The sequence below is a fragment of the Blennius ocellaris genome, assembly GCF_963422515.1.
Source record: "Blennius ocellaris genome assembly, chromosome: 15".
NCBI classification, from domain to species: domain Eukaryota; kingdom Metazoa; phylum Chordata; class Actinopteri; order Blenniiformes; family Blenniidae; genus Blennius; species Blennius ocellaris.
The window spans coordinates 17,140,824-17,201,771 of NC_137664.1; the positions used below are offsets into that span (position 1 = coordinate 17,140,824).

The following is a 60,948-nucleotide window of genomic DNA, read 5'->3' on the forward strand; positions in this document are numbered from 1 at the left end:
ATATAGGAGCGTGTGAACGGCGGTGGCACAGGTGGTGGAGTGAATGGAGCTGTGGTGATGTTGGTGAGGGAGGTGGAAAAGGCAAATGCTGTAGTCTCGGCTGGTGTGATGATGAAGTACACACTGGTGGAGGTGATGAGGGACACACTGGTGGAGGTGATGAGGGACACACTGGTGGAGGTCATGCCTCTGAGCACACCAGCTATAAGCATTCTGGTGGGTAACGTTCTGCCATGAGTGGAGGATTGAACCCTGGTGGAGCTGCTCTCCAGTGTGTCGCAGTTAGTCCACTGCACCTGCAAGCAACTCAAATGTGACCCAGACAGATGTTCATGTATGTCAACAAGACTGATTTAAAGGGTGCCAGCACTGTGAATGTTCTGAAGGAAACAGACGATATACTGACATGAGATGATATTTCTGACAGTGATGGAGATGAACCATAAAACATCCTCTAACAACTAACTATTTTAACTATTGTTAAAAAAAGAAATGAAACTGCCCCTGTAAAAATGGTAAAATACAAGCAATGCCGTTATTATGATGTGTGCGTGTGTTTGTGTGGCAAAGTTCTCCATGGTTAACATATGGCATTAGTTGAAGACGCGTTCCACTAATTTGCAAGATTTCATCGTCTACGTTCACATTTCATGGTAATAATTCACCAAGACCTTTCTAAACTATTATCAGAAATATATAACTGTTAATTTGTGAGAGGATTTGTGTTGCAAAGTCGAATTTTAATTTTTTAAATATGTATATACTTAAAGAATTTTGTGACTTGTCACAAACAAAACTGCAGGATGTATTAACCAAAGGTCTATAAGGGTATCGTCTACACAAAAATGCATTTAAAAAGTAGTGCCCAGACATGAGAAAGAAAATCATTTTCTAGCCACTTTTTCATGGGTCACCTTATGGCCTAATCATCATAGTTTGGCCTTTTGAAGGCCTGTTAAAAATCTGTACACTTCCTGTTCCTACCACATAATGTTGAGTTGCTGCCTAACATACCCCACCCACTGATGTGGGCATGAGGTGCCAAAATAAAGAGGAAATGAGTGTTTAATGTATCTGTCAGTGGTCAAAAGGTTATCGCTCATCAATGTATTGATTTTCAGACGTAACGACGTTGCATTGCACTTGGCTATTTACCTAGAAAAGAAACGGGTGACTAATGAGAGGAAGATAGAGCCGAGAGAGGGAGGGAGAGAGAGAGAGAGACAGAGCGACAGAGAGAGAGAGAGAAGGTCAGTCCTCAGCTTGTTTCTCACCTCTGCAGGGCGACAGGGTGGGTGTGAATGTCAGTTACCAAAATGGTCGAACTTAGATGCTCCTATTTTAAACGGTTATGTGGGAAGTTTTTACTGTAAGGTGGTTTCACTGATTACAAAAGCACATTGGAAGAACTTAAACATTTCTTTTTTGACACATGGAATCATTTATAAACAAAAATTAAATCAGAAGGAACTTGGTCTGGATATGGAGCAGAGCACACATGCACACACACACACACACACACACACACACACACACACACACACACACACACACACACACACACACACACACACACACACACACACACACACACACACACACCCTCTCAATCCAGTGCCACATCTGCAGACGGTGTAGGAGTGGTTTACAGTAAAACCACTCGGGCTACAGTGAAATTACAGAAGTAAATCAAAACACGCGCAGACTGCGCTCAATCCCAGATGTATCCTTACTTTTGTTTTTAGTAAGAGCGTGGGCAGTGCACATCCCACCTCAGACCTCTGTTGGGTTAACTCTTCATTGGGAGGATTCAGGAGGCAGTAGAGTGGGCATTTCATACAAATATAGAGCTAAAAAACAAAAGCAAAACGAACCTACACCATGCCTTTACAAAAACAGCACATGTTTGGCTGACTTCTTCCAAATATTTACTCTTCATAGGCCATCAGCTTTAATTAGACAGTACTGGGACATGAGAGGAGGGATCATTTAGGTAAAGTGAGGAGAATCAGACAAGTGATGTGAGTAACTAACAGACCTTTAGAGTTCCATACAGTCACATGTACGTGGATATAAATATCCTCAAAAACAAAATCATCCACTATAAAAAGAAAAAATGTGCTCATATAGGCACTTTTGTCATGGAAAGTGACGTAAAATGGTGTAAAAAAAAAAAAAAAGGGAAGTCAAGGTTGTGACATGAAAATGTCCACCCCTATAAAACAAGGACTTTCCAGTTTCAACCCTGTGAATGGAGAGAAATCGACGTCACAGTCATGACTTTCACTTCTCTGAGGACTTTTATTGTGTGGGTGAGATCTTCGGAAAAAAAAAAAAAAAGAGAGACACTGTGTGAAGACTTTCAGCAAAGTAACAAAACGTGTGGTGACAAAACACACTGTGGGAGCACACTTCTGTAGTTGGTCTCTGATGCAGCACAACAAGCTGGGCTTCTTTTGAAACCCTTCAGTGCAGGGTTTCACATGTTTTTCATTTGCTGGAAGCTGGTTTGTAGTTTTTGGCAGAACCTTTAGCCTGAGTTGAGTTATATAAATGTTCTATTTTTGTGTCACTCCAGAGATAGTTATCACATGTTATGTCCTCACTGAGTGATATGGTCTCATACATTTTAAGCATTATAAACAATCAGAAATATATATATATTTTTTAATCAAACAAATTAAGTCAACACATTGACATTCTAACTTCAGAGACTTAAACAAGGCGGCTGTGGAAAACAATAATGTAAAGCAGATGTAGGTCAGTCTGAGGAATGTGTATGCTTTTTTTTTTCATGAAAGAGGATGTAAGGTGTATATGTGGGTCATTTATGCTGTGTGTTTTTATGTGTGTAACTCCCTTCCTCAGAGGATATCTGTGTGTGTGTGTGTGTGTGTGTGTGTGTGTGTGTGTGTGTGTGTGTGTGTGTGTGTGTGTGTGTGTGTGTGTGTGTGTGTGTGTGTGTGTGTGTGTGTGTGTGTGTGTGTGTGTGTGTGTGTGTGTGTGTGTGTGTGTGTGTGTATGTGTGTTGTGTGTGTGTTCACATCCAGGAAACAGGTCCTCTGTCTTCCTCCCATCCATCACCAGCAGCAACCATCACAATAGCCCCACACACAGAGCTGGACTCGTCTGAACAGAAAATCAATCTGTTCATCCAATCAGCTGCAATTCTGAACAGTTATTTTAAGTTTGAGTAACTTGAAGAGTTGACCGCTGGTTTCCCCTGTCGGTCTGGGGTTATATAACCTGTTTGTAACAGCGGTCCTCTTTCCTGGTGAGATCTCGGCCCAGTTCTCATGGAATAGAACCACAACCCATAGCATGAAGAAAATACTCAAGGACTTGTTTGAATGTCCTAAAGTAAACAGGCTGATGTAAGTGCCATTATGTATCATCACTTTACATAACTCAATGTCAAAAGTTAAAAAGCAGAGTAACATAGTAAGTAGAATAGAGTAAGATAGAAAAAAAAAAACATTTAAAAGTTTGCAATTACATTTATTAAATGTATGCTTGTTTAGAATAAAAGGTGTTGAGGTGGTATTTATAAGTGTCCAAGGATTTAATGTGTCAGATGGCTCTCGACTCTGGACCCCTATTCACAACAGATAATCTGAACGCTGCGGGCAGCAGGTGGTTTAAAGCGGGTGTCTCTAAATTTCTGGATCAAATGAACTCAAAGGCTGCACAGTCAAGTACTCATCAAGCACGATCACAGTAATCCCCACATCTGTGAAGTTTGCATGTTCTCCAATGCGTCCGGGTGGGTTTTTATCCAGGTCCATTATACAAAGAAATGCACGTTAGAATTGACGGATCCTACAGATGGACAGGCAAAAGTCGAAGCAGCCTTGGGTTTGGACGATGTCCTGTTTTACCACCACACAGCTACATTGTACCTGTAAGGTACACAAGAGACTGTCAGGAAGACAGAGGAGATATGAAAGGTATTGACCCAGCGCAGTTTCAAATCTTACCAGAGAAAATGTTGATGCCTGTTGCCTGATGCCACACATAAACCATCCAGATAAATAGAGAGATCGATAGAAACTATCCACAGCAAAGTGCTGAAACATAGGTCTGATGCACTGAACCTTTGCAGCAAGAATAAAACATGGTACCACTCAACTGAGACCTGGCTGTGCTCGGCTAATTACATAATCTGCTGCCTCAAGATAGCAGCGCACCTGACCACACACTATGTTAAAACCAACAGATGGTGCAATATATTTGCAATTCAGACAGCATGGCCACTTGACAGGCAAAATGCAACAGCAAGAGTGTTTCCCAGCAAAGACATTTGCACTGTGCTTGCCACCAGGTGGAAGAGAAATCATTAAAACAAAACAAACAAAAAAAGAAATGATCATGGCCATTGGGCAAATGGTTGTTTCCATCTGATATACAGCAGTCCCTCAATCTTGGTTGGGTGGCTCTTCACGTGTTTGTAGCCACACTTGACAGCAGGACAAAGCACACGCAGATGACAGCTGACGTTTGAGCCTTCGTCATCCATTGCGTAACAAAACACCTGCATTTCTTTCCTGTTGTTCTACTAATTAAAGGCTGTGGCAAAAAGAGAAAAAAAATAATGATGTAAAAAAAAAATGGAACATTTTAGTAAAAGTTGGCATGTGCCTGCAGATCTGCTGTCTGCCAATCTGGCTGGTAATGGAGCCTCTGATCAGCGCTTCCTGTCATCACATGGCTGCTGCTGTTGCCGTGGGTGAAAATCATCCCCTTTCTCTCATCTCGTTTCTGAGAAATGCTATGGGAACACAGTTCAGATGTCATGAGGCTTAAAGGAACTGTAAAGTACAAAAAAGTGGACAGAACAAAGAATCCACTTTTGAATGAATGGAAGATACTGTTTGTGCACTTTTGGTTGGTTCCTTCACATATACGTATAGTGTGACTCATACTTGTGTTGGGAGACGTTAAAACCTGGTTTTATGTGATCGAAGGTCTTTTCACTTTAGGATGTTTATTTCCTGCCTTTCAAACTAAATCATTAAATCACATATTTTACACCAAAACACTGTTCCTTGCTTGCAATCTCCATCAATTCTACTGATCAGAACAAAATATTAAAAGCACTGAGAGTTGTTGGCTTGGTTTCATTTTCCTGCAGCTTTTTTGTTTACATCTGTTCACATTGTGAAAGAACAGTGAGTGTTTTATTTTTCTCCAGAAAAGTGAGAAACAGACGGTTGGCCTTGCATTCTTCAGACAGGGTCAGGGGGCTTCCAGTAGCTGAGTCAGGCCTCTTACTGGAAGCCAGTGAGTCACCCGTCTCCCTTCCTCCACCCCTGAGCCCACCGCTGTCTCCCCTCAATCCCACGTATCAATCGGTCTTTTCAACGTGCATTGTCTTCACGCTCGTCTCTCACTTCGGGCCCTCCGTGCATTCAAGCGCAGAACGAGAAACACGGGCAGTGCATGCCGGGATTACTTCTTTCATCAGCCGACTCCCAAATGTGACATTTTTCCAAAGTACTACAACCCGCATTCCTCGGATGAAAGAATGTCACTACAAAAGCCTCCCACACCCCATTGCCCCCAAGAGCCATTATACTCCGCCACCCCCTCCCCTGGTTCTGGGGGCTATCCACCCCCTTCTTCCACCCCCTCCCTCACTCTTCCCGAACAGTAATGATCTCACCCAGCTGTCACTGTGTAATCCCACCCACACTCTCAGCGGCACACAGGTCGTCTGCTGCTGGTGGTGGTGGCAGCTGACATCACTCTCTTTGTCTGTCACCGTTTCCCTGAACACCAAAACACACTGCCCGTCAGAGTTTCATTAAAAAAAAAAAAATGCGTACATTTTTACTAAGTGGTTTCAAAAGCCAAAGAAACGAGCTTGGTGAGAGTTTTCATGTAGACAGTCGAGTTTGAAACAAACATGACTAGATTGTGTTACAAAAACACAAAAAGTCGAAATCCTGATTTTTAAATTTATTTTCCCCCCCCACTAAATGGCATCGATGAAGCAGCTGCAATAGTATGTTTTCAGTGACTACCACCTTGTATTTACCGTCAGGTCCCACTGAGACGTATGAATGATGTGTTCCACCTGTTTCCCAGACCACTCAACAGTTTAGTACCTGCATATAAAATGAAGGGCCAGCTTGTAAAGTGCATGAATCAAATAACAAAACCCTTGTGGTGATTCACCGAATAACATTCATAATCTAATTTTAGTGCATATAGATACAGTTTGTTTCACATCAAAAAAATAAATAAATCAGCTAAATTAAAAAAAATCAACACCGATACTCCAACTGTTTTTTCCTGTTTAATATTTCCAACGTCTGCATGAGGAGCCGAGATGAATAATGTGAAAATGAGGAACATCTGTTGCGTTATCTGTCCGACTGTGTGCGAGACCTGTCGGCAAGACAACGTTTGTTTATTTTGAGTGTTTTCCGTTGAAACCAATATCTGAAAGTGAGCTTAACCTGAGCTTAATTTACACACGTACAGTATGTGCTCAACTCTTTATTAAGCATTTAGAAATCCCGAGGCTGGGCAATGTATTCAGAGTGCTAAACCTTGATCCTCTGCAGGCTCAAGGTTGAGCATCAGTTATGCTTGTAGTTTCTGTTATTTTGAGCCAATTCATGAATGAAAATCAGTTACTATTAAACACAGGCAAATGATTTATAATCATTAACACATGGCGTTACATGGCTGCCAACTTTACTGAAGGATGAAAACGTGTAGATCTACTACTTGAGGCTAATCTCATATACAATGACTTCCTTGGTTCCCTATACCACATTTACAACAGTGCTGTAGCAGCTGTCGAGCAGGCGATCGAACAACCAAATCCCACAAGGGCCCTCACCGATAGTGGCAGAGGTCAAACACCACCGGAAGAACGCACGCACACATGCACACATGCACACATGAGCATGGGCGTACTTCTGTCCCAGTGTGTTTGCTATCCACGCACAGACGAGTGCAGCCGGAAGCAGGTTGCGCTTTGGGTGCCTGGTGTGGGAGTTGGGTTGATGATATGAGTGGACCCCGCAGCCTTCAAATACTCAGAAATCATCTATTCTTGCCTGAATGGTGATGTGTCAGAATGTAAGAGGCGTCGGCGATCAAAAATTGAGCGCCGCCCACAACTTGAGGGCCTGGCTGTACTGCGAGGCTAAAGCTGTGTTTATGTAATCTGACGTTTACGCAATGAAATGGGTCAGACTGGGCTTAGGTGGATTGCAGCAGTGTCATGGCAGCTGAGGGGGTTGGTATAGTTTGTGCCCACCTTGCTGTAATTATCGTTTTTCTGAGGAAATTAGACCGTTGCAGTGAGTATAGTTTACATATTTAGAGCCGAGTCTAAATATTTAGAAAAGGAGATATGGCCTGTTGTTATAGTCTGGTGATGCATTTAAAAAAGTGCCTACTAAGCTTGTTTTTAACCCTGCTGGTGCCTAAATACTGTAAGTGCTAGGACAAGAAAACACTGCATGCATTTGGGGAACAATTGACAGTATTCCCGTTGTTACATGAAAACATAATTATAACGACCTTGTTTTTACTTCAATTTCAGGATAACTTTGTGTTATGGGAAAGTGAAATCCTGTCAGGACCGACTTGTATCATATCGAGTAAATAAATGAAAGTCAACATCTGTGTTTACAGATTTAGCAAAACCCAGTACAATTTAATGGCTTAGCAGAGCTGCAAATTCTTTTGTGAATGCTCATGAGCAAATACTTTAGTCAAATATTTTTGACGAAGGCCGGCGCCAAGAGCTACAGTGAGATTACATTGTAACTGATTTTTGTTTGTTGAGGCTAATCACCAAAACACAACCTCCAACAGAGACAATTACTAACCACACAGACTTACTGTTTGGACGGCTTGCAAATTCTCAACGTGTCTTGTTGACAGTGTCTTGCTGCAAAATAGGTATTTCTTATTAGGAATCAGTGAAGTTTTGTTTGAAGACAGCTTACGGAGTTAAGTAATAGTAAAGACAAGTTGGTGGTATAAGATTTGTAATTGAAAACCTGTTTGCTAATCTTTTAATTAATTACTTTATGACAAGATGTCCATTTTGTTTTGAGCGCTTGATTTATCCATCCATCCATCCATCCATCCATCTATCCATCCATCCATCCATCCATCCAGCACACTGTTTTATCCAGTTCAGAGACGCAGGGCACCAATCCCAGCTAACTACGTCCATGCAGCATTTTTGAAACAGTTACTGGATATTTTCAAACTTGAAAATGGAGCAGTGATTAAGATATATACAGATTGCAAATCAAGGAACGCCACTTAAATCACAGTTTCCTTATTATCGTTAAAAAGCCCCAACGTTGAAAACAAAAAAAAACAAAAACAAAACTGCTCTGTTAGCCTGCTTGGCTCACAGAAGGGTCATGGGTTCAAATGCCACCTTTCTTTGTGGAATTTGCATGTTCTCAACTGTGTTTCCTTCCACAGTCCAAAAACATGCATGCGAGATTAATAGCGGACCCCAAATTGCCCCTGGGTTTGAGTATGTGTGGTTGTCTGTCTTTGTGTGTTGGCCCTGTGGTGAACAGGCGACCTATCCAGGGTGTAACTTGCTCTAGTCCATAACTAGTAACTAGTCCTGCATAGGATTAAGGGGTGTAGAAGATGGATGGATGCTTCAAGATGGGTGGACCACTGATGCCCGGACAATGCTGAATTGAATGGCAACCTGCAGGCAAATGCAGTTTTGGAATAAATGCAAAATAATTTGTTCCACACCATAAATCACTGTTCTTTGTCATGGTCACAACTTTTTGATAGATGATGTCTGAACTCACACTTTCAGACTTGCACGTGCTGACGCTGCTCAATGAATGACATAACTTTTCAAATGGTATAATCAGTGAATTAAAATAGGTCAGAAGCAGTTCTTAAAAGACTTTAAAGTCACTCCCGGAGTACCACACACGCACACAGACGCATTCCTGGAGGAAACCTTACACCTTGTACTCCGGCTCGCCAAAAAAAAAAAAAAAAACGCTCGCAAAGAAAGGAGTCGACGGGAGGGCGAGCCAGCCAATGAGAACCTCCGTAGAATTCGATTTTTTTCACGTCCTCCTCTGTGATTGGTCCGCCTTTCCCCTGGAGGCCCCCGCCTCCGCGCGCTGATTGGCGGGTTTTCCCGGCTCTCCGGAGGTCATTTGAATACGCCTCGCTTTGTGGCTCATTACGGCTCCGCCGGTTCAAATAATTGAGAGAAGCACGAAGAGCCGAGCAGACAATGGAGAAGGGCACGACACGGAGCCTCCGCTGAAGGACCTCTCTGCGTGTTTACTCACCGCACACCTCCTCCCCGACCACTACCGCACTTCCAACTACCCTGGATAGTCGCCTTTCTCTCTTTCTCGCTCTCTCTCTTCTATTTTTTTTACATTTTAATTTGCCTGTGAAACGGACGTAGAGCTGCACCACCTCAGAGGTAAGTCCCACAATGAAGTTAACCATAAAAAAAATAATCTGCTCTGTTTGTGTTCAGCTAAACTTTTATGCTCCTTAAATATATATTCTGCACGGTGGAGTTTTGTTATGTAACTCCTGGACATGGTAAACGGGGTCACGAGGCTACATTTTCTTGCAGTAAATCCGGGATTAAGCTCATAAAAATCGGCTTTCAAATTGGTTTGATTTTGATATTTCGCACATTTATGTGCCATGGTCTGAAAACTGTGTCAACTGCAAAGCGATTTGTGCTTTATGGAGGAAACAAGTGCAAACATCGACCCACCTCCAGTGTCTTATTTTACTTTTCTGTTGTTACATTTGTTGTTGTTGTTATTTACCAGCCATGTGAGGTTATAATTAGAATCTCTGTCGGACGCAAACACACATGACTCACCGGCACCTGCGATGGGACTGTGGTTTAGCACAGCATGACTTTTATTCACAGGCTGCTTCTTACTTTTTACTGTGTTATGACTCAGTCAGAAGCCCGTAATGTGGACCAGTCTGTGTGTGTGTGCGTGTGTGTGTGTGTGTGTGTGTGTGTGTGTGTGTGTGTGTGTGTGTGTGTGTGTGTGTGTGTGTGTGTGTGTGTGTGTGTGTGTGTGTGTGTGTGTGTGTGTGTGTTTGAAAGAGAGGGAATAACAGATTGTGTTTGTCTGTAGGGAAAAGAGAGAAAAAAACCAGGCAGAATGAGAGAAAGCGTGTGTACTTCTGGCCAAACAGGCTCTAAAAAGCTCCATTCCCGCCACACAAAACCCGCAGTCCTTTTTAACTTAAACTGAATGAGAGTTTTAACTATTTCTAACAGGTTTTTTTTTCACATACCAGCTAAAAAAAACACACGCACACAAAAATACAAATAAAAACACACACACACACCAAAATAAAGTGTTGAACTGCATTATTGAATAACATAGGAGTTAAGTAGAGTTGAGATTCAGGACTTTGCCTCCATCTAAACTCGTATTGTGCTGAGAGGCAGACTCGTGTGAGATCAGTAGGTTTACAGAGAATAGAAAATGTGTGTGTGAGAAAGACGACAACCCCCCCCCCCCCCCCAATACAAGCTTAGGTTCATTACATCCGAGCAGCAGAGGAGATAATGTGCCTTTATCCTTTCTGGCTCTGGGTTAATACTGTACTAGCCTGCCAGATCATACAGAAGGCAGGTGTGTCCCTTTAAGTGTGTGTTTGTGTGTGCTTGTGTGTGTGTGTGTGTGTGGAGGTTACGTACATACAAGGAAGTGCATGCTTGAATAGCAGTGTGTGCTGGAGTAAAAGATAAATCAGTCTCATCACCAGGCGCACAGTCCTCCGTGTATCTCTGTGCTCAATCTGAGCCTGGTGTCTGTGTTTGCTCTGCTTTGCCTGCCTATCAGATCTGCGTCCAGCTTCTCAAACTGGCCACTGGTGTTTTGAAAGCGGCTGCAGGCCTCGTCTGACCCGCACGCTTCCCCCCACGGAGTCATCAGAGCTCGTTTGTTGTTTGGTCCCGGCTCTGTTTCCTCATACTTTTTTTTTTTTTTTATTACTTTTGATGCTTTGCTCAGTCCGCTGATGACGTCTGGATTGCGTTGCTAATGAATAGAACAGTGATGCAGCCAGTACGTGAGAGGAAGGCGGGTTAAAAAAACAGTTCAGAAAAACAAAACCGGATGAGTACAAACTGTTTTTAATGTTTGGGACAGACAATATAAACAACATTTATTTTTAGCAACATAAGACACATTCCAGTTGGGTAACATTCTGCTTCTGTGACACAATGAGCAAAGCAAGTTACTTCACATGTGAGACTGTTTGTCTGCTCTGCTTTTTTGTATCTTTCGGGAATGTACACAGCATCCCAGAAATGTTTGTTCAGTGGATTGTTGCTTCTGTATTACACCCCAAGTGGGCAGGGAAGACAGGTATTGACTTATTTCATTGAAATCCATCCAAAAGGAAGCGGAACACAAAGCCAAAAACAGCAGGAAGCAATAAAACACCAAGCACCCCCCCCCCCCCCCCCCCCCCCCCCCCCATGGTGCATGAAAAAAACCCAACCCCTTAAAACAAAAAAAGAGAAACGGTGTATCTGTGCATACATCAATTTGCTTTGTGTTGAGTTGGCACATTCCAAATATCGCCCTTAAAAATCCCCTCTGCTGCCCAAGTGAATGGACAGAAACCAGTACGACCGGTCTGTTGGTGCCAGCTTTCACGTTCTTTGTCCCTACGGAGGCTCTCACTTGTCCTCCGACCTGTTTCACACCTTTCGGACGCTTCCTCCCGCTGAGTGAAGTCAAGGTCTTTACAGGTCAGCTCGGTGCTGTGACCTTGACTGGGACGCTTATGTTGAGGTGGACGGTGCCAACAGGCACTGAAAGATTGCTCGACAAACAAACAAACAAACGACAGGTTCAGACTAACTGCGACATTCTCGGCGTGCAGAGTCTGCTGCAACTTATTGCACCACCAGGTTCTTTCCAAATAGAGAAACCAACATAGGACTGTCTACCCACAGTGACTGTCAATTTTAACCTCAGTAAGTCAGGTCATTGTTCTGCCTCCGATTAGCTCGAAAAACACATTCGTGTGGCGATGGTGGGGGGGGGTTTCCTGCTCAGAACAATCGCAGGCCTTTCGCTCCAGTGGTGTGCAACATCGAAGGATGGAGGGGAGGGAATCAGGAGTAATCTTCTGATGTGGGGTGTCGGCATTGATCCTCCCACACAATGTGGGCAAATCAAAGTTTCAATGAAATCCATTCTAAGCACTGAGTAAGTGTGCGAGTCTCGTCAGAGATGATTCCACCCTCGAATGTTGTATTCTTCTGCCAAGAAGGGCGAGCGATCCCGAGCACACGCCGAACTTGTGCCTCGTTTATCACCGAGGGACCGACTCGCAACCCCCTTTTACCCGACGGAGTTCATTAAGTGTCAAAGTACATCAGGTGCAAAGTGGAGCAAAGATAGCGTTGCGTTATAGGTTTTACCACTTTGGGAAATTGTGTCACATGCGCTCTTATCAGGCACAGGCCGTTCCTTCAGCCCGTCGCACTCCCAAAAATGTCCGAAGGAGCTTGACGTCCCCGGTGGAGCTGATTAAATCGCCCTCTGCTTTCAGATGAACTAAGGTAATAATGACAGAATGTCCCGGTCGTGAGGAGGCAGCTTGTAATTTAGCGATCTTTTTGCGACGGCACGGTGCTTATTTTCGAGCCAGTGACCATGTTTAGAGGCCTTAAATTTGATTACACGTCTCGAAAAGCGGGACTCAAACAAACCTTTTGTGGTTCTTACTGTAGCGAGCCGTCGGGGGGGATTTCTGACCGTTATTTGGGTCGGGGACGGCGCAGATAGCTGAATATGTACATGTCTGCTGAGCTCAACTGGTTTTTAAAAAACAAACAAACAAACAAAAAATCAAAAAAAAAACAACACAGTTTAGAGTGACTAAGTTAACCATAGACTGTTTGCACACCGTTTTGCCTGAGAGCTGTTTTGTCCTTGACCATTGTGTGCTTTGTTTATTCAAATCCAATGCCTTTAAGTCAATTTTCTTCTAAATCTGAGCTGCTTCTTTCTCCTAGGACCTTTTTTTTTTTTCTGCTTCTTCTTCTTCTTCTTCTTCTCCTCCTGGCTCCTTATCTCCCTTTATGACGCGATGAACTCCATCCCACAGGTCACAAACACAAATTCGTGCGCAGCTGAACATAAAAGTCGAGATTATGGCATATGGCCACTCAATGTGTGTCGCTGTAATAAGAGTCTAAAGTCTGCTTTGCTTTGGTTTGACTGACGTGAAAAGGGGAAAAAAAAGTGATCCCAGCCTCGCCTCACGCAGAGGTGGGGCGTCACACTGCCCGGCAGCAGCGTGTGTGAAAGCTGCTGTGTGTGCGTGTGCGTGTCTGTGTGTGTGTGTGTGTGTGTGTGCGTGTCTGATGATCTGCTGTGATCTCTTCCTGGGGGTCTTTGTGTGGCTGTTAATGCCATGACAGGATAGATAATACCTCTATTGTTGAAGACCTCCCTCCTGCCTCCCCCTCCTCCCCCTGTGAGCCTGTTGAGCTCAGCAAAGCGAGGTGTATCTTTTTGAAGCCGCATTAAATGATTTTGAAAAAAAAAGAAGAAGAAGAAGAAGAAGAAGAAGAAAACAGCCTTCCTTCAAAGAGCCGTGTCAGAATCAGAGGCAATCTCTAAAGACGCTCGCATTGGGAAAGTTTTCATTAAAAAGCCAGACAAAGGTGTCTTTCACACGCCACGAGACATTTAAAACCACTAAATTGTGGCTTCTTCTTCATCTTCCTTTTTTTTTTTTTTAAAGCTGTTTGGGACACATTTCACTGGTTTGAAGTAGATAATTTTTTTGCCTAAAGCACTGTTCAAAGTTCAGCTTACTTTCACCCTTCAATGAACTTATTTATATCCCTTAACATGCCGCAGCCACCTGCTAACGTAGGAGACTGACTCTGTTATGTCACATCTCGCATTGCTTGAGGGAGAGATTTGTTTTAATGGTTTTCTGTGACGATAATGAGTCACGCTGTGGCTGAGCACGATTCATATGGAAATCAAACATGGAAACATGCAATGGGCATTTAGGCCCTGTTTGAACTTTATACCACAACCTTTTCAAGTGAAGATTCTTTTGAGCTCCTGAAAAGTTTGGCATTGAAAACAGCAATGCTTTGAAAGTGATGTCCAGTGAGGTGACAAACTTGTTGTTGTTGTTTTTTTTTACTCAAATACATCATGTAAACAGAGCCTTAGACTTTCAAAAGTTTAACACAAGAGCAAGTAGTGGTTGTGTCAGCGCGGGTTTCTTGCACAGCTACGCATCTTTGCCTTTTTCTTTTTTTTGCGTGCTTTCGTTCGCCACATCAGTCGGCTTCCCCAGTCTGCAATCTTCGACGTTTACAAACAAGAGAATATAGACAATGCTTTCAATATGAAACTATGCTTTTCCCAATGCCATCATTAAGTCGTTCACGGGCGAGCGCAGCCTATGATTTAGCCAGAGTGCATTCTGGGAGCCGCAGCCTTCGAGAAGCCCCAACTATCCAAACGGGTCGACCTTTTTTCAGGAAGCTGGTCTGGAAGGAAAACACCAAATTGGTTTTTGGTTTTGTTTTCGGATCAGGTCATCTTCAAGTTGCAAAACACAACACCAGCGAGGAAGAAAAAGGGGGGGGGGAGAAAGAAAGAAAAAAAAATGGGTAGCAAATATTTCCCAGTGGATTCCAGTCGTCCCAGCTTCACCGCACACTTCCAGACTTGTGTTTCGTAACTTATTGAAGGTTGAAGAGACTGTAATCTTTTAAGTGAGTTAGAAGGAGTGCAGCAGGCCGGAGAGCACAGGGTTCAGAGGAGGGGCTGGCACTGGACTGCCTTACTCTGGCAACATGCCAGGCGCTACGGTGGACAAAAGTGTGTGTGTGAGTGTGTGTGTGTGTGTGTGTGTGTGTGTGTGTGTGTGTCTGTCTGTGTTGCTCAAGCTATCATATGTTTATGTGTAACTTGTGTGTGTGTTTGGATTACTCTGGTGTGGGGCTTGGCGCCATGGTGGACGAGGGTGTGTGTGTGTGTGTGTGTGTGTGTGTGTGTGTAAGATGTTGGCTGAGGCAGACACTCCTCTGTTGGCGCTGGGATGGACAAACAAAAAGTCTGCTGGATTCCTGCAGGGTTTTTTGTTTTCTGGCAGAGTGTATTCGCATGCGTACATGCTACCGTGTGAGGTGTGTGTGCGTGCGTGTGCACACGTGTGTGTGTGTGTGTGTGTGGCTCATTTATCGCTGGCATGTGTTGCCTAGACAGACAAACAGTAGCGGGATAAAACAGGCTCCGGAGTTAAAGCACGCCTCGGTGGTGATCTGGGATCAGCTTACCAACCTCAGATCCAATTATCTGAACCATTAAGACCAGGAAAAAAAAAAAAAAAAAAAAAAAAAATACTGCGGTTCTGAGATCATCCATCTGTCACGCTGTTTTGCTTTCCATATGTCACGCTGCCGCCAGTGAGTGAGCTTCAAGGACGTGACTGAACATACAGCAAAGCGCAGGGCGACTCAAGCGTCTGTGCTGATTTGTAGAGAATTTTACTGGCAAATCACTTTTTCAATAAAGGCGTTATCTCTGGAGCGCTCAAAGTCAGAAAGAACAAACACGAGAGAGGGGTAAAATTATGCGATCAAGTGTTATTTTCTCCACAGACAGCTTCTCAAACACATATTTTCACAATATTTGATTGCCGCTTAAACGCCAGTCGCCCAGCCGTGGAGTTGGGCTGACGAAGCGAAACGAGCAGCAGAAAGTGCAACGCTGGAGACGTTGCTGTCATTGTTTAGTGATTTCATAATGAGCGGGAGCAATTTTCCCCACTTGGCATTTTGATGTGGTCTCCTCCCATTACTTGTGTGGATTTCTTGCTCATTAATCAATCTAACAAAAAAAGAATTTGATCCTCTCTTTTTAGTTGACAACTTAATACTACCTTGGTGATTCTTTTAACTTCAGTTAAGGTTTACAACCCCAATAATGGCTCCAAGGTAAATATAACATTTTAATTTGATTAATTGAGACACGTTTGGATACACAAATGTAAGAAGTCTGTGCTATTAGCGATTGTATTTTCATGCAGCGCAGCTCTACTCATCGAGATATTCAGGTTTAAACACTGGAGGCTTCTTTTTTTAAGTTTGTTCAACATTTCACATCGTGATGAAATGAAGAATATGAAATGAAATGAACCACGCCAAACGCTTCATACTTTCAGACAGAGGTCTTCATCATTTACAGCTTTAAAATGTCCTTATTCATCATGTGACTACTTTTTTTTTTTGTAAGCAGAGCTAAATCTATAAACAGCAGCATGATCTCTTTGTAGTTTGACAGCAGCCTCACTCACGAGTTGTGTCCGAATTGAATGAAACTAAAGACAAAGTTCCAAGAAAAGCAGATTTCAGCTTATGGAAGTGTGACTCAAACCGAGCTTTAGCGTTACGGTAAAACCTGAAACTTTGCCCTGAAAAAGAACTTCCTTAAAACTCGGGGTTAAATTCTGAATCATGACTGGATCATGAATTTCTGTCGCAGCTTCCCAAAATAGTTTACTGGGGATGTTTACACACATTCAGCCTTGGTAACCAGTCGTTTGTGTGGTTTTGTCCAGGTCACCATGCCTCCCACGACGCCGTACGCCGGAAAGTTCAGCTCCTGCGCTCCTTACGGCAACAACAACAACAACCATCCGCAACCTCAGAGCCCGTACCGCGGCGGCACCGGCCCCAAAGCCGCCAGGGACAACGTCTACAACGGCAACTACTCCTCGGCGGAGAACCCTTACGACATCCCGCAACCGCACAGCGCGTACCGCAGCGCCTCCGTCTCCTCCGTCAACGCCAAGGAGCATCACTACAACAGCAGCTACGCCGTCTCGGAAAACCCGTACTCCCCGCCGCCGCCGCCTCACAGCCCCCGCCAGCACAGCACTTCCTGTCCGGGCCGCGCCTACCGCCACACCAGCGGCAGCAGCAGCAACGGCGGCGGGAGCAGCGGCAGCGAGCAGTCCTGCCGCAACAACTCGGCCGCGACGAAGGCCAGACTGTACGGACACGGCATCACCGCCAGCTACGGCGAGATGTGTTACCACGACAACAGCCTGGTGTCCGCGTCCCTGGAGGCCCTGATCCAGCACCTGGTGCCCACGGTGGACTACTACCCCGACGTAAGCGTCAGCGCTCACAGATTTTGTCACGCCGCAGACTTCCTTGTAGGCGTCGACCTACTTTTTTTGCGAAACAAAAGTTTGCCTCTGATTGTCTCTGATTCAGATTTGTCTGAAAAGCCCGTTTTTTTTGTTTCACCGTCATCAGAGATCGTACGTGTTCACTTTCCTGCTGAGTTCACGCCTCTTCCTGCACCCGTACGAGCTCATGACGAGGGTCTGTCATCTGTGCGTGGAGCAGCAGCGGTCCGGAGATGCCCTGCTGGATAAGGTGGGCGGATTACAAACACCCACACACACACACACATACACACACACACACGCTCTCTCTTCCTCTCACTCACGCACACACATGCTGTGTTTAAATGTCTTCTCTGGACTTTTACTCAAAAACTCTGTCGGAAATTCTAACCGTTAAAACATTTAAAGGAAATAATTCTCCTTTTGGGGATTTTTTTTTTTTTTCCCCTTCTGATTTCAATGTAAGTTCCCAGAGATTGTTGCACAATCACTGTTTGAAATCCCCACCAGTGCAGGGAAAACAAGGACACGCACACACACAGATGCAGCTCAAAGTATTTTCTTTCTCTTTCTATTTCTTCTTCCCACACAAACTCACACCTTCCAGAAACTCCACAAACTGTTCACACTTTTGTTTTGATTCAGGTGTTTGTCAGTATTTTTCTTGCTGTTGAAACCCCCCCCCCCCCTCCCCCCCTATTCAGACGGATTCAAACTTGTTTTTTTTAATCAAGTGTTCTTTTTGAGTGAAGGATAGCCAGATTCCATCAGGCCCCCGCCCACCGCCGTGTCTTTATGTCACATAAATAAAGATCAGATTAAGGTCACCATGTTTTTTTTGGTCCCAAGACAAAATGACATGAGATTTCAAATGTAATCACGCCTGTCGCCGCCGCATTACCTAACGTGCCGCGCGACTGTTTCGCAGATCCGTTTCCGCGAAGTGGCGCCCAAGCTGGTGCAGCTGCTGACGGAGTGGACGGAGACCTTCCCGTACGACTTCAGGGACGAGAGGATGATGCGCTGCCTCAAGGACATGACGCACCACGTGGCCCGCGGCGACGAGGTTAGCAAGCGTCGGCTCCCGTCGCTACAACGTTTGCGAGCTTAAAAGATGAAGTGACCCACCGCTCTCTCACACTTGGCGTCTTTTTCTCTCAGTACTCCTGGCGAGCCATGCAGCAGATGACCCAGCGCCTCATCAAGCGCCTGTCCGCCCTCGGCCAGTACGAGGAGGCCGTGGCGGCGCTCAACGCCGTGGCCACGGAGCGCCCCGCCTCCCTGAAGAGCAAGCAGGCCTCGGCCCAACGGAGCGACGTGCTGAGCGTGTGCGACGACCCCTTCGTCCTCGCCCAGCAGCTTACGCACATCGAGCTGGTGAGCGTTCAGATTTGTGGATTTTTCCGGGCTGATCCGCAGATTTGTGTCCGATGGAGGGTTACACCGAGGCAGATTTTACGACTTTTGAGTGCGGTTTCTGCTTCATAGGGCCTCTTTTTTTTTTCTCTCTCTCTCTCTCTTTCTAAATTCGGTCTTTTTTAGTGTGTGTGTAGGGAGGGGGGGATATTTCTTTTACTTTTCTGTTCGGCTTTTAGTTGTACAATAATTACTTGGTTTCATAGTTTTACCCAGTGATAAACACATCAAGCATTCAGTGAAATAAAACTGGATTATAAATGCTTTTTAGAAAAGTAAAACAATAATCGTAATTGATTTATGTAAAACAATAAAATATGGCCATCAAGAAGAATTACGTAATGAAATAAATGTATGAAAAATTCGGATGAATATAATAATAAAACACATTTCTAAAATAATTTCCCATGCAGCAAGGTCATTCTTATTTTTAATAAATCTGCGGGTTTCATTTTCATTTTGAGATCTGGAGCACACCAGCAGGGGAAATATCCACGTTAGGCTGTCGACTAAAAATGAAAACCTACCAGCTATTTTAATTACAAGCATCGAAGTGGAATGAGAAGACGTTTTGACACTCATGTTCAAGATGTACTTTTTTTTAAAACTTCTTGTCTTTCTTCATTTTCCACCTCCAGGACAGACTGAGTTTTATCGGCCCAGAGGAATTCATCCAGACGTTTGCCATGAAGGATCCTCTGGAGAACCATAAGGTACGAGTGATTCGGAAGGAAACCGACACCACACCTGAGCGCTGGGAAACAAAAACCTGCTTGTGAACGCAAGAAATGCAAAATGCATCTTTCAAGAAAAACAGGAGGTTCTCCAATGGCGGACTGCGGCCACAGCGGAATATATTGACATGATCTTTTTGACATTCACATGGCTCTAAATTAGGGGATTGTAGAACATAACCAGCCCACAAGGCGCCCCACACCAAGCAAATTGTAAAAATGTCAATGAGGCTCTGTCATACAAGAAATAACGATGAAATCGATTTTTTTTTTTTTATCCCAGCCCTACCAGAAGGTTTCATTAAAATTGGCTATTATGTTGAGATTAGACACATTTTCTCTCTCGTAATTGTTTGGTTTTGTGAAAATACAGAGATGTCCATTACCTATACTCTCCACCACAACAAAGAGAAACTTTAAAATTCCAGCTTGTTTTGACACAATCTTACGGCCCGATCCTGTCGAGATGAAACTGAACTGCATGTGGCCCCTGAATTGAAACGCGTTTGACATCTCTGCTGTAAAACATTTCAAATATTTACGTCTCAATATCAAAGCAACGTACTTGCATGCAAGTATACATGAACTATTAAAGCAAGCGATACCCATTGACCTCCGCGTGACCCTTTAACCATCAAAAGTTGACTCTTGATCACATCCTCCCAAGCAGAAACCTGTAACTCGCATCTGATATCCTCATCTGTCTGTTTCCCTCCGTGGTATATTCTCCATATTTATAAAATGAGGAGAGCTATCTTTAGGCTTCATCTGAATAGATCTCACATCCGTCAGGATGACAGCATATGGCCCTCCGAGGTAATGACAGCTTTGGGATGGAGCGGCACGACCTGTTTATAATTATCAGCATCAAAGAGCTGAACCACAGATTGTAGTTATTTTTAAGTCATTCTTTATTATCGAGATTGTGAAGTGTCTCGCCGCTCCGCTGCGTGGTGTAATTTGCGGTCTGCTTCGGTTGGAGTTGATTTGCTTTAAGAGACCACATGAATTGGATCTCGCCGGCAGATAGACGGGGAATCCGTTTGGCTGTATTTTCACGGCGGCCTTTGAAGAAACGCTGGCGGCCCGCCATGAATGCACCTTTCTTTTCTCCAGTCTGAGTGCCGTCCGAGGCGCTCTTTCCGCCCTAAGTGGTCCATGCGAGTCGGCTGAAGGGTCGCCTTCAATCAACGCCGCCGCAAACGCGCTTTCAACCCGCTGCGTGTGAGCCGCGCTCTTTCTCTCCGCTCGCCACAGCTCCCTGCGGTTATATAAGACACCACTTTGGTATAATAGGGCAGTTGAGTCAGCGAACGGGGTCCTGAAGTGAAAAAAAGGGGGAAGTTTGTGCAGCGGAGTGGGCTGCCGCTGTTGTGTAAGCATTTTAATAGAGCCGCGAATCTCGGGGATTACATCATCACTCGCCCGGTCTCGTTTGTTTTACGCCCGGCTTTTTTTGTAATGTTCATTTATGCAAGAGGATCCCCCCCCCCCCCCCCCCCTACTCCCCAGGCGAATAGGTCCACAGCCGTTTCTCACGGAGGAAACCTAAAAGCAGATGCAGAGGAGGAGAAAATGACAACAGACACGTCACGGGCTCCGCTGAGCGGGGCCAGAGGTGACGTGGGTGTGAAAGCTGTCAAGACCCATTAGTGAGGAAAATGACACAGTAGCAGCTGTCTGTTACCTTGTTTCCCTTTTCTAACAACACATAGAAGGAGTTTATTGAATCACCGTGAGGGGAATATGACAGAAAATGATGCACTCCAGAGCGCTCATCAGAAAGAGTCGGAGCGTCGAAAGAACAAAGCGAGAAAAGAAATCTGTAATCCCAAAACAATCTGTGTGGCCATGAAGACGTCAGGGAGCTTCCGGGAAAAGCCTCATAAATCCGGGATCAAATGAGACAAACGAAACGTCGTCTGGAGCCGCCAAACCTATTCCACTGGTTTTGACCGTCTTTGTTTTTGTGCTTCTTCTGCCTGTCAGGGTTTCTTCCGGAAGCGTAAAACCAGCAACCTGGAGGCCTACGTCAACTGGTTCAACAGGCTGAGCTTCCTGGTGGCCACCGAGATCTGCATGGTACGTCGTTCACACGTTGCGTTGACGTCTCGGTTTGTGTTCCGCCTCGGAAGCGGCAGTTCTACCAAAGTTAAAGACACAATTTGATTTGATCAACACATACATGAAAGCTTCTCGAATCCAATAGAAACTCCTTCTCTGTCGTCGTTATGTGATACATCTCACCTGATCCACATCACCTTCCATTCTCTTTTTTTTTTCCAGCCAGTGAAGAAGAAACACCGAGCGCGGATCATCGAGTTCTTCATCGACGTGGCTCAGGAGTGCTTCAACATCGGCAACTTCAACTCCCTCATGGCCATCATCAGTGAGTATTGCACGCACATGTAGTGTAGAGACAACGCGGCCACTAAATGAATCAGCAGAAACCAGACATGAACGTTTTGAATTCAGTTTCATTCCCATAAACCCCCCCCCCCCCCGCTGGCTGTGAAAGCAGGGTTTTCTGAAGCTGAGTAGTAGTTCCCACCGATTCTCTGTCGAAAAAAGCCTGTAAATGGAATGAAATTGAAAGAGGAACACACAGTGCCAGCTGGACCCGAAGGCTAAATCTAATCAGTTTAAGGAAGCACAGAGTGAGTTAGTGGAGGGCCTGTGGTGGTCCGGCCGCGGCTCACTGTCCCGAGTCTCTCTCTCTCTCTCTCTCTGCTCTGTGTACTCATAATACTTCCTCCGCTTTTCAGCCGGGATGAACATGAGTCCTGTGGCCCGACTGAAGAAAACCTGGAACAAAGTAAACACGGACAAGTTTGAGATCCTGGAGGTAAGGCTCGCTGTGCAATTATGTAACCAGGCCTGAGCGCATTCTCACATGGCTCCGTTGTTTGATGACCGTCTCCTTTGTGTCTCGCTCGCAGCACCAGATGGACCCCTCCAGCAACTTCAGTAACTACCGCACGGCGCTCCGCGGCGCCACCCAGAGGTCGGAGACGGCACACAGCAGCCAAGAGAAGGTGAATTATCACACCGGAGTTTCCAATCGAAAAACAACTTCTGCTGAGTTGTGAGTTTCCAATCATCAGTGTTTCCCACCCTCCTCCCCCCCCCCCCCCCCCCCCCCCACAGATCGTGATTCCGTTCTTCAGCCTGCTGATCAAAGACATCTACTTCCTGAACGAAGGCTGCGCCAACCGGTTGACCAACGGACACATCAACTTTGAGGTCAGATGATGGGTTTTTTTTTTCCCCCTCAGTATTTGAATGACTTGAGCTGAACCCTGAGTAATTCAGGCAGTGAGAGGAAACTGTCATACGTGATGTAATAGCTCACCCTTGTGGCTCAAAGGAGCGTTACACTTTCCCCCTGACTTACCTTTGATGTGACAACAACTCCAGAGACACCTATTATTTCTTTGTGGTGGTGCAGAGTATACATGATGAAAATGTCTATATTTTCACAAAGATTAAACAATTATGAGCTAAAATGACAACAATCTCAACATGAAGTCAATTTCAGTGACACTTTCTGGTGCAAAATACAGTGAAGTATCCAGAAAACTGATCCTATTACTGTCGCGTTGTACATGTTCTTACAGGCTCACCTTGACAGCCTGACTTTGAGGTTAATGCTAGTTCAATGTCGTTGATGGCAGCATCACCGATCTCTCAGCTCAGGCCTCATTTTTGTTCAAAAACGAAAAGTTTTCTTTAAAATGTTTACACTTCGCATAGCGGATTGGCCGGTTTTGGCCCACGGGTCACGAACATGTGCAAAGACATGAAATTTAAATAAAATCATGGCTTCATCGTTACTACATGTTTACAGACCAAATACGAGTACTTGTATTCAGTTACAGCACCAATATTATTGCCTCTAGTGCATTTTAATATGATCTTATTTGTCTTTAGACCCAGCTTATGTGCCACGTTCAATCCAACTGCATACTTAAAGGACCTGCTTTCTTTGTGTGTGTTTCAACAGAAACTGTGGGAACTCGCGAAGCAAGTGAGTGAATTCCTGGTGTGGCGTCAGGTCGTCTGTCCGTTCGACAGAGACCGCCGGATTCTTCAGTATCTTGTCACCACGCCAGTTTTCAGTGAAGACGGTGAGTATCCGGTCCTCATTCAACGGCGGAATGGTTGGCTGTCGTCTGGCAGTAGAGAAAGGAGAGTGAAATTGATTTGTGGTTGCAGAGCTGCACTTGGCCTCGTACGAGAGCGAGGGACCGGAGAACAACATGGAGAAAGACAGTCGCAGGTCTCTGAGGTGAGCGTTGACACACTGAACGGGAAAATCAAGTGAGCGCGTCAATCAAATGCGTCGGCATGATGGTAATTTTTATATGTCGTTTCTCTTTCCAGATCGTCCCTCCTCCATCGAGAGAATCGCTCGTAAGAGATCAAGACAACCTCCTGCGCTTCACAGACTGTAAATGTATCAAGTGTTAAAAAGCTACGGACTCGTCTTTATTGACTTTGCGGGTGCATTTTCATGAGGCCAACGTTGTGGTCTTGGATTTAAATGCAGTTTTACACGCCAAGAAATACATCTGGGATCGCGTCCTCTTGGAGGAATACCACGAGGAGCATTAATGATTTATGAATCAGACACGGGAAAAGTCCCTGATGAAGTTCTCCCAGTGCCAAAACAACAAACACAAAAAAAAAAACCTCAGTGCTGCTGCTTCTATCACCCTCTGTCCTGAGGAGTCTTCACCAACTCAAATCAATTGTGAGCATCTTGACTCTACTCAACCTGGATCCCTTAACACAAAAATTGTGCATTTTCGTCAACATCAGCTCTGTCCAAGGCACTTACAGGGGTCCGACCCGGCTCCCCGTGGGCGCCCTTCACCGGCCACGCCCACCCCTTTGTGCGGAAGGACCTTGTGAAACACGAAGGGAGAGATGGGTCACCTCTCATGTCTTGTTTGTTTGCCACCTCCAAAGCACTGCAGAGAAGCCCAGAGCTCGCAAAAGCTCCCGACATCTGTGCGCCAGAGCAGAGATCGCATCCATCTGTATCATAAATCACAGGCCGCTTTCAGAAGCGGCGCCGACGCCAACACGTGCTCTCTACGCTTGCTCCCGCTTCGCACAGTCGCTCAAGAGACACTACGGTCGCTATCGATGGGGTTCTGAACATATTGTGACGTGTGCACTCGTGACTCTGTTGGTGACGCGAAGCCGTGTGCGTGACTGCAACTTCGTGCTAATCATGCAAAGCGTAATGAAAAATGCACTTCAGCGTGTACTGGTATCATAGGACTCAGTGACTCCCGATTCGCAGGCGTCTTTCTATACCATAGTATTAACTTGTATTTTGTATCAGAAAGCTTGTTTGTTTTTGTAATGTACTTTTTTCTGAAGTTCTGCCATGAGCTTGTTGCTGGTTGGCTGGCTCTGTGTTGCTAAGCTATAGAACACCAGTTCATGTATGACGTATGAGATTTTATTTTTTATTTTTGTCTGATTGAAACACAATTTGTTGTGTGAACTCGTGCAGCTTAACCCTCGTCTTCCCTCTTTCAGCCGCTGGTGACGTGAGCGTGACGTGATCCTTTCAAAATCTAGTTAGGAGTGAATGTGATGCCACTTTTTTTTTTCTTTTTTTATATTTCATTCTTTTTATTTGTTGTCATATATGCTTTTAAATATTTTTGGGATGTCAGTATCATTGTGTCACCAGTCAGGGTACTTGTACTGAAAGTCTTTGTGAAAAGAGAAATATATATATATTTTTTTCCTTTCAAAATAAATAGAACAACTGAGTGACGTGTGCACTGGTTTTGCTTCCCCCCCCCCAAGTGATCCACACAGTTTGTTTTAAAATTATTTATTTACAATAAAATAATAGTGGTCTTTTGGGGAAAAACTGGAATAAAGTGGGAAAAAAGTTGATCTTCGTACTTGCAAATCAGCGACTCTGGACCCTGGTGAAGTTAATGCAGCGACCCTGGAGTCAAGAAGGAGACGATCTGGTTAGAGTTGCAACATTGAAAGGCTTTCAACAAGAAAACGTGTTTCTATTCATCTCAAAAACAAGTATTCAAGAGAAGAAACCCCTTAAGCCCGTCATTTTGCTTATTCTAACCTTTACATCTCAACAATAACTCAAAGGAAGGATGAGGACCCCCTTTAACAATATTACGATAAAACCAAATGCAGGTGGGCATACAAGCATATCAAAAAGTATCATTTGAACTTCAAGTCTAGTGTCTAGATCTGCCTAAATTGTAGAAAGAGTCATATCATAGTTTTTCTTTGACCTGTGCGGAAACTAATTTACATCCTTAAAGCTCCAGCTGACACTGGATGAGATATTGTTTTGCAGGGATTTACAGTTGCCAGGCAACCTAATGTCCTGGGACTTTTGGAGAAAACCCAATCACATATAGAAAAAGTCACTTGTGCATTGGTCCGAGAAGGGACTGACATAGAAAACTGCAAACATGATTTGTTCCTAACTCAGGCTTCAAGCTCTCAATTGCACTGTGAAACTGTAACGTTCACACAAAAGCAACAGCAGTTTTTCAGTTGTGGAGCATTTTGCAAAAACGACACACCCTCACACCCTGTTGTGTGTGAAAGCCTTTCTCGCTCCAGGACTGTTGGTTAAACCAACTATTTATCAGTCAGAGAGCTAATATGACGTCTGCTCCACTAATTAAATCACAGGAGACTTGAGAGGGCGGACCACGGGTTGTAATCAAATGATGTCATGACATATTACAGCAGAAAAGTCACTCTTTGGTAGCAGTCCAGCTGAATGCAATGCACAAGGGGATGGCTGCAAGCGTCTTGCCTTGTCCTGAGCTGTGGGTCTCATGATGGCCACCCGGTCGTACTGTCTTCTGAGTAATGCCAGCAGCGCGTCGAGGCGCCCCTGCAGAGAGAGGCAGTGAGGGTGAAACCAATCCAACAGACCAAAACACCAACAGGCACCGATCACCCGGCACAAAACACAGTGTTTCTGTTAGTTCCACACTGGTGCTTGTCATTTTGCGGCCAATTGTAGGTGTGCACACGTCTCCGTGGGCGTGCAATTTTTTTTTCATGCGTTTCGTTCCTTCCTTCGAAAATATCTGACTTGTCTCGTCTCCATCTCAGTGCACTTGTCTTCCTGTCCGTGTTCCCAGACGGACGTTTGCCAGATCATCGTCGTACCGTTGTGTCTGTATGGACTGACCTTTTGGATTACTCTCATGTGTTCGCCTGCCTCTTTGTAAATCAAACTATTTCAACTGTGTCCATTCTGGACTGGGGTTTCTGCCGGTGGTTCGTGACAAGAAGGAAGGTCTCAGACCAGCCATAGTTCATCTTGAGCGGGCCGGAGCGGCAAAATAGAGCCATAATAGCCTTTAAATTTAACACAACGTGTTTCAACATAAAGCCACTTTTATTGATGCCTTCTAGTCATTAACTCATTGCCTCACCTTGATGGGTGCGTACCACTTGGACTGTGCTGGCGCGTTGTAGACCGGGGGCGGTCTGGGTGGGGGTCGGGGAATCATCGGCTCATCCACGTCCTCTGGAATGGTGACCACGGCGTTTTTGGCTTTCTCTAGCCGTGACCCCTCCTCTGTCGATCCCTTCTGTCCCCAGCGCACCTACACAGTTGTACACAGAATTGCCTTATTGTAATACGCACTCAGAAGTATTAATCAGCTCGATAATGCAACGTTAAAAATGGCCTCTTTTGAAACCATCTCTTCAGTTTACCTCCATGCGTTTGATTCCTCCCGGTCCCCTACCCCCATAGTAAGAAGCGTCCACTGTCGGCCATCTGTGCTTGGGTGAAAGATCATCTTCCGGTTCCTTGAACAAAGGCATTAAACCATCTTAAAGTTCTCGTCTGCTCATATCATTTTGTTTGTTAATTATTTAGCTCTGATTGAGTGCCACTTAATACATATTCAACATAACTTTGTGTGGATTTATATTCACAAATACATGAATTCCTAACATCTTGGCCAAAAGTGCAAATAAAATGCACAAATAAATGTTAACATTAATGCACATCTCTGCACATATTGCAAAGTTGTTTTTTTGTTGTTTTTTTTAAAAATTAGGTCTCTTATCAAGCATAGAGAGTAAAGCCTCGAGAGCGTGACAGAAAAGAGTGTTCTGATTCAAGCTCAACATACAAAATGTGCCAGTGACTTCTCTCCCTCCCCACTTCCACCCACAATCCCTCTGTGTCCGCCCAAAGTTAAACGTTCTCGCCTCGACTGCTGCCAGGAAGGCAGCGTGAGGCGATGTCCAAACATTGTTTCAAGGACGTAAAGACAATATGCTTGTTCCTAACAGCCTGAGCTTTACTCACAATGGCAGGAGGTGGTGGTGGAGGTGGGCGAGAGGGGGGCGGGTCTCTGATGACCTGGTAGAAACAAGTCCTATAAATTATATAACGTACAGCACAATGGCAAGATCATCACATATTGGGTTGAAGAATCAGAGCACCTTATTTATGAAGAATAGAAGCACTGATACGGCATTCAAAATGTGAAAACGGCTACGGATGGAGCACCACTGCGACCCAGTATACACAAATAAGTAATGGAGAGGCTGTAAACTCACCACTGTGCAGCAGAGAGGCCAGAACCACCAGAGCAAAGCCAGGGCCAACAACAGCAACAGAGCCAAGAGCAACCAGAGCACCCAGGTCCCATCTGACTGCAGGCGGCACACACAAATCACACTTTTATCAAACACTGAAGTTCCCAATCTAAGCTCTGGGACCACTTTACAGGAGGGTGGTGGACACCAGAGATCAGAGACGGAGCCCCCTGCTTTTTCTACCGGATGTGTCTTCCAGCGTTTGGCTTCACTGCCATGCTTTCTTTGTTTATGTGATCTGAGTGAGCTATAGAGGAAAACCATTTGAACCACCAATTCAACGGCTCTGCTCAAGCTCTCCTCTTGAGTTACACCATAAGGATTGTGCGTCGGGGGCCTAATCCAATTTTAAAGGACAAACAGCAGATACGCCTGTCGAGAGACGCTGTTGTAAATATATATCCAAGAAGGGGAAAACACCGCAAGTCACTTTTAATCCCACAAATGACATATTCTGTGCTGCGTAGATACTCACACATGTTGTGGCGTGTATCGACACGGGAGCAGAGATGTAGGATTTTCCATTGTTCAGGCTAACCAGCACTTCAATTGATCTGCGATGGGGGTCACAGAAGACGACATGAAAGAAAGACAAAGCCCATGAACGGTCTGCAACATGTCAAGTAGACCAGACATGTCATGTTCATCAGGCCTTTGGAGAACAAAGAGACATTAAAGCTGCGTTGACTGGGGTCCTCGCATACCCGCATACGTTGGAACGTGGTGCATGTCGAGGTTTTGTGCACGTCAGAGTGCGACGGAAATGTAGGCCAACAAAATGACATCAAAGTGTCAAATATGTCACATTTCGGACACGCTGTCGATTCCCCGCTCCCTCTCTTCTCAGCAAAACCCCAAGTCACGGTTGCAATGTAAATGAGTCTATGTCAGATTTCAGGGGGAATTCTGGTAGGAGTGAACACACAGCGAGAACACGTTTTCCTCCTTCACATCCATCAGGATGTTGCCCTTCTTGTCCTTCTCTTGTTTAGGCATGTCTGAAGCGTGGCGTTGTAGCAGGCTGGGTGGCGTTAGCTGAAGTTAGCTGCAGTCACAACTGTATTTCTTCCGCGATAACAGTTTTCTTTTTGACTAAATCATTGCTACAAATGCATTTGTTTCAAACTAATTAATAATCTGCACAATGACAGACTGCCTGACATATCATGGTAAGTTTTAAAAGACATTTGTGTCCACAGAGAAGTCAAGGTCTTTTCACATTTGGTATGTGGATGTTTTTTTTATAACATGAAGGTATAATATGGAATATTGAGTCATTATGGCTTATCATCATAGCTTATTTTAAAGTCTTCTTTAATATTTCCTCTCAAAAGTGGAACAAGTCTGCCCTCCTGTTGACCTGAAGTTGGTGCCAGTGAACATAAGCTCCTACTTTGGAAGTTAAACCAGTATTTATGGGTAATTAAATACTTTCACCAAGTCTTTGAGCATCTCATTGCATTGTGGGAGGCAAAACATAAAAAGTACCTGGAGTAAATTTACAGGAAACGCATGCAGAAAGGCCCTGGCATGGAATTGAATAGGAGTGTCCTGCTGTGAGCCAGAAGTGTAAACCCCTGCAGCACTGGAATAACTTCAGATCAACATATTAAACCCATGTATACCTCATTACATAAAACCAAGTGGGTTCGCTTGGCCAGGTGGTTTGTAGGAGGTCTTTTGAATAGAGTGATAGATTGACCTATGAAGGAGAAAACTGTTCGAGTCCACTTCTGGGTTTAACACTTCTAAAAGAAGAATGTAGGTAAGCTACTTGATTGATCAAATTTGACTCTTTTATGAAAGACATACTCAAGTAATTCAGCAATCGTGTTGATCTTCGATCACATTTATCGAGCTTGACTTCAGACTTGATGGTGTTTTCAATGTTTTGCAAGTAATAAGAGGCACGCCCAAAGGTCAGTTTACAATATGGCTGCCTGCAGTGTGACATGTCAGCATAAACATTGTTTTAATTTGGTTTTGACAGCACATTGACGATTTTCGAGTTACAGGCTTGTACAAATAGCTCTGCTCTAATCCAATCCTGTTAGTTTCAAATATGGCGTGATATTTTTATTTATACTCAGAAAAGGGTCGCGTGAGAGCAGGGTTACTGGAAGCATCCAAGAGAGAGAGAGAGAGAGAGAAAGAAAGAGAGAGAGAGAGAGAGGGAGAGAGAGAGGCCTGGTGACAGCTTTTGGCTCAATTATTAAATGCCAGAGTTATTTTGGTCTGACAGTTTATCTGTAAACTTTGCACTGTGTGACGCACGCACACACACACACACACACACACGATGGTTTGTAATAGTTGTATGTCTCACGCTTGGTAGACAGTTTGGAATACGATGAACATTAATTAATAACATTAATTGAAATTCATTGGAGTATGAAGAGACAGCATTCAACAGTTATTTCAAGGCTCGGTTTGGTTTTAAAAACTGTCAGGAACAGCCAGGAGAGATGAAACTTTCCCATGCTGGCCTTTAATATTTTTTAGCTTCCTGTAACATGTACATTACAGCAGAAAAGGCTCCTGTTAAAGACAAAGCTCCATCATATCTCCCAGAGCCGATAGTAACTCATCATCCCAGCAGACAGCTTTGAGTGCCGCCTTCCTCGAGAGTTGCTAAAAGTAGAATGAGAGCTATCACACTGCTATGTTTGCTTTGAAGTCCACTCAGCTCCCAGTTTGTTAACATGCTTCTATTTTTAAAGGTCAGATTCAAAGCTTTCCTATTCATCTAAGTGGAGCAGGCGCAAGCCGATGTGGATTTCCCAGGCTGAGTTGCTGTAGATTGTTTCTATTGCACTCCTCTCCTCACTCTTCATGCATATGTTCATATTTTTAACCATTTGGTTATCCAGCATTTTCTGTGGGTATCACTGAAAAAAAGAGACAACCACTTGTTAAAAGCATCTGGTGAGAAGAATTAACTCAGAGTTCAACTTCAACTTGAAAGTGTTTGGTTCCAGTTTTAAGAGTCCTGCTGTAGTTTGAAGAGCAAAACACCATAAATCCCAGTCGAGGTTGTGTGTGGACTAGTGGGGCCTGGTGGGGACTGGTGATTATGACCATCCAATGTCTAGTTTTACATTTGCTTGAAAATATCTTTACTTTCTGCCCCACACAGTCTTAAAACTGCTTCAATTCTGGTTTAGTCTTTACAGAAGACAAAATGATGTAACATTCTGCTGCTGTCACCAGCTCACAGTTTAAGTGCATCTTTATTTTCAAGATTAAGTTCAGGTTAGTTCAGGCGGCACTTAAACATTTTTCTGCTGTAGGTTTAGATTGCTGTGCGATATTGTCTATCGCACCTCTCTTCACACATTTATAATCCATGACAGTAACATCACTTTTCCCCCTCCACATGGTCCATATTAGTATAGAATAACTTTTTTGTTTAGTGAGTGACTATATCACAAACAACAGTTTTTAATTTACTCATCTAACTACTTTCTATGAGCACCCAAAGAAATGTTCCCAAAAAGCACCATTACTCCATAATACATCTATTCAATCATAACTCAGCTGTTATTGGAGAAAACTGGATATAAATGGATATGAAATGAGTGACGCTGCTCATCTAAAAGCATTTTCATGAGATTCACACAATGCTCTGTGCAATATATTTTAATTGCATGTGATTGTCTGTGCCACGGAGAAAGAAAAGAACCATAAATGAAAAAACAGACCATGTGATTATGCATGGCGACGGTCGCTTTCACTATTTTTGGTGTTTCAAACCCACGTGTGGTTTCTCAGCTGTAGATGAACGAACTCTTGTGGCCGCTGTAACTTTTTGTGGGAAACTAAATTTACGTAGGAATTGGAAGAAAGGTCCAGGAAATAATGTACATATTGTATTGCAATATAGGTCATTATAATATTTCATAATGAATTGTAATTGCACCATTGTTGACTTACTGTCCGACTTGTTGCAGGACAGGAGCTGGACACAGCAGGTAGCCATCTCTCACCACTGTTGGCTTCTCATCTGTGACGAGAAAGAGGAAAAAGACCAATCATGGGAATCGTAAATCCTAAAATGACATTTTTTAACAAACCCGATGACAAAAAAATGCTAAAAAAGCCTAACATCTGATCCACTTTTTATATTCTTCCAGTGTGAATGACTGTGGCATTGGTGTTGTCTATACAGCCGACCATGAAGCAGGAAAGTAACACACAATATGTAAACAGCAGAACAGATAACAACAACTAAGTAAAAGGATGCCGTCACGTGTTATCTCCTCTTGTCCTCTCGCTGACTCGGACTCCGCCCCTGCCATTGATCTGTTAATAGACTGATGAGATGGGAGCTTGGTTTCCCTCCGTCTCTCTGCCTGCTCTCACAATATCTCCTCTGTTCTCTGGCTGGAGTCAACAAAAAGCAACCACTGTTTGACTTCCTGACTGTTGCTTTCCACCACAGTACCGAGGTCTGCACTCTGTATCATGATCGGCTACACAGATAATTTCATTAGAGTGCATTGCAGCGTCATTAGGATAATGTGCTTTATGGGTCGGGCCTGTTATGCTGCTTCAGATGGTCTCCAAGCAATAACATCTATAAACAAAAGTTACGTGGACAAACATTCAAAGCACTTGTGTGCCGGCTGATCGCTTTTGTGTACTGACTGATGGTCACTTCATCGACAGTGAGCGAGCACAGGACGTTTTCTATCCTCTTGGATCCACTGAAGCCGCCGCCCTTCAGCACCACGTTGAATGACTCTGGAAAACAAATGTTTTGTTATTAATATGATCCACTTCGTTCAGTTGATAAAAAGACTAAATTTGACAAAATAATTGCTCATGCGTTACAATAATAAACAAGTCACATATGGTTATCTTTAAGCACAAGCATGACTGATGAGCTCCACGTGAAACATGTGTTTGGAGAGGGTTAATCATAATTGTTTATGTAAAATATATCACATTTTAATCACATAAAGGGAAGAAAACTATAATTTAAGACATGAAATGAAAAAAAATGCTTCAGTTTTAGAGTAAAACTCTGCAAAATGTATTGATGATGAGCTGAAAATATGTAGTTGTTTGTGGAGCTTCAAAACAGCCTTCAAATGTAATATATACAAACAATTTGTGATTATTATATCATATTTTGCCTGATATTGTGTTTTTTTTTCCATCTGGATGGGTTTTACAAGAAAGTGAGATTAAGCCTCGGACTTCAGCCTCTTTAGTTGATGTTTGTTCCTTTTAATGTAAGTTTATTGTCTGTCTTTCTTAAACCAAAATATATTACAAATGTATTTCTTCAGAAAAGCTCTGCAGTTATTTTTGAATCCACAACACGATCTTGACTGTCATCCCATCCTCCACCACAACATGACCTCAGAAATCATCTTCCTCCAGTAAATATTGCATAAATCCGAACTTCTAAATTTATGGAGATGGATTGAGTTCCCCCATGTCTCTGGTAGTGATCCACCTGAACAACGGCTAGTTCACCCTCTTTACATCTACAGTTATGACGCAACTGAAGAAGCTATAAAGGCTATATAAATATGAAACTGTCACATAAAATCAATATCAACAACATTCATTTGTATGTTCAAACTCACCATTCACACAAACACTAGACGGCTCGATGGTGAAAACTTCAGCACACGTTTGCTTTAGGATCTGTGACACAGAGATGAAACAAAGAGTTGGTTTCAGTTGGTTAGTTTTCGTACCCAACGAGCGAACACGGTGCGTATGTTTCCTGTATGGATCTCCAGATCTCACCTTGTTGACGATGTCTTTGAGCGCGTGAAACCCGGACAGGACCGGGAAGACCTGCTCCGTACCGTCTGCTATATCTGCCAGCTGCAAGTCGAATGGAAACATTCACACGTTCGCTCTTTGTGGTTTTGAGAATGGAACAAGGCTCTTTGCCGTGTGTAGATGTTGAGTGCTTTGCTGACGTTTAGAGAGGAAAGTGCTGTTTTCTGAGTGAAAGCTTTCATCTCCTGCTTTAATGATCGCAGGGCAGGAGGTTTGTCTGACAATATTTAATTAGACCGTGATGTAATTACTTCCTGGGCCGAGCCCAGAGCTCTGCAGGTCAGCGAGACTGCCTGCATGAAGCCATCCAGGGCTCAACGCTTTGGAAACAGTTCAGATGTGCTCAGTAAAACTTATTACACCAATTAGTTATGCAACCGCACATTAGGAGAGGCGTTGTATAATAATTGCTGCTGTTCAATAATTCATGTTCAAGTACGATCAGAGCATTTTGAGTGTTTTCAACCCGGCCAGCAGAAGATGTTTGGGTTAAGACACGTTTGTTTTCCTCTGAGGTTCATCCACACACACAACGCTCTCTGTCAGCAACCTGATATTTGCACAAAATGAAATCAGCTGCCTCACAACATGTTTTCAGTCTTTTTTTTATACAAACCAAATGCATCACAAATCAGAGGAAGTACAAATCCCCTGCCAGCTGCTATCGGATCCAAAGCCTCCCGGGAGGTTTTGGCCGAGTTCGAACAAACACAGCGACGGGGTCAAGGTGTGGCGATGCTGTACATGCAGGCCAGGAGCAACTTCCTATTGAAGTTTCGAACCGATCCAAACACACGCTGACACATGCACTCACAGAAAGACAAATACAAGGTCAGGGTTTAAACAAGCAGCGAGATCAGAAACAGATTGATGCTTGACTCTCTCTCTCGCTCTCTCTCTCTCTCTCTCTCTCTCTCTCTCGCTCTCTCTCTCACACACAAAAAGACGACAACAGATGAAGCCCTCCTACCTGATGGTGGTCAAAGTCCTTGATCCCGACACAGTACACTCTGGCTCCGAACCCCCTGGCTTTGTTGGCCTGGGCACAATAACGAATAGTGAAGATAAAGTGTGGTTTCTTTGATTGCTACAGTCCATTCCCGTCAATACAGTGTGTTCTTTAGCAAAGCCAACTCTCTCCTTGTTTTGCTTCCTTCCCAGGAAGTAACTGGTGCAGTTCATGCAATTTGATACAAAAATCAACACGCTGAGGCTGCAAACTGTTTATATTGAGCGTTGTAATGTAGTAAAACAAAAACAGAGGACGATTTTAAAACGTGGAGATTTATGTGCATACACTGGCACGTCGTCAAGATTACGAAATACAAAGGCGTGGTTTATATTCTCTGATTCATTTTCAAACAAAATGTCAGAAAGTAATAGAACTTTATGTCATTTAGAAAAAGAAAAAGAAAAGAAAAGATGCTCTTTTGGATCAGCGCTGTGCAACTTACAAAAAAAAAAGTGAATACTGGTTACTGTTGCAAAGAATGTGCTTATTATTTTAACATTTACTATTCCTGCGCAGTATAATGACACTCAGTAAGTTCACTCAATCTTGTAGTGAGCGATACTTGATAGAAAACCCACTGATAAACCCACTGATAAACTGATAAAAATAAGAAGAAGCTGCAAACCTGAGATAAGCGTACACACCTGCGGAGAGCTGCCGGCATGATATGGAGGTGAACTGACGTCTTTTAAAGCTGATAATCAGCCGCAGTTTGTGCATTTTCTCACCTCTTTCACACTCAGTTCAAAGGGGTAGATATCCAACTTGCCGTCGGTTAGAACGATAATGAGGCTGGATGACGGCGAAGTCTGCCGCTTCATTTGCTCGTACACCTGATTGTGTAAAAATGGAGGAAACATTCGGACAAAGTGGACAAAAATGGGGTGAAAGTGAAATCAATTTTGACGAGCACACCTACCGCTATCAAGCCTTCATGCATGTACGTTTCACCAGCGGGTTTGATTTGGCTCAGCTTGTTCAAACCGTCGTCGATCTGCGACCTGTGAAGCCCAAATAAGCGACGTGTCTTGAAAAGAAAAGCAACGCGCGCCAAGACCGTATGTGAAGGGGAGGTTTTCAGAGGAGAGGAGGAAGATGGGTGATGAAAGAGGGAAGGGGAGACAGAAAGAGGAGGAGGAGGAGGATGTACCTGTCTCCTGTTAGTGGCAGTATGACTTCGGCTTGGGCCGAAAAGACGATGTAGGAGACCCTCATCCTGGGACTGAAAACACACAAACACACGCACAACAAACATGATGACGAATGAGCTTTGTGTGTTTCAGGGTTGAAACTCACCCCGATAAAAAAAATCACTGTATTACACAAATCCTTTCTGTCGATCGCACCACATCTACATTGCATGAGGTTTGACGTTCAACCAATCATTACAATTTGGCGTGAGCGTGGGCTGCGCGATTATGAGTCAAACATATCAACGTTATTAACAGATGGCAGTTGGCAGCCATATTTTCCCTTGAAATACAATCGTCGAAAGTGGTCTTCTTACGACGACTTGCTATGAAGGTAGATTACATCATACAACATAACTTCAGGTTACAAAACTTAAGCCTCTGATACTTTAAGTGACCTACGTTATCAAAACTCCAATATTTGTCAGACAGTACAAATTAAAGCTGCATTTCGTGGCATCATTTGGCCAAACAAATCTCAGCAAAGCGGAATAATCAAGGGGTGACTCAACACCACTATAAACACCCATAAAATACAATAGAATTGGAGAATGACGTGACTCCTTGAGTGGAACACACAGGCAGAATAATCCAAACAGTGGAATTAAAATGACAGCATATCAAGCAGAGTTTTATGTTGTAAAGTGTCTCCAAGTGAAGAAGTTGGCGTTGCTGCCTGGGTAAATATGAGGCATGACCATGCATTGTGGTCAGCGCCACCATTAACATCTGGCTGTGCCATTTGGCTGTCATATTTAGCAGCCTGCTATTAAACCTAAAGATATCACGAGCCCTCCACACCAGCACTCAGAGGGGTTTCGGTGCAGTTGGTGGCCTTGTATGATATCAGCTGCCCGAAATAACCGTGCCCTACTTTCTACTCTGCCACTACTGTTTGTTCCTGGAGTTGAAAGACCTCCACAAGACTGTGCAATCCTTTTTTGCACGCTGGTCAGGAAAGACAACTGTCATTAAAGTGTCTGCTACCATGTGCAGATTAAATCTGATTTTCTGTGTAAGATTTGAATGGGGGTGAATGACATGTGGGAGTGAATGTGGGCCGGAAAGGGTGGAGAAGAGGGGAAATGAAGGGTAGTTGGGTTGGGGGGGGGGGGGTTACTCTACCATTAACACAGGAAAAAAGTGCATGAAACTGCTTCTTAATTGACCTGATAAACCTGCTGGTGAGCTGCTCCACAAACCCATAGATCTCATTCCAGTGTCCCCACACGCTGCCTGACCTGCAAAAAGAGTGAACGTCGTCAGATACATCCAAACACTGAAGCACCAATAAACACAGTCATTTTAAATCTAAAGTGTAGGAAGACGGAGACTCTGGAGAGTCAATGCAACTGCATGTACTCTGGTTTTTATATGCTTTACCTACAAAAAACAACATTTTAGGCAGGATTATTTCATGTTTGTCTCATTTGACTTATGTTAAAACACAATATTGCAAATACATGTGCGATTAAGAACTGCAGCCTTTAAGACTCTGAGGTAAATATGTATATATATATACAGTGGTGGATGAAACACTGAAGAACTGTTGTCATGCACAACTTCAATTGTTCTCAATCAACCAGTAAAAGTACCTTTGTTAAAATGTTGAAAGTAACCAATTGGAGTAAAACTTGTTTTGCTGGTTCGACAGCACCAAGGTTTGGATATTAATATACATTTTGTATTTATGGGTCTTTCTGTCTACAGTCTGCATGCTCTGGGTGTGTGGTTTGTTTGTTTTTTTTCACTCACCATGCATTTATATGCCGTTGTATGTAACGTTACATGTCAGTAGCATTACATCTCTCTCTCCTCTGTACCTTCCTACATGATCTCTTTTAAATACCTCCACCTCTCAGTCTGGATATCCTGGAGGGTTTTCTTCTGAGGGTGTCATGAGCTACGTTGTAATCAAGTACTGCATAAATATAACTAAACTCGCTTGAATTGGTGACTCTACATTGAGTGTAGGTGTGTGTTTTGTCTGGTCAGCTCAGTGATTGGAGGTGTGAGGACTCAACTACAATCATTGTTAGCCTGCATAAATTCAAGTAAAACACCGAAGTAAAGTTACTTGATACCAGAGAAACCTTTCAAAAAAAAAGTTCACATTCAACTGCAGTGTCGGCAGCTGGACTTTAATTCAATCGACCTGTTGAAAATGTTTACATTGAAGCACATTTCTCAGATGAACAATGTATTGTAAAAGCATTGTAATGTGGTACTTTGTCTTCCCAAATATAGATACAAAGCAAGAATTTTCTTGGAAGAAGAATCAACATGTTGATGAAAAAGTGGGTATAGTGTATCATGTCTGTATCCAGTATAAATACATAATTAAAGATTTGCCTATATCGAGCCCCAAGACCAGGGATGTCTTTCATATTGCATAACCTATGTTGTTATCGTGCCATAATAATCTTTAAAATTGAACTTTAGAGTTTTCTTTGTTGTGATGGAAAGTATGTGATAAAAATGTCTTTATTTTCACAAAAGCCCAAGAATTACTACCAGATATGACTACAATCTCAATATAAAAGGCTATTTTAATGGAATTTTCTGGTGCAAAATACATTGAAATGTAAAATAAATACAATTATGCATTACGTATGTTTGAACAAACTCTGATAGCATGACTTTAAGCAACAAGGAAATTACATTGCATGACGATATCTCAGTATTGTGTAGTGTCTACTCAATAAAAAAATAAATCAATGTTTTCTTTACAATTTCTTTTGCAGTTTTCTTTGAATTAGAACCTCTTTTGGACCAGTTATATTTGTCACCTTTGCCTTTGTTAGAGATGGATGGATAGCGATGGAACAACACTGTGTGATGACAGTTACAGTAAAATGACAACTTAATTATAATTATGCATTTGTAATGCATTACTTCCACACCTACAAGGACAATCCCCAAGGAATGCAAATTTAATTCAACAGTTTACATTTTGACAATGTCTTGCCCAAAAAAGAGAAAGTGGTCCATGTGTGGATGTATACTAGAGGAAACACACTTTACTCTCCTGGATGGAAACTGGTGAAAGTGAGATCAGTTGTGGTTGGAAAGTCTGTTAATACTTATAGTTTATTAATCAACAGCAATACAGAAAAGAAGGGTAAAAAAAATATATTTTAAGTGAATGTTGCTATCCAGTCTGATGATAGGAGAGAAAGGTGGAGATATAGCGGAACCTTTGCAGGAGAGCAGCGCGGGGATCTATAAACACAACCATACAAGGACCGGACCGAGTCGTGTCGGCGCTGCTGGAACAAGGAATACACTGTTTTGTTTGTTTATTTATTGAAACTCACCTGTCCAGAACAAAATAAATATCAAACGCACCATCGCAGGACGCGTCGTCGCCGTCATGCAGCGAAGAAGAAATTACGCACGCGCTTCCCACCAGGAGGATTTCCACACAGATCCATATCCGATCCATAATCCATACGTTACATAGCAGCGGCGGGAATTGGACGGAGGTGGTAATAATAATTAAAAATATATATATATATATATGTTGAAGCTGTGAGTGCAAGTCAGTGGAGGAGGGTCGCTCCTCTCCTCAGCCTCAGTCCGGAGCTCCGCTCACATGTTGGAGCAGAAATCATCCACAGTGAGAGAAGACTGGGCAGGGCCAGCAGCTGCACACACACGCACACGCACACACACACACACGCACGCACACACACACACGCACACACACACACACACACACACACTGCGTCGTTCAGGTAAAATATAATATTTTGTTTGCAGGACAAAAGAATCCCTTCCTGCATTGTAGATATAAATAGTATCTAATTCTACACTATATTCTTTTGTTTTTCTTGCATTTTTACTTGATTTCATTGTTTTTTGGGGGGGAAACATAAGAAAAGAAGTTTAATTTTGTCCTCCTCACTTGTCCTCAATCTGTGTGTTGGTTTGTTTGTCTCTCTGGTTCTCCAGCAATGGACTTATGACCTGTCTTTATCCTGAACTGGGGTTTGTAAAAATGCTAGTCTGAAAGGAAACCAATCAGATTTGTATTCTTTGAAAGTGATCACGTGCTGTGATAGTATACACATTGCATGTTGTAAACACTCTTATACAGACACAACATCGAGAATCCAAACGCCATCGAAACATACCTTCTTTTAAGCCCTGAAATTACACTGTTACTCTTAAAAACATTGTATGCGACTTCTTTTAGAATCATGACACAGCAAAGCTTTGGTCTTTCTGTGTTGCTGTCCAAACTGTGACGTTTTCAAGTCTGTGTGATAAGAAGTTCTGTCTCAGTTAAACCAATATAATGTCCACATATGTGTTTTTCTTTCCTGGCCTTGCACTGGATTGACGTCTATTTGTATTTTACATCTCCTTCAGTTGTTCCTAACTCTGTCGGTGACGGTACGTGCTTGATGTCGTATCATTGTCATACGCCTGCCAATATCCCAACAATCAGAACAGTAGACTAACAGTTTCAACACTTGGAGAGGGTTTGATCTGTCGTCTATACCAGGAGTTGCCAACCTCGATGACCAGAAGAGCAATTTTCCATCAAATAAAATTTGTCTGGAGCCACAAAATGTGCAAAATGATCTAAAATGAAGAAACAAACTAAATGTTGTATTCAAATAGACTTTCCTTTTTCTTGCTTTCCTTTTTGTTGATTCTGTAGCTAATTTGAGCACTTTTCTTTTTCAGGATTGTGAGCAACTGTGGAATCCCAGGTAAATGGGGACAATTTACACAAAAAAATCCCAAAACAAAGAGAAAATAAAAGCAACACAAGGTTGAACTGAAACTTAAGTTGAATTAAAAAGAAAAAAAGTTTTGAGCCCTATTTCGCTGGTTGTTTGAGGCATTTCAAAGATCCAACCAACCAAGAGTATGGAAATAGAAGAAAAAAATGACAGATGGATGATTTAAACAGCTGAAAAGAACATCAGAAAATATTTGCGATATAAACTTTCTTATTTTAAAGAGGGAGTTTGGAGATTGGTAATGTCAACTGCAGGAATGACACTTTCTCTATTTGACTCTTATTCAACCTCAATTCCTGGAGTCATTCCGTCTCCTTGTCATGTTTGTGGCAATAACACCGTCCCCTGTTGACTCATGTGTGTACTTCTTCTCTGCTCCCCTGCTGGAATCATACTGCAGGGATGTGTTCATTTGTTTCAGTTTGAGCTTTTAGGAATGATGAAGTCACGGCCGTCATCATGTTGGATAATAACATAGCAGAGCCATTGTGTCAGCGAGTGCAACCTCTTCTTCCTTCGGCCCTTTCCCCCTCCGTCATGCTTGGCTGTTGTGGATTATGTGATCTGGGTTTTGTTTGTGGGACTGGTTGAACTGAAAGACAAGAACAATTAACGGTAATCCGTCCAGTCATTTCTTTCGTTCTTTCACTCAGGCAGACCACCGGACAGCTTGCAGTTGTGAAGCACACGGTGTCATATCAGACGTCTTTCTCATTTTCTATTCACTGGTCAGCTTGGTGATGAGCATGGTGGCCTCAGAACAGGAATACCACAGTTTGACTCTTGTGCAGAACTTCCATGTTGAATTTTTTCCCCCCTGATATTCTACTATCCTGATATTTATGAGGATAATCATGCACAGCCGTTGAAATGCGGACCCCAAATCGCCTCTAGTTTTAAATTTGTGTCTCAATATTTATGTTTGTCTCTTTTTGCATGTTTTAAGGTACATCCTGTGTTTCATTATATCAGTTAGTCTCCAACCTACTCAGACTTACATCAAGCTGGAAGAACTGATATATTTTTGCATGATTACACAACAAAGCCGTCAAATTGCTTTTGCATGAACATTTCAAGGTTTTTTTTTTAGGTTTTTTTTTAGTAATTGTCGGCAAAATGTTGCCAAACTCTTTGAAGCAGTGGATAAAACAAGTGAACATTTTGAATGGTCTTTATTTTATTTACTTAAATCTATATTCACATAAAGATAAGTGGCATATGTATCCTCAGGCCTCAGGATGAAAAATAAAGACTCATTCACACTGATTGACAACAGATCAGCTTCAGTAATGGCAACGTTCCCCTCACTGTTATGTTGTGCTTCACTAATCGAGATGAAGTTTCCGACCTTAAGGCGTACCGAAGTAAGAAGCAGCCTATTGGGTGGATGGATGATATATGTCACAAGAAAAAAAGTAAATCACTTGGCTTAAGTGACAGATGACAAGCAGAAATGAAGGCTTACTGGCTTGAATGAAAGACAAAGCACAGACTGTGTTTCTTCAGAGAATGCAGTGACGTGTGAACAGCTGTGCGACCACAGCCTCCACCAAAGCTGAAACGAACGGGAATGTGCGGGGTGTGGTCCAAATGAAAACCTTATGAGATGTTTGGAGACTCACAGGCTGATTTCTAATCAAACTGAAAGTGAGGGTGTGATGCAGGGGAATAGCCACAAAAACATGGCGCAAACCACCAATTATAAAATTGAAAACAGGTTTATTGATCAGATTTCATTAATGAGACAGATTGTTTTTTAATGTAAAATTAAGGTTTTTGCAAATTTTTTTCATGAAATAATAAGACTTTTTTTTCAATAGCCCTTTTAATAATTATTCACATGTTAGCTTTTGGCAAGCACTACAGTTTGATGAAAGCCGTATAAACTACAACATTACCTGCAATCCTGTTTCATGTTACTTTGTCTTCTGGGTACGAGTTGTCTACTTTTTACGCTTCCTATTGGTGCACAGGAAGCCGTAATTTCATCATATCATCTCCAACGATCACATGACCCCAGTTCTCTATAATCTCAGAGCTCCTCGTTCAATAATGTACTAATTTCAAGATTCCCTCCATAACCTTGATCCTCTGTACCTCACTGACCTCCTCCACATCTCCTCACACCACAACACTCTCAAATCTGCCTCATCTCTCAGCCTCACTATCCCTCCGGCCCGCATGACCACCATGGACCTCCAGACACTCACAATCAAACCCTGGATTCATCTAAAACTCATCTTAAAACACATATTTATAAAGAAGCATATTCATGTTAATGATGTTGGTCTGAGACAAATCAGTGAATTTCTTTCTTATTTTTTAAAGTTATGACAATGTTTTTAACTATACTTTAACATGTTCATTGAACAGCACCTTGGGTGTCCGCAAGTTTCTGATAAATAAAATATCTTATTATATTATTATTATTATTATTATTAGTAGTAGTAGTAGTAGTAGTAGCAGTAGTAGTAGTAGTAGTAATATTTTTTTTAATTTGACATATAATGGAAACAAAGTCATTCATTCGTTCTGTCATTCATTCATTCATTATGGGGATTGATTTATAACAGGGGCATATTGACAGAATAATAACTTTAGCTGCTTTTCTGCGCTTCTTTGGGAATTATTTTATTCTTATGAAGGATTTTCACGGAGGAAAACGGTCCGTGTCAACGTAGATATTGCATGTTTTTAAATAATATGTATGTTTTATTCATGCCTGTAATAAACAGCCGCAAGTGCAGTTCTCCCGGCGGCCAGCGTGGGGCAGTCGCTAGCCAGCTCATTGTTTACCAGCAGATGAAGCAGGAAGAGCTGACAGTGCTGCACTGCTCTCTGTCACAGCTCGTTTTAACCAAAAAATGTGAGGTTTTAAAGGTCTCAGCAGCTCGTTAGCCGCGTGAACATGAATGGACTGACCGGACAGAGAAGAGAAAAGACGGGGTGGGTGTGAAAGGTGAGCTTCTTTACCCTGTTTCACATCAGTCCAGCTGGTTAAAGAAGATGTTAGCTGGACGGAGGGTAACGCGAGCCTTGTGTTTTAGATTGATTGGTTTCCCTGTTAGCTGGTGACCGGCTTCCTGTAGCGTGTCTTGTTGCTGCTCGTAACAGCCGATGTTAAAAAAAAACAATCCACAGAAATCCCGTTAACCGCATTTACAACGAAGTTTCAAATGTCATGCTTTTTGTTAGTCTCTATTGAAAGCTGCTGTTACGAGCCGCAAAGACGGACGTTAAGGGAAGTCGGTCACCAGTTAACAGGGAAGCCAGTTAACATGAAACACCATTCACAACACAACCAGGGGGAGATGCTTGATGGTTCAATTATTAAAGACAAAGATGCGGGATCCCTCTGGGCCAGAGAGAGGAAATAAACAGGGGTAAAGTAATGAGCAGCTTCCTTTCACGTCTGTTTGAAGTGGAATATGTAGAACCTGTGAAGATTTGCTTCCTGTCCTGCTCATGTGTTTCCCTCTCTCCAGCCTGAACCCCTGTAAGCAGATCAAGATGCTGCTGAAGATGCCCCAGAAGCTGCTGAAGACCGCACACTACATCGAGCTGGGCAGCTACCAGCACTGGCCGGTGCTCATCCCCCACAGGATCCGGCTGTACACCTATGAACAAATCCCCCTCTTCCTCAAAGAAAACCCCTACATCACGGACGGCTACAGGGCTCACCTGCCCTCCAAGCTCTGCCTGAAGAGGTAATGACGCTCCTATTTCAATAACTGCGGTTTGTAATCGGGATTCCAAGTGCTTCCTTTGCCACTTCCTTCCCCAGCATCACCACACAAAGTAATATTTGTCAATCAGCGACGGGCTTTCTCCTGTTTTGCACATCATGATCGGGCAGCATTGTCAACCATGAGGCCGGTGGAATTGTAAACATTTCTCATAAAACATATTTGAAAAATGAACGAGTTTCTTAAGAGTAGCAGACACAACGAAACACTGTCAACATTGGTGTCAAGGTGAGTTTTTACAGTATAAACATGTATAATGCAACAGATCTAAGAGAGGTTTGTAGGACATTTTACTTTATTTTCAATTTTTTTTCCCGTAGTTCAGTTTATTTAGTAATGATGATTCATAAATAAATGATGAAATTAATCGAATACATCGTCTTCTTGTTCCAGCGTGATGCTTTTAATTCAAAATATCTGATCAGTCTGTGTAACTGTTAGTTATTAAGTCTGTTTTATCATTTTACGTACTTTGCTAATGCCCTGCATATCCTCATGAGCACCAACATGTTGATCAGACACCGGTTCCCTGTGTGTTGCAGTATTTTCATTCTGTCCAACGAGACGGTGAATATCTGGAGCCACCTCCTGGGTTTCCTTCTCTTCTTCGCTCTGGGGGTCAACGACGTCTCCACGGTGCTCCCAGCCTCAGGAGCCAACAGAGAGGACTATGTTATCTACGCCATCGGGCTCTTCTGCTTCCAGGCGAGAACCGTGTTACTGTGTCTTATTCTCCCCCCCGTCTGTGAGGCGTGTTTCTGTAACGCCAAAGACTTCAGGCAGTAGAAGTGATGATATGTCACGAAAGGTTTTCAACTGAAAAGGCTCCGATTGAAAACTCTTGTCATTGTTCAACAGAGGGAAAAACAAAAAAAATGCCACTTTTCTCCATTGGCCTTTGTGATACTTACTCTATCGTGTCGTTAGTTTAGCGCATAGGCGCGGCATGAATGACGACGTTCTTTTTTATCTTTCCTGTCCGACTGCATATTTATACCGAAACTGGTCGGTGGAGGTTTGAGGCATCCCGCCGCAACTTCCTGCATAGGTGTGTACCTGCTGTCAAAGCTCGTGGAAGACGGTGAACCGTACACCCTTAGCTGTGTGTGCTGTCGTGTGCTTAGCAGAGAGGATGACAGATGTCCGTTTAGTAGATAAATAGTTATTAAGACATCTGTGTGATTGAAATAATGATGAGGTGAGTTCATGTTAGTGAAAGTGAGAAGTGGGGGAGGGGAGGGGAGGGAAGGGGGGGTACCTCTCTGTGTGACGGGGGCCGCTTGCTTCCCTCCCAGGTGTGCATGCTGTGCTCAGTGGGCTATCACCTGTTCTCCTGCCACCGCTCGGAGAAGACCTGCCGCCGCTGGCTGGCGCTGGACTACGCCGGCATATCCGTGGGCATCCTGGGCTGCTACGTCCCGGGGATCTTCTACGCTTTCTACTGTAACACCGTAAGAGGAAACATGTAGCGGTTTGGGTTTACCGTACTTGGGTGAGACCGATGTTTCACGCCGGCCCGCGACTCTTCCCTTTGCAGTTTTGGCGGCAGGCGTACCTGCTGACGGTGCTGTCCCTGATCCTGGCGGTCTTCTGCGCCCAGGTCCACCCTCGTTACCTCAGCAATGACTGGCAGCGGATACGAACGGCCATCTTCTGCTGCGTGGCCGGGATCAGCGTGGTTCCCGCCTGCCACTGGGTCTGGCTCACCGGCGGGTTCACCACTGCTCTGGTGCAGGTCAGGAAACCTCCCATGGGATTATTATTCATTTATTATTCCTTTACCTTTGATTTTTTTTGCTCAATAACTGGAATATTGTGTTTTCTGCACCAGTAAATGCTCATAAAAGCAAAATCCAACACAGAAAATGTCCAAATCAAATCTGGAAGGCCCTCTTTCAAGGGTTTTAACTGAAAAACACACAATGGACTGAAATATTAGCGACAATCTTTAACGTTTGTGTATTTCTCTCCTGCGCGTGTGTAGCTGTTCCTGCCCCGTGTGTTGGTGATGTACCTCATCGCTGGATCTGCCTTCCTGTTCTACGTCACCAAGATCCCCGAGCGCTATTTCCCAGGTAGGAGTCTCGTCGTCTCTCCTGTCTTTGAGGTTGCATCTCATCTTCCTCGACTTGGAACGCTTGGCCGTGCTTTTGTGACCCAGCAGGTGTTGTAGTGTCACATTGTTTCTGTCCTTCTCCCCCCCTCCAGGCCAGCTGAACTACCTTGGCGCCAGCCACCAGCTGTGGCACATTCTGGTGGTGGCCATGTTTTACTGGTGGCATCAGACCGCCGTGCACATCATGCACTTCAGGCACAGCCAGCCGTGTCCGTCCCAGACCAGCAGCAGCTAAGTGTCACGTCATCGTGCGGGAAAGACTTATTAACCGACTAAAACCGGCTTATTATTCCGGTTACCTGGACTACTAACTACAAGATAGTTTCCACTACGAACTAGAGAAAGTAGTGGGGAAAAAACAAACATCCTGAAGTGATTATTTATGCATGAAACAGGATTTTTTAAACCCTTTTTTTCAAACTAGTTTGTGGTGTTTTCCAGTGAAATGCTCTCTCCTGCTGGTTTATGTCAGCCTGAACAAATATAAGCAACTGCTTATGTGAACGTTTACTTTTTTTTTTAGTTAATACTCATTTTAATCCTCCCGAATGGTAACAAATGTTTTTCGATGGAAACTGGAAGTTTGGAAAAAAAAATCTTCGGGATTTCAGTATTTAAAGCTTTTGAACAAATACTTCTCACTCGGCGAGAGATCGGTCTGTAATGTGTGTGGTGGGAAGGAGAAGGAGTGATTTTTAGAACAATATTAAGTTTTTAAACTATATGGGTTTTGGTTTTGTGTCAAATATTTTTTTGGTTTGCTTTCAAAGCACTTGTGGAAAATGCTGACGGTGCATTTTCATGTCACGTCTTCTGATGGTGCCAGTTAGTATAATCTGAAGAAAAACCAACATGTTTACTTGTGAGTGAAAATCGGTCGTTTCCAACACGACAAGCGAGGATCTTGTCTCCTTCGCCTCTTCGGGCATTATTGTTGTTGTGACAATATTTGATCAAGGAGAACGGAGGTGAAGACGTTTCGACTCTGCAGCTACAAACAAGCCACTGTGCAATCTGTTTGAGAGACTTTGAGCCCAGTTCTGGAAGCATAAAACACACAATGGAAAGGGTTTTGCACTCGTTTATCCAGTATAATTCCTTGCCCTGTCAAGTCACGTACATAAATCTACCATCTCGTCCAGGGGTGTCAAACATAAGGTCCGTGGGCCACAACCGGCCCAGAAGAGGCTCCAATCCGGCCGACAGACCACCAAGCAAATTGTTTTAATTTCAGAGAAGACGTTGATATGGAAAAAAAACCCAACACTGCATAATGCAACAGCTGGAGGAGATGTTTCTTGGCTCCGTCACTGTGAGTTTCAGCAGAATGTTTCATTGAAATCGGCTTCACTTTGACCATATTTGGTCGCATTGGTGTGGTTCTTTTGAAAATATAGACATTTTCATCACGTACACTGTGGAGACATACATCATGTATGCATCACAGCAAAGAAAAACTTTTAAAATGTTTCAATTTAAAGGCTAGTTTGGGACTATTTTAACCACTGAAGATGAAATGAGGCCGTTTGTGGCCCGAATTAAAATATGCTTGACGCCCCTCATCTATTCTTTCAAAAAAAAAAAAAAAAAACACAAAGAATTTTTAATTCTATTATGCTACACGGACTCACTACTGCCACCTAGTGCAGTGGCATTACATGAAATGTAAATACTGCACCTTTTAAAGATAATCTGAGTGCAACATGCGGCACTCGGATGAGCGGCTGCTTTTAAAGCGAAACGTGTCATAAGCATGTTCTTGTCTGTAAAGTAATCGGACCACCAGCTCCAACTCCCTTTTACGAGCCAGGCGCGTCACCCCCCCCCCCCCCCACCGAGACGCTAACAATCCCGGAGTTACATCGTCGCAATGTCGAGGCGCCTCCCAACACTCCGCTCTGCTTCGTTTCAGGTGTAAGATAAACTGTATCCACGTCTTTTTCTGTGAATGACTGCATGCTTCCCTACCAGGCCGGGAGTCAGGGGTTCAGGTTGGCACTTCAAGCGAGCCGCTTCGTCGTGAAGTCCGACGTCAAGATTGTGTGGAAAAAACGTGTTATTATTATTATTCTCTACTTGATTGAGTCGCCATCGTGAAGGTGTTTCAGCTGCTTTTGTCATCAAACACACTTTAACTGTGGTGCATTCAGGAAAATCCAGTTACTTGGCACTTTTTGTTATGTTCGTCCTCAAATAGACAGCGTTCAGATTTTTTTTAATAATAATGAATGGCGAAAATAAACATGAATAGGGACTCATTTTACTTAAGTGAGCCGCTCTTTGATTAAAGACTGTAACCTGGACTCATTGAGGAGCTCCATCTTTAGGTCCTCTGGATTCTAACGTTAACTGTTCAATCAGTCCGGACCTGAAAACTCAAGTCCAGAAGTTGAATGTTTTTTTAATTAAATAAATGGGAGCAACATGTTTTGATTTGGTTCTGTCGTCACTGCAAAAGCTCTCGACAAACCTGCCTTTGCTTTGCTGTAATTGAGTTGTAATCAGAGAGGTGAGTCACAAAGCAGGACAAACGGTGGAAAAACATCAACATGTCAATTTTAACAATGCACTTCGTAGTTTCAGTCATAAATGTATTTCATTGGCCTTATTATCTTTTGAGCGTTTGTACTGTGTCACACTTACTATTACAATCTTGAAGAAGTGAAACTGCTGCACCGAAGGGCCAGTTTGCTTTCTCCTGTTATTTTTTTTTTTTTAATTTAATGACATCATCACGTCGTGGCTGCTTCCGACTGCAGCTCTGGAAAACACACCGTGAAGGTGGTGGGATAAAGTGACTTTATTTTTTGCCATGAACTGCTTGATATTGGTTTGATCTTTGTGTGTTTTGGTTTTTTTTCCTGAATATGGTTTTTGTATGACTCAACCTGGGCACTGACTAATGAGATGTATATTTATTTCAGTGCCTCTGTGGGAAATCTATTTTTGAACATTTTGAATGAATAAAGAAAGCTGGGAAATACACGGTTTGAGGGTTGTTTTTGCTTCTGAACGTTTCCATTACATGATGCGGACAGATGAAATGTATTAACAAGTTTTGTTACCAACCCTTAAAAATGTCAGTAAAAAGAGAGATGAATAATGTGAATAGTTTCTTGTTCTTTTCTCTTGTTATGCAAGATTAACCAAGATAATGTTGGTGGATGTTTAAAGCAAGAAAGCATATTTTATTGATCTCCACTGGGGATTTATTCTCTGCAGGAGTGTCAAACCTCCCGTCTCTGGGCCAGAACTGGTCCAATTCAGCCCAGCTGAGAGAAATTAACATTAACTGCAATATGTTCATCTGACCACCAGGGGCGCACTTTAGTCCGTTATGTGTTGAGTCGGTTCAGGTGGTCGGGATTGCGCACATGTAGAAAATGTGTTGACATTAAAGAAAATCTCTTGATTTTGACAAGTTAATATGATCATTATGTGATAATTGCAGTCATTTTAGTCACATTTCAGTTTTCTCATATGTTTTATTGTAGCACTTTGTGATTTGTTTGCCATGTAAAGTGCATTATAAATAAACATTTTTATTATTATTGTAAAAGGATAGTTTATTAAATGTGAACATGATATATTAACACTTTGTTAGACTAAAAGACAGAGATTAACAGTTGTAGTTATTTATATATTATGCTATTTGTTTTTAGTATTATTACTGTTATTAATATTATTAAAACAGGACGTTTCAGCCTGGTTCATTAAAAAATGGTGCCTTAATATGTGACTCAGTTTGGTCGCATGTGGTGTCAGCAGGGCCGTAGCCAGAGTTTCAGAGATACTGAGGTCATTATCCCAAGTAACGACAGAAATGAAGACCAAAATATTTCCCCATATTTCCAGTCCATCACTCAGACAGGAAAGAATGATGGAGTTATATGATAAGTTGAGTGAATTTAGATCTAATACTGATCAGATTTTACACATTATACCAATACTTTATGCTAATTTTGACTTCAGGATATTTATATGCAGTTTCAAACTGAGCTTTTCATCAAAAGTAATTCCTAAAAATGTATTTACATGCACTTGTTAGATTTGTTTACCCTCAAGAGAATGGCAAACAAATAGAAACAAAGCCATATGGTGCTATAATATATATATCAAATATCAAATATAAATAACATTTATAAACTGATTCCTGTCCACAGGAGTGGCTTTTATCAGGATTTACATCCATCATGCAAAAATATGATAAATTGTATCACGGGTGTATAATAATAGTAATAATAATAATAATAGTAGTAATAATATAAGTGATATGAAGTCAATCATTTCTTTATTTTATATGTAACTCATTGGTAAATAACCTCAATTGTAGTTTGGTTTACATGTCCAAATAAGTAAAGCAGACATCTCAAACACATAAACACTGTAAACATTAATCATTGACACGTCCATTGATTTCACCAGGAGAACCACATTGAGATTAATAATCTCTTGTAAAAGTGGAGACATGACAATTTCTACATATTTTTATAATTTTTTTGCAAACAAGAAAGTCGAGACTTTCCCAGAGACGAACCTGAGTTATTACCGTGTTCATACAGTTGAGTATATTTGTATGGAATCACAGGCACATGTATTTGTACATTATGGCTGTAAATATTGACAAAAGTAGCTCCACACAGGCAGGGACAGGGAAGAACACATTAAGAAGTTAACAAAGACGTAGAGCTTCGTTTCTCTGTGTCCAGGAGGCCTGGATGTGTATCACATGTTTGGGTGTAATGCTTCCTGTACAATGTTGATTTATTTTTGCAAATCTTCCTTAATGTTTGCTCTTTACCATTTAAAAAAAATTGTACTTGCAGAAAAAGAAAGCTTTGAACTGCCTCTTCTAAAAACAACCTCAGTGCAGAGTTTGGACAAGAGAAATGCCAGAACAGACAGAAAGCTGTCCAGGCCTGTGCCTGCAGGAAACTCCCTGCTCAGACACACCTGCGTCCAATGACCTCTGCACGAGCTGCAAAACGCCTGAAGGTGAAACCCGCTTCACTGGGCTGTGTCACAGTGACACCAAGACGGAGGAAAGACTTTGGGAACTCGGGGGGAGGAGGAGGAAGAGGAGGAAGAGGAGGGCATTTCATCGCTCTGTTTCATCTTGTTGAAGGAAGGTAGGATCACAATGATTTCACTCCTTGTCTCGTTGAGGAAATGTTTGCTTGCTGTTGCTGGTGGTGAACGGAAGAGGGCAGCATTTAGACGAATATGTCTCATTGTCAACCAGCGTTTGAAGGAAACCACAAGTTTAAAGGGAAGTGGTTTATAAATGTTGTCTTCTATGTGAGTGCATCTTTGGAAACTCATTTTTATTTAAATTTTCTTTTTTTTTTGACACCTCAGTTTCACATTTCTATCTCGCCAAGCTCTCGGAGAATCAGTGATCATCATATATGTGTCTTTTTGTTGTTGTTTTTGCAATTAAGTGATCCTTGCCAAACCCTCCCTGAAGAGAAATGGTCGGATTGTATTATTGCTTACTCTGGACTGTGTGCACATGATCCCGTCCCTCTTGGATCACTGAGTGAAGTGTGAGCAGTTTGCTCATTGTGTGTTTGAGGGTTCGATTCCACTTGGTTTATATTTCTGCAGAAGAGAGTTTGAATGTTGTTAAAACCGAAAACTCAACAATGTGTTTCACACTGCTGGTCTGGTTAAATATGAAACGACGAAGAAGAAATAAAACATTTCAGATTTAAATCTCAAACGTTACATATCGACCACTGAACAAATTGGTTTTAGTAATTGCAACAGTAAAATCTGTTTTGGTGATCTATTGTGTTTTAGGAGTGAAAACAAACAACACATCAGGGTCTGTAGAACCTGAAGGGAAATTTGGTCTCCAAAAAAAGTTATTTCAAAATCTGTATGATTACAAAACTTCATAACATATAAAAATGCATCTTCCTCACGGTTACCACTTCTCTCTTGTTAAATCCAAGTTGCTATGCCTTCAGCTCACTTTTCAATCATTGACCAGGTACTTGTATGGGCTAATGGCTCTCGCTCCACATGTTAAAAGTTAATAGAAGACTGCTCCTTCAGATGTATTTGCATGTGCAGCTACACTCTGGATGATTGCATGAAGGGCATGCAGACGTCAGCATGTGTCTGCAATCTCAGCAGCATGAAGTCCCACTGCAGTGCTGGGGTGATTCAGATTGATGCTGTGAAACAAGACGCGTCGTCAGCATGTCAAGGAATAATCATTATGTGTGCAAATAACTGGCTGGCGGGTATTACTTCAGGGGTTAATGGGTATTTATGTGGAGGGATTCTGCAACTATCAGCATTTTGGGGAATGGTTAACTTTGAGCTGTGGCTTTAACCATCACCTGATTATTCTTGTCTTTGTCTCAATAAGTTGAAAACTCTTTTTTTAAGAAGAGTCCACATACCGGACTGGTAAAGTAGTGCCATAATAGCTTTTAAAGTTGTTTTTTTTCTTTGTTGTGGTGTAGAGTATATGTGTTAATTGTATAGATTGGTACCAAACATTCCTGCAATTTCAACATGAAGCCAATTTTAATGATTTAGAATTCTGGGAAGTGTTTAAAAATCTTCTATAACTGTTGCATTTTGCAGCATGTTTTTACAAACTCACCGTGACAGCCTGGTTTTGAGGTTACTGTGAGTTTGGTCCCTGGCTTTCATGTCTATATCAGTTCAAGTTTTGGTGTTGTACCTGCTACCAAGAAAATTGTGAAAGCTTTGACATTTTTCTACTATTGGCTCAGTGGTTTGACCAGAACTTCTCGCATGCCGGTTTTGGCCCATAGGACTTATGTTTGACTACCCTGATTTACATTTTCTGTCTGATCCTTTTAAACCTTGAGGAGGACAGGACACCTTTCTAAAAAAAACAGGGAAGACACTTTATAGAAGCCAGACCGACTTTGGAAATCGTCGTTTCCTGTATGTGTGGGTGTGCCGAGAAGCTTTAGTTTTCAAATGTTTGGGCTAATGACTAGTAGCTCCTATCCATCGCCAATTCATAAAATGCTTTTTGTTTGCAACATTAATTCAAAATACCTTTTTTAATTTGTATTCCCATCTTGCAGTCATTCGGTGTTGTCTTTATATAAACACCTGCAATCAACTGATGGAATACTGCAGTCATGATTATAATGAAGTCACACATGGAGAGGTACTCTATTAAAGAAGTATCATTTTAATTCAAGTTTCAAACATGAAAACGGTGTTAATGGATGTTGAATGTCAACACTACAGTATGTATAAATATGTAATCATGATTCTCATTATAGCAATAACATTTTTACACGACACAATTTTAAATAGCTTTTTTTTGTAGAAAGTAAAAAATAGTTTTCAAAACTTACAAACAATTTTAGTTCAGATGACAAGACACTTCTTCAATGCAAAGTTCATTACATTAGAATTTGCAGGTACACATTGTTTTTTCAAGAAATGATTATGACAAAAATCAAGTTAAAAAAGAAGACAAGTTGTTCAACCAAGATGAATTGTGTCACAACTGGTGGCAGTGAAGGATTTCACCAAATATGTATGTGGTGTTTTCTGCTACCTTCTGTTTATGAAAATATCAAACGGCACCAATCGATCGCTTACTTCCCTCTTTAAACTGAGCTTACTGTATGACACGTGTGCAAATCCCCCTTTTTTGAGTGGACATATGCATGGTCTTTATAAGTCACCTCAAGTAAATGTTGACGTGAAGACAAAGTGCCTCCTTAAATCAAAGAGTTCAACCAGTTCAAGAGTTGGTACTTCAGGAGATACTACAAATAGCCCAGACTTTGGACTCCTAGAATAAAGTCATTTGGGACTTTGACCACAGACTTTAGGCAATATTGACAAGCTTACCTTGGGGGGGGGGAGCATTGCTATGGAGATGTGAATTGAATAAAAAAAACAAACAAACTATATAGCCAGCAACACAGTGAAAACTAATATGGAAATGATTAAAAACTTTTGTTAAGACTAACACTCTTGCACAACCTTTAGTAACTGTGCATTGAAGCACTGAACGAGCAACCATGTATGGTTTTAAAGTAATGCTCTCTCTACTTGTCATGAATGAAACTCCCGAAAGCCTTCAAACATATGTAACACTTCCCGACACCGACCCATTGATTTCTGGTCTTGACATTAAGTGATTATAAAGGTAGACACGGGCTGTAAAAAGTCATATGGGTGGTCGATTGGTCTTTTGCTGCAGCTTAGTTTTAATTTCTTAACAGAAAAAGAGAAAAGGCAACAGTAGTGGCCCAAACCTGCTCAGGATATAGCAGATGTGGTAACTTTAAACTAATAACCTGTAACTTAACTCTGTCAGCTAACTTTAAAAAACATTTTTCTTCTATGAAATGGATCATAAGTACAACACAATTAGAAACTGAGTAGACCAAGAAATATTCAGTAAATGTTAATTAAATACTATAATAGAACAAAATTTAATGACAGGCATCCACTTTAATTTACTTTTGTTTTCATTTTCTTTGCGTGCACCAACTTTGACAAATCATCCAGAGCCCAGCTCTTCAAGTCTTGTAAAAAAGCTTCACAGAAGGCTTGTTTGGCAAGTTAATTTCAAGCATAATTAGACAGTCAAGATCTTGGCGCTTGCATTTATCGCTTCAAGAATTGGTTTTACAGTTCAACTTCATTCATAAGCATTTTCCTTTTCAAGCTGGAAGTGGTTTTTTTTTTGGTTTTTTTAATCGATATCGGCAACATGTATTTACTGAAAAAGCCTAAAGAACAATGGCTTGAATCTACAATGTGCCCTGCTGCATCCAGTTCTAAAAGAAGCATGCCAACATAGCTTCATGTTTTAGTTCGTCGACGAAACAAACATATTTCATAAAAAGAAATATTCAAATGTTCCTATTTGGATTTATTTCCTACATCATTGAGACCTGAAACACTCTGTTCTTGAATGCATCCTAACAATGCTTCCTAGTGTTCTACTGTTACTGTTTAAAATCACGTTTAGGCACAAACTGGTAAGTTGAGAGCGCTATAATTGTTTTTTTCTCATTTTGATGTTCATGAGACCTACACCACAGAGTCGTGTGTGCCGCTCTCTACTGTTGAGGCCGCACTGTTTGCATGAAGAACTGCAGCATGAACGGTATGAAACAGAAGGCTGCTCATTTCCGTGTCGTTCTTCCCAAATAACTGGCCTTTCTGCAGGGCATCAATGATGGAGGTGTTGCAGCTGGCCAGGAGCACGCTAACGCCGATGTCTTTATATTCCTTGAGCAGCCCTTTAAAAGTGGCTATGCCCGTTGAGTCAATAAAAGGGATGGCAGAGCAGTCTAAAATGATCGTGTGGAACTCCAGCTCTCTTCGGACGAGCCCTACAACGACGTCACCGTTGCGTTTGTCTCCGTTAGTCGTCACCTGTTTGGCAGACATCTCTTTGGTCTTCTTTTCTGCCTTTCTCCTCTTGGTGAGCTCCAGGAAGGGTTCAACTCCCACGGATCGGTAGAGGGACTTGAGGAAAGAGTCTTTGTTGGCGTAGTATAGAGGAGCCTGGAAGCGGTAGATATGGACCTTGGATGGCGGCGTGAGGTTCTTGTACTCCTCCAAGTCCTCGTAAAGATCAGTGTCACTGACCCGGCCCAGGAGAGCCACCTGAGATAAGATATAACATTTTTGATGTAATGGGACAATAAAAGATCAGTCGGTGAGGAAATGCAATGTGATAGGCTGTTTTTGTCAAATTCTGGTGCCATTATCAGTCTTTCTGTGTAATTTACTCACCTTTGGTATCTGGGTCTTAAAGATGACACAACTCATAGAATAGACGACGCCGACCAGGAGGCCCAGCTCCACACTGATCAGAGCCGTGGCTGACATCGCAACCAACCAAACTATGGCGTCATTTCGGCTGGCTCGCCACTTCGCTGGAACGTCCTTGAATTTCCTCAATGCCCCCCGAAGGCTAACGATGATGATGCACGCAAGGACACATTTCTGAAGTGAGTAGAAGAACGGTGCGAAGAAGAGCAGGACGAGAAGGACGACCAGAGCGCTGATCAGGCTCGATACCTGGTAGAAGAAAAATGTTCAGAAAATTTAATGCGATAAAAGAAACCAAAACATCCTCCACATAAAATCGAGAATTTTCTTGTAAGAGTAGTATTCAGCATAGAAAAGACTTTCCTGTTAAGGTACAGAAGGACCAACCTTATGGAGGCACATTATGTAGAGCGAGATGAATACCGTCTTTACACATTTAACATTGGGATAGTTGTCAATGGTGTGAAATTCACCTGAGTCTGGCAGCCTGTTGAGTCCTTCACCATGGTCTTTGCCAGCGCTGCACTCGTGGTGAAACAGTGGAAGAAGGAAGGGATGATGTTGCAGAGGCCAATGGCCAGCATCTCCTGGTTGGGACGGACTGTGTAGCCATTTTTCTTTGCAAACATCTCGGACAGCGACACCGTGAAGGCAAAACTGAAAGACAGCATCAAGGTAATCTCTCCTTATCTCGAAAGCCTTTTACAGGTGAGAATAAACAAATTATCAAACAACGCTCATGATTTCAAGCATGTTCATGTAATCTTGTAACTTCAGCGAAGCTGTGTTTGCAGAGTACAAACAATGGGAGTAAAGGTAGTAACGGCTGTGTTTATTTTGGGTTCAGGTGGAAGTCTTTCTAGCTTCCCTCGTAAAAGGTAAACCGTCTGATAACTGGCCAAGTTTTGCGTAGTAACAGTGCTCTGTAGCCTCCAGCGATCTCTGCGGGAGGGAGTGCACTCATTTTTGTTGTCTTGTAAATGGTGGCTACAATAGCACGGATAAGTGACACAGCAATGTCGAGTCACCATGATTATTACCTGATGACGGCTAAAGGAATGGCATCAAGTGCAACTCGTGGCATCAGGCTGAAGCTGGGCACCTGTGGAGGAATGAACCCAGTCGGGATGTGACCAGAAACACTGGAGTCATATCGACTGTTCAGTTCCCCGAAATGGCTGGCCAGTGTGGCTCCTGCAACGACGACCAGCTCAGTGGGCAGAGGGATCTTCAGACGGTCCTTATAGCGCTCCTGGAGTTCTTTCCCTGCCACTGTAATAAGAAAATACAAAGTGTAGTTCCATAATATTGACAAGATTCCATTTCTGATGCAATGATTTTTGAATAGACCGAATGACCGACCTAATATTGAGATACAGATGGTGCTGGTGATGAGGTCACACAGGTTGGTCTTATGAATGTTCGAGAAGATGTTGATCCACGTAACGACCACTGTGCCGTAACCTTGGTGGCGTGGAAATTTGACGCCCAGCAGGTACTTGGCTTGCACAGTCAGGATGGTGAAGGAAGCTCCTGTGGCAAACCCGTCGAGCATCGGAGCAGAAAGGTACACGGAGACAAATCCCAGGCGAAATACAGCCATCAGGATCTGGAGAGGGGATAGAGGAGGAATTGTGGAGACAGACATTCTGGTTATTTATTAACCTTGGTTTGACGACTTTTGTAAGAGCCAAATCAAACAATTGAGGAAACGGAAAGTCAAAAATCTACATGCAGTGCAATGAGACTAGAAATTTGTAAGAAGGTCAGTTGAGTGGAATTCCACGGTCTCTTCACCTGATAAATGCCAGCCAGAAACGTGACTGCAGCAGCAATGCCGATTGCGTAGCACTCCTTCCCGCACTGCATACCCATTAACTCGACACTATACACTTTACCGTCTGTGAAGTTGGTGCCCAGTGTACTATTAAACACAGCGGGACTAGATGTCGAAGAGTCCTCATTAAGGTCGAAACCTGCCAGGAACACCTCCCTGTCCACCACCTGCAAGTGAACAATCAACAGGAAGAAATGTTTAAATTGATAAAGCCATAGAAAGTCAACCCTTGCTATCTAGCCATAAATTACTTTTAAAAAGTCTATATTTATATTTCAAAAAACAAATTTTCATGGTACTGTCACCAATTGGCATTTAGTTTTTAAAAAAAACTGGAATGTTTTGATTTGCTGTCTTTTTCTCCTGGACTGAATAAAACTAATGGAGAAACCCAAATCATTCCCTTACCATGTCATGAAAAACATCAAGAATTAGCACTACTGTTTAGTTACCTGCCCGACCATGAGGCTCATGAGGCTGAAGATGCCCACAGACACGTGCCTCGATGTTCCCATGAGGAAGTAGATGATGTTGGCATAAAACGAGGTGTATAATCCATAGATGGGCTCCACTCCTGCCAGCAGACAGTAGGCGATGGCCTGTGGCACCAAGATGATGCCCACAATCAAGCCGGACATCACATCCCCCCAGATGTACTCCCTGAGCCTGTACTTGGGCAGCCAGCGCACCACGGGGAAAAATCCTGTCAGGGTGGTACGGACTCTGGGCACCGAGCAGGTCGTACTGTGCTTCAGCTTCGACTTGAGGGCCGAACAGGTGGACTGCCGCTGCCGAATTCGCCGCTCCAAGAGAGGCGGCGAAGCCAGGAGAGGAGTCTCTGTCAACTTGGTCTCATCCATGGTCTCTGAGGGGATGAGGAGGCAGCACTGAGAGGAGAGGAGGCTAGGAAGTGGTCACCTGTGCTCCTGAGAAAAGAGAGGAAGGAAAGGGACGGATCAGTGTTTTTATCCAACAAGCCATGTGTGTATGAGCCACAAATAGATCATCAAAGGGATGCCAAGATATCAAATGTTTTTTGCATATATTGTTTCCAAATAGGGATACACTGATGCCAATATCGGGCATAATATGGCACAAAGTACTTGTATTACAGGATGCTATGCATACTGTAGACATGGTAGAACACTGGAGCCTTCAAGGATAATGGAGTTGTAGTGTCGACACAGACTGTGTGGAGGTGGTTCACAGCCTTGGTGTATTATTTGCATATGGAGTTTGAATTGGGCTTAATGTCATTTAATAAGTACTTGTATTGGCACTTGGTGGGCACCTTTTGAGGAACACAGCAAATAGACTTTCTATTAAAATTTAACTTGTAGGTAAACTAACAGACCAACACATTGGGATGCCTTAAAATTGCTAATTAGTTGCGCGTACTAAAAGACTAACAAAAGCCATCAGGGCTTATCAGGCCAGCACTTATCTCTGGTTTCTGCAGTGCTAAGCGGAACTCTCCCTGTATGGGACACTGATCCATCACAGGTTAGTCCCCAACATGTTTTTACTCACTTATACAGCCCAGTCAACAGGAGCAAAGTGGGGCAAAGTAACTTGCTCAAAGAGTCAACACAGTGGAAAGGCCAGGGATCAAACTCACAACCTTTGGGTTCGAAGTTGGACATGCCAACCACTTTTCCTCCGAATGAGCAAGAATGACAATGTTGTAGCCTGGAACTGATCAAAGCTCTCTCTCTGCCAAGAATTCCTTTGTCAGAACAAGGTTTTGTTCTGACACTGTGTACCTTTTTATTGTTCCAATTCACTGGCGACTAGTTTACAACGTCTGAATCATTCCTCTTTGTGAATGTTCACTCAGCGGTTACAAAATAACCATACAGTATGTTTCTTGGTTAAAGGTAACAGCTGACTATGCAATAATTGGCTCCTTGTCCCAGAGCAGGAATTAGTGAGTGACGAAATGCATTGTTGACTATGTAAAACTCCTGATTCCACTGAGATGTAGTCATCGCAAACGTAATGAACAGGATTTGTTCAAGTTTCTTTTTGTGTCAAACTTGGAGCCTCCTTTGTCCATGATAATACTTTGATATGAAGACGTGAACTTAATACTGATGTCAGAGGACTTGAAATATACATTACAATCATCCAGAAAAGAACCACAGATTCGTTTTTCTTTCGACCAACTCTCCTATGTTGGGCACCAGTGGGCCACGGTTTGTTTTTCTCTGTCAGATTGTGATTCTTAGAGGTTGAGTGAGGACAGCTTTCTTAAAGTATCCTAAAGCAATGGGAAAATCAGGAGAATGTTCATATATGGGCAGTAACACAACCAACACTGCGATCAGCATGAAGTCAGCCCTACAGCTGCTTATGAAAAACACACAAGTCTAAAGAAAATGCTGGAAGAGGCTTTCGGGGGCTCTATGCCAGGCAGTTTAAAATAATCACTTATCTGAACTATATGGTGGACTGGAGAGGACATTTGTACAGATACTTGTGTTTGCACGCATGATCGTTTTCTGACTTTGCCCCTGTCATCAACTATCTTAACAACTATGAGCAGATTGCTATGAAATGTCCTCCAGGTTTCTCACAACGAGCTCCGAAAGTGTTGATCCTGTGCCAAATATCACAGTTTAAATAAAGCACGGAGAAGGTTTAGAGCAAATATTCAAGGTATCCAGACGACACATCTCGATGTCTTCTCTTTATT

General features: G+C 42.8%; 4 protein-coding genes across 7 annotated transcripts; 2 read left to right on the forward strand and 2 right to left on the reverse strand.

Annotated features, from left to right (window-relative positions):
* The first annotated feature begins 9,231 nt into the window (after nt 1-9,231).
* On the forward strand, nt 9,232-25,145 carry LOC308140560 (ras-GEF domain-containing family member 1B-B-like). The gene is made up of 14 exons (XM_080510388.1): nt 9,232-9,454; nt 16,627-17,181; nt 17,330-17,452; nt 18,131-18,268; nt 18,364-18,579; nt 19,257-19,331; nt 21,342-21,434; nt 21,639-21,741; nt 22,118-22,197; nt 22,292-22,387; nt 22,500-22,595; nt 23,356-23,479; nt 23,568-23,640; nt 23,736-25,145. Exons 2-14 carry the CDS (start codon nt 16,633-16,635, stop codon nt 23,767-23,769), a joined length of 1,800 nt encoding a protein of 599 aa, XP_080366514.1. The 5' UTR covers nt 9,232-9,454; nt 16,627-16,632; the 3' UTR covers nt 23,770-25,145.
* Nucleotides 25,146-25,193: 48 nt separating this feature from the next.
* Nucleotides 25,194-39,595, reverse strand: LOC308140561 (anthrax toxin receptor 2-like). 2 transcript variants are annotated; one of them, XM_080510390.1, is made up of 17 exons: nt 39,345-39,595; nt 37,166-37,237; nt 35,957-36,028; nt 35,726-35,807; nt 35,535-35,639; nt 34,765-34,833; nt 33,756-33,836; nt 33,590-33,650; nt 32,640-32,735; nt 31,926-31,995; nt 28,468-28,546; nt 27,954-28,049; nt 27,700-27,753; nt 27,096-27,191; nt 26,810-26,983; nt 26,179-26,259; nt 25,194-25,329 (listed from the first exon to the last, which is right to left on the reverse strand). In XM_080510390.1, the coding sequence occupies exons 3-17, from the start codon at nt 36,019-36,021 to the stop codon at nt 25,291-25,293; spliced, it is 1,248 nt and encodes a 415-aa protein (XP_080366516.1). In that variant the 5' UTR covers nt 36,022-36,028; nt 37,166-37,237; nt 39,345-39,595; the 3' UTR covers nt 25,194-25,290. The 2 variants fall into 2 exon arrangements, with proteins under 2 accessions (XP_080366516.1, XP_080366515.1); XM_080510389.1 differs by having other exon boundaries at nt 39,314-39,595.
* Nucleotides 39,596-43,566: 3,971 nt separating this feature from the next.
* paqr3b (progestin and adipoQ receptor family member IIIb) lies at nt 43,567-49,595 on the forward strand. 3 transcript variants are annotated; one of them, XM_080510434.1, is made up of 8 exons: nt 43,567-43,709; nt 44,056-44,133; nt 44,236-44,457; nt 45,039-45,201; nt 45,792-45,947; nt 46,034-46,231; nt 46,481-46,571; nt 46,705-49,595. In XM_080510434.1, the coding sequence occupies exons 2-8, from the start codon at nt 44,069-44,071 to the stop codon at nt 46,845-46,847; spliced, it is 1,038 nt and encodes a 345-aa protein (XP_080366560.1). In that variant the 5' UTR covers nt 43,567-43,709; nt 44,056-44,068; the 3' UTR covers nt 46,848-49,595. The 3 variants fall into 3 exon arrangements, with proteins under 3 accessions (XP_080366560.1, XP_080366561.1, XP_080366559.1); XM_080510435.1 differs by lacking the exon at nt 44,056-44,133; XM_080510433.1 differs by lacking the exon at nt 43,567-43,709 and having other exon boundaries at nt 43,718-44,133.
* Nucleotides 49,596-55,666: 6,071 nt separating this feature from the next.
* slc26a1 (solute carrier family 26 member 1) lies at nt 55,667-59,113 on the reverse strand (the record flags this gene model as incomplete). Its single annotated transcript, XM_080509938.1, has 7 exons — nt 55,667-56,248; nt 56,378-56,665; nt 56,890-57,073; nt 57,457-57,688; nt 57,779-58,025; nt 58,214-58,420; nt 58,706-59,113. The coding sequence occupies 7 exons, from the start codon at nt 59,111-59,113 to the stop codon at nt 55,667-55,669; spliced, it is 2,148 nt and encodes a 715-aa protein (XP_080366064.1).
* Nucleotides 59,114-60,948: the final 1,835 nt, after the last annotated feature.

What these genes read in the sequence shown, in the direction of transcription:
- LOC308140560 (XM_080510388.1), top strand. Translation starts at nt 16,633, where the DNA reads ATGCCTCCCACGACGCCGTACGCCGGAAAGTTCAGCTCCTGCGCTCCT. An exon ending in ACAAGTTTGAGATCCTGGAG is followed by an intron (nt 22,198 to 22,291) that starts GTAAGGCTCGCT and finishes TCTCGCTCGCAG; the next exon opens with CACCAGATGGACCCCTCCAG. An exon ending in ACGGACACATCAACTTTGAG is followed by an intron (nt 22,596 to 23,355) that starts GTCAGATGATGG and finishes GTGTTTCAACAG; the next exon opens with AAACTGTGGGAACTCGCGAA.
- LOC308140561 (XM_080510389.1), bottom strand. Translation starts at nt 39,441, where the DNA reads ATGGATCGGATATGGATCTGTGTGGAAATCCTCCTGGTGGGAAGCGCG. An exon ending in AGGACTTTGACCACCATCAG is followed by an intron (nt 33,837 to 34,764) that starts GTAGGAGGGCTT and finishes TTCGACTTGCAG; the next exon opens with CTGGCAGATATAGCAGACGG. An exon ending in GAGGAATCAAACGCATGGAG is followed by an intron (nt 26,984 to 27,095) that starts GTAAACTGAAGA and finishes ACAACTGTGTAG; the next exon opens with GTGCGCTGGGGACAGAAGGG.
- paqr3b (XM_080510434.1), top strand. Translation starts at nt 44,069, where the DNA reads ATGGTTCAATTATTAAAGACAAAGATGCGGGATCCCTCTGGGCCAGAG. An exon ending in ACGCTTTCTACTGTAACACC is followed by an intron (nt 45,948 to 46,033) that starts GTAAGAGGAAAC and finishes TTCCCTTTGCAG; the next exon opens with TTTTGGCGGCAGGCGTACCT. An exon ending in TCACCACTGCTCTGGTGCAG is followed by an intron (nt 46,232 to 46,480) that starts GTCAGGAAACCT and finishes GCGCGTGTGTAG; the next exon opens with CTGTTCCTGCCCCGTGTGTT.